At 37.7% G+C, this 72,089-nt stretch overlaps 10 protein-coding genes across 11 annotated transcripts in view; 9 read left to right on the top strand and 1 right to left on the bottom strand.

Annotated features, from left to right (window-relative positions):
* Nucleotides 1-1,057: 1,057 nt before the first annotated feature.
* LOC148830567 (olfactory receptor 1E16-like) lies at nt 1,058-2,014 on the top strand. The gene has a single exon (XM_088919917.1). The coding sequence runs from the start codon at nt 1,058-1,060 to the stop codon at nt 2,012-2,014; it is 957 nt and encodes a 318-aa protein (XP_088776043.1).
* A 5,949-nt stretch (nt 2,015-7,963) lies between these two features.
* Nucleotides 7,964-8,932, top strand: LOC148830566 (olfactory receptor 1E16-like). The gene has a single exon (XM_088919916.1). The coding sequence runs from the start codon at nt 7,964-7,966 to the stop codon at nt 8,930-8,932; it is 969 nt and encodes a 322-aa protein (XP_088776042.1).
* A 5,744-nt stretch (nt 8,933-14,676) lies between these two features.
* LOC148830565 (olfactory receptor 1P1-like) lies at nt 14,677-18,365 on the top strand. Its single transcript, XM_088919915.1, has 4 exons — nt 14,677-14,772; nt 14,854-15,096; nt 17,225-17,345; nt 18,319-18,365. The coding sequence occupies exons 1-4, from the start codon at nt 14,677-14,679 to the stop codon at nt 18,363-18,365; spliced, it is 507 nt and encodes a 168-aa protein (XP_088776041.1).
* A 1,976-nt stretch (nt 18,366-20,341) lies between these two features.
* LOC148830564 (olfactory receptor 2A12-like) lies at nt 20,342-21,298 on the top strand. Its single transcript, XM_088919914.1, has one exon. The coding sequence runs from the start codon at nt 20,342-20,344 to the stop codon at nt 21,296-21,298; it is 957 nt and encodes a 318-aa protein (XP_088776040.1).
* Nucleotides 21,299-28,220: 6,922 nt separating this feature from the next.
* LOC148830563 (olfactory receptor 6S1-like) lies at nt 28,221-29,174 on the top strand. The gene has a single exon (XM_088919913.1). The coding sequence runs from the start codon at nt 28,221-28,223 to the stop codon at nt 29,172-29,174; it is 954 nt and encodes a 317-aa protein (XP_088776039.1).
* A 12,707-nt stretch (nt 29,175-41,881) lies between these two features.
* Nucleotides 41,882-42,835, top strand: LOC148830562 (olfactory receptor 6S1-like). Its single transcript, XM_088919912.1, has one exon. It carries the CDS (start codon nt 41,882-41,884, stop codon nt 42,833-42,835), a length of 954 nt encoding a protein of 317 aa, XP_088776038.1.
* A 10,344-nt stretch (nt 42,836-53,179) lies between these two features.
* LOC148830561 (olfactory receptor 6N1-like) lies at nt 53,180-54,136 on the top strand. Its single transcript, XM_088919910.1, has one exon. The coding sequence runs from the start codon at nt 53,180-53,182 to the stop codon at nt 54,134-54,136; it is 957 nt and encodes a 318-aa protein (XP_088776036.1).
* Nucleotides 54,137-59,538: 5,402 nt separating this feature from the next.
* Nucleotides 59,539-60,486, top strand: LOC148830560 (olfactory receptor 6N1-like). The gene has a single exon (XM_088919906.1). The coding sequence runs from the start codon at nt 59,539-59,541 to the stop codon at nt 60,484-60,486; it is 948 nt and encodes a 315-aa protein (XP_088776032.1).
* A 2,192-nt stretch (nt 60,487-62,678) lies between these two features.
* LOC148830559 (uncharacterized) lies at nt 62,679-64,426 on the bottom strand. Of its 2 annotated transcripts, none has more exons than XM_088922447.1 (2): nt 64,362-64,426; nt 62,679-63,212 (listed from the first exon to the last, which is right to left on the bottom strand). In XM_088922447.1, the coding sequence occupies exon 2, from the start codon at nt 63,188-63,190 to the stop codon at nt 62,942-62,944; it is 249 nt and encodes an 82-aa protein (XP_088778573.1). In that variant the 5' UTR covers nt 63,191-63,212; nt 64,362-64,426; the 3' UTR covers nt 62,679-62,941. The 2 variants fall into 2 exon arrangements, with proteins under 2 accessions (XP_088778573.1, XP_088778574.1); XM_088922448.1 differs by lacking the exon at nt 64,362-64,426 and adding an exon at nt 64,237-64,357.
* Nucleotides 64,427-71,633: 7,207 nt separating this feature from the next.
* LOC148830558 (olfactory receptor 1L4-like) overlaps nt 71,634-72,089 on the top strand; it is a 969-nt gene continuing 513 nt past the window's right edge. Inside the window, exon 1 of the mRNA XM_088922157.1 lies at nt 71,634-72,089. This exon is cut by the window's right edge and continues 513 nt beyond it. Within this exon, the coding sequence (XP_088778283.1) occupies nt 71,634-72,089 (456 nt within the window).

Here is a 72,089-nt window from a genome sequence, read left to right as displayed (position 1 = left end):
TCCCAGGGACATCACAATTTGTATATGTTGTGTGAATATTGTGTACAATGTTAGTCATCAAGTCACCAAAAAGTTGCTGCCTCACTGGAATCAAAGCAGAGGAGAGAAACCTTAATAACCATAACATGGCTTAAATGAGTATCTTATATTAACAAGCTAAAATAAATAAATAAGTACATATTTTTTAATATTGAAAATAGAAGACAATAAAGTGACCTGATACAGCCTGATACAAATTATTCAAGGCACTGATAAAGTCAACACAGTTTTCACAATTTAAGGAAAAGACAAACCTGAGGGAACATATGTAAACTGTGAGGAAATCAATTTAAAATTGAGAATGGGGGGCACTTCTATAAGCAAAGGGATGTGGAGACTGGAAAAGAGGAGACAGCCACAAGCTAATACCCTGGGATCTTTCAGAAAACGATCCCCTATTCATCATATGCATGATACTATTATGTAGAGTTGTTATCTGTGACACAAGAGAACCCACACATGCAAACAGAAATAGTAATACCACTTGAGGACAGGGTTAGGACAGCTACACTCTGGTATATAAATGGATGCCTTAGGGTAGGAAGCTGTAATGAAGACAGCACAGAGAAAGATTATCTCCACCATCTCTCTGTCAGGTAAAAATATGCTTTTCAAAATGGAAATCTGACACTTCTGAGAAATATGAAATACATCATATTATATTCCCTTTCTATTTTTATTATTAAATTACTCGATCTGCTTTATTTTTCAGATCATAGCAGAAAATATACTCGCTGTTTTAATTTTTATTTACAATCAAGGCCTTCCTAAAAATCGGTATACTAAAATGATCACTGATATCTCATAGTGTCTGTAAAATGTGACATTATGCAGCAATATACCGGTGAACGAAATAATGCTGGGCATTTCATGTAGAGATAGTTACTCTTTTCTAGTATTATTGTATATGGTACTGTATTTCCTTTTTTTTGTATCTTCATTGCCATTTTTTAATTTTAGGTTTGAGAAAAAGTAAAAAAAGGAGTTTACTGAAGCACTCTCTCAACAGCTGGCAGCAATGGAGATAAACACCACATTTTCTACCCCTGTGGGGTTTCTGATTGCTGGTTTTCAGAATCTGCAGCACAGTAATTATTATTTCATATTCCTGGCTTTCATTTATCTAGGAACCCTGATAGCCAACTTCATTCTAATGTCTGTTATATATCTGTCCGAGTGTCTTCATACACCAAAGTACGTAGCAGTTTTTAATTTATCTGTAGTAGACGTGAGCATTAGCACAGCTCTTATTCCAAAATGTATACATCAATTTCTTTTTGACTCAAGATTTGTGTTATATGAGTCATGTTTAACTCAGCTGTTCTTCTTTCATTCTTTCTATGCCCTGGAATCTCTCGCCCTTGTTGTTATGTCTTATGAAAGACTCGTCTCTATTTGTTTTCCACTGAGAAGTAGCACAATCAACACAAATGTGACGATGTTCTTTATAATTGGTTTCTGCTGGGTATTGGCTTTAACATATTTTGTTGTTGCAGTGGTTTTTATAACACGCTTGTCATTCTGCAAACCTGTTCCTGTCATTAAGAGTTTTTTTTGTGATCATGGACCAGTGTACAAAGAAGCCTGTAGCAGTAATAGTACAAATAAGATTATAGGTATTGTTTATACTTTTACTTTCATTTTTTTGCCAGTGGCTTTTATTACTATATCATACGTGTGCATTATAGCTGCCCTTACAAGGATTGCCTCTGCCCAGGGGAGGTGGAAAGCATTTAAAACATGCACAGCTCACTTAGCATTAGTGGCAATTTTTTTTATTCCATTTTTGGTAACATATTTGATTGTATACATAAATATATGGGTGGACACTGACACCAGAATCCTCAATACATCTTGGTCAGCAGCCCTTCCTCCTCTGCTGAATCCCATCATATACACCTTAAAAACTGAGGAGGTCATGGAGCAAATTAAGAAGTTTATAAGAAATCAGAAGGCAGTTTCAGTAAAACATTAACTTTCTTATTAGTCTTTTAGTTTGATGTCTCTGTACAGAGTAAATTATCCTTTGTTCTCAGTTTTATGACAGAGTCACAATTTTAAAACAAAGTACAGAATAACATTCTATCAATCTTATAACTAAAAATGTGTTACAGTGATTGTGAAATTACAAAGTTTAATTTTGATTTTCTATGTTTTTGTTTCAAACATTAAAAAAATAAAACATTTGTATTTCATTTGCAGACATCCAAGTGCTTTTCAAACATTCAGCGGATTTTTCTTTCTTTTTTCATTAAAATAGATCACAACATATCTTTTAAATTAAAATAGTATATTATAGAAACAGTAAAGGTAAAGTATTAAGTGTGAACACCCATATAATAGCTATATATTTACAGTGAGGCTAAAATTTACATTTATTCTCACAGTTTTGTGTTTGTAACTTTCTGAATACACACAAACTTTTTTGACTTACAAATTATTCCACCATAATTCTCAAACAATGATCAAACTCCATGGATTCAGGATTCACCCTTTACTCTTTTCCCTCCTAATACACTTTTTTTACCTTGTCTGTAGCCACAGCACTCTACCCAGTTCACAACTTTGTTATCTCCACTTCTCTGGTTTTATTGATTTGATAGAAAGCTGTCACCTGCACTACATGTATTTACTGAATAAAAGACTTTATTTTGAGAAGATTCACCCAGTGTGGTTCCATTGCAAATATTTATTTTAATTTACCGTCTTCTTTGACTTATTTAGCAGGCTAAACATTAATCTATTATCTGATTTGGTTCTGTGGCTCACTGCTGACTTTCTGTATTTCTTTTTATTTTTCTTTTCTTCTTTTTGTTTGAATGGATGACTCTTCTGGATTGATGAATTTAAAATGCAAATTATTATTTCATAAAACTCCAGTGTCCCAATGGTCCAAAACACTTGACCACAACAATATTTTAACTAATATGACAGGAGACAGGGCATGTTGGTCCACAACAAATATGGGCATAAAAATTAGGCCCTTTTAATCCCTTCCTTAGTTTTTCTTGGTTTAGCAAATATGAGAATAATTATCTTCACCTCTCAGGAAGACAATGCACTGACAATTTAACCAGCTGCTTTTACAGCTCAGCTCTGCTCTTCACCCTCTTGAATGTGTGCTTTCTTGTATGTAAGAGTGAGGCAGGCACAGCTCCTTGGTCATTGGGGATATCATCGTTTCTATGGAGGAGAGCTACTGCACTGTATCTCAATGTGATGTGTCTCTTCGAAAAACCTGATTTTGTGGAGATCAATCACTCCAGGTGTGAATCAAACTAAATGTTTCAAGAGAGTTTGCTTCAGAAGCAGACCTGTGGCTGAAATTCATATTTTGGTCAGGTCTCCCTGTTCTGGATTGTTTTGATATTTCTTTTTGTAGTTTGTTGATATTGCTAGAATGATGACTGAGCATCCTGTGTAAATAAAGCGCCTTGAAACTTTCATTAAAATCCTCCCCATTAAGACAGCGTATGTCATTTATCCGAGTTCCCCATTTCTAATTTTTGAATATGTTTAAAATAACCATATAGAAAAATAAAGAATTCAACAATATATAAAAACAATGCTGCTCTAAAAAATGAAATCCTATAAATAAATTAATTAATAGAAACATCAGTGTATGAACCATTTAAAAACATGCTATATTACATTATATTGTTACTGTAGTAATTAAAAAATCTACCCTAAGTTAAAAGTATAAAATCACACGATTGCAGTAGGTATTGGATTTGAAGAGCACTACCATTTATTTTGATTGTGACGAAGGTCATTTAAATTAGTTTTACTTTAAGTTTCACGTGAGAAAACTTAATTATAAAAGGAAGATTACAAACTTATGGACAATATTTTCCATTTCTTAAATATATAACACATTACAAACAGTATTCCTATTAGGGAAATGTGCATATTGGTGTGGTGAGGATTTCTCTTTTAATGTCCACTAGGTATATTTTTGGGGATTTAATTATTTTAAAATTGCTGACTACCAAGTATGATGAAAAATATTCAATTAATTTTCTAATCGCTTCTTCCAATACAGGGTCTTGGGAAGATGTATCCCAGCATGCAACATGCAGAAGGCAGAATATATCCCAGATGGGATGCCAGTCCATCCAGTCCATCATAGGGTAGAAAGATACAAACACACACACACTTACACCAGGGTAACTTTTTCCAGAACCCAAATTACCTACTAGAATGTCATTGGACTCTGGGAGGAACCCGGAGAACCCAGATGAATCATGATGACAATATACAAACTCCACACTGAGAGCACCCCAAATCCAAAACTGAACTCATGATGCTGGCACCGAGAAGCATCGGTTCTAACTGGTGTACCATTGTGATATCTGTAATACGATCTGTTAACAAAAATATTTTAAAATGGTGAAATTCTAACACACACACCAATGCTAGAGTTGCCTCTATTTAATTACCTTGAAGGATGTTTGTAGAAAATATTGAATTCAGCACATGCAGCAGTGTTCAAAAGTGTGAAAACACCATACTGTATACAGAAAAGCTGGTTGAGAGACTGACACTGTTCCTTTTTCTTTACTGTAATCCCCTATTAAAGTATTTTCTCTCATGTTTTCTCTGTACATGATGGTGTCAGAGCAGAAAAAAGCAACCAGATGCATTCTAGGTCTTAAAGGAAAGCCCTATATCGATAAGCTGAAATAGCTAATTATTGATATTGTATTTAATATCAAAAGTAATGAGAGGACCCACCCCAAGTATTTTAAAATCTTCAAAGGTATTGACAAAGTTTTTCCTGAGGACATTTAGAAAAAAACAGTGATAGAGAAACTAGAGGATACAAGCGAAAACAATAAGGAACTGCTTTTAAAGCCAAGAACAGGAGTCACTTCTTTAAAGCAAAGGGTTGTAGAAGACTAGAACAAGCCCCTCAGCCACCTTATTGAAGCTGATATCTTAGAGTTTTTTAAGAAATGTTTGGATATTACCCTTGCCTCAACTAACTGTTATATAAAAACAGATGGGGATTTTAATTTGCTGTAACAATCAGAAATTGTAACAGTAAATGTCACAGGAGCTGGTTCAGACTCCCGTGTAGTGAGTATTTAGGACCCTAAGCAGACGGTATACAGGGAAACACAACAGGATCAGGATGGGATGACTGACAGGGGGGCGTGACGGCAGTGTTCCGGTGCTCTGGGGGCGTGGCACAGTCCAAAATAATCTGAAAGGGAAACCAGGAAGTAGTCCAAAAGTCCATAGCAGGGGGATCCATCCAAAGAGAGATCGGAACGGGGACGAGGAATCAGGAACACGGAAGTAAAAAGATAACGGAGTCGGGAGCTCCGAGCCCCGGACCCAGATGGTCCGGACGCCGGGGAATAAGACCTGCCCTCAGGCTACCCACGAGCCCGGGGAATAGGCAAGCCTTGTGGCGTCCATCTTCCAATGCTGAGCGCAGAGGTCCAGGGTTTAAATAATACACATGGAACAAGGGGCAGGTGAACGTAATAATGAAACTAAAAAGGGTCGGAGCGCCCTCCAGAAGAGGGATGACAATTGTGACATAAATTGCAAGTGTACTTGACAACTTTTAAGAACCAATAAAGCATAATAATTTACAGTCTCACACACAGACTCTAAATACACAATATACAATTTATTGATACTGTATAACTAAAATATGCGCAACAAGCAACAGACATAATAGAATATATCTATGAAAAGAACTGCTGTGAACACAGAATGCTAATATGTTAATACAATACATACGCTCATAGGTTTTGGTCTTTAAAAACAGCCTGTTTGTCTTCTGGAGGTCTGTGTAACAGGAGCTGGTCCAGGCTCCCGCAAAGCGTAGTACAGAACCCTAAGCAGACAGGGTCCTGTACTATGTAAGTGGAGAAGAATATCTGGGGAAGGTACAGCAGGATAGGAAGGGTAGACAGACAGGGGTGCGTGAGGATGGTAATCCGGGGCGCAGTCCAAGGTCCAAAACAGGGGCATTCATCCAAGACAAGACAAACACAGTTAAAATCCGAAACGGGATCCGGAACAGGGACAGGGAATAAAACCAAGGTAACGAGGCCAGGCGCTCCGAGACTTGGACTCAGATGGTCAGGACGTTGTGATGAAGCCTATGTTGTCGGGTCTCTCCTGGACCCGCTGGTAGGCCGGCTTCCAGGCATCCATCTCCCACTGCTGAGCCAGTAAGAGCGAGAGCGCCAGGCTTAAATAGTGGGACAAAACAGGAGGCTGGTGCACATAATCAACTCAAATACGAAAGTTCCGAAGTACCCTTAAGAGGAGGGATTACGTGACAGGTCTGGCCACAAGACAAAATTGGAACTCGGTACATCCCAGCTATAGATTTTCAGAATATACTCAGATGTTCTAGATGTTGACAAAATAAAGAGTAAAACTGTCTAAATTCATTGATCAGGCTGAAATAACAGTGGGTTTACGAACACATGATTTCATCTGTTTCAGGAAGAACATCTTGGGCAGAATTCTATACTTCACTAACTCACTCTCTTGGCCTGGCTTCTTGAAAACTTTAAGTCCTGACTCGGACTGCTTGCAGTCACATGGTTGTAAAAGTCAGACAGCCAGATCAGTTGGAGAGATTTGAAGCCAGTGTTTAATAATGAAAAATGACTTTATGTTTAAACTTATACTATTTATACTACTATATAAACTTATACTTAACTTATACTATTATACTAAATACTAAATACTATTACCTCACACATGGGCTACATAAGCCTTCAAGACTGTACATTCACAAACTATAGAAGGATAAGAACAGATACAAAATTATCGTTAAGGGCTCTGTCTTTCTAAAATATCATATAAAAACGACAAAGTATGACATTTTTAACATTTTTTTTATTTTCTTACATTTTGTTTTCACTTTGTCAGCTTTATAGATTTTGTTGTGCACCATTGTTCAAAACATTTTGTTGGGATGCTGCTTTGTCAGGGCAGGTTTCTTTTCCTGCATGAGCACACCTTGCAGTCCGGCTTTGATTTTTGGGCAATTCTCATAGAAATCAGTGGATCACATGGCTTCAATTTGATCTGCAATACCTCAGGAAGCAGTCCTCTGCAGTTCATTTTTACTGTACAACATGCACCTGCATTGTGCTTATACAGGGTCACAAACAGGGCAGGGGGTATAGTAATCAGATAGAGGTTATGACCTTTGTCAAGCAAGCGAGCCTCACTCATCAAGTGCATCACAGCACTGTCTCATGCATTTGTGTCTGTGAGGATGAATTTATGGATTCTGAATCTAATTCACTTGTTTAGAGATGAAAAAAATGGCTAACTCAAGGTAAAATAGTATAAATCCTCTATTCATCATATGCATGACATTACTATATTTTACGCACCTTTCTCAGTAACCCAAGAGCACCCACACATACACACAGGAATTCCAATATCACGTGAGGACAGGGTGATCACAGCTACACTCTGGCACATAAAAAGGTGGCTAAGGGAAAGACAATGATACTAAGGCAGCACAGAGAAAGAATACCTCCGTCATCTCTCTGTCAGGTAAAATATATCATATACTCAGCAATGTGTCTCACACAAATCTCACTATTGAGAATGTATCTTTCAATGAATATAAAATTACAATATTAAAATAGCACGATATTCTTTATAATATTTTATTATTAAATTCTTCTGTTTATTTCTCAAATAATACCATATACAAACTATTTTGAGACTCAGAGAACTTATAAAACATTACACTAGTGCTGGTGAATGAAATTATGCCGAACATATGAGGTGGCAGACACAGTAGGTAGTGTATTTCTAGTATCATTGTTAATTCTACAGCATTGTCATCTTTGATTTTCATTCCTTTTTTAAGTTTAGGCTTGAAAAAGTGAAAAGAGGGGATACTGAAACATCCTTTCAGCAGCTGCCTGCAATGGAGATTAACAAAACATCTTCTGCCCTTGTGGGGTTTCTGATCTCTGGATTTCAGAATCTACAGCACAGTGACTACTATTTCCTATTCCTGGCTTTTATTTACCTAGCAACTCTAGTGGCCAACTTCTTCCTAATGTCCATTATATGGCTGTCAGAGTGTCTTCATACACCAAAATACATAGCAGTTGTTAATTTATCTGTAGTAGACGTGAGCATCAGCACAGCTCTTATTCCAAAATGTATAGATCAATTTCTTTTTCACTCAAGACTTATCTTATACGAGACATGTTTAACTCAAATGTTCTTTGTTCAATTTCTGCATACCTTGGAATCTCTCTCCCTTGTTGTTATGTCTTACGAAAGACTTGTTTCTATTTGTTTTCCTCTGAGAAGCAGCACAATCAACACAAACACCAGAATGTTCATTATAATTGGATTCTGCTGGGTATTAGCTTCAACCGCTTTTGTTGTCGCAGTGGTTTTTATAACACATTTGTCATTCTGCCAACCTGTTCCTGTCATTAAGAGTTATTTCTGTGATCATGGTCCAATGTTCAAAGAAGCCTGTAGCAGCTATATTGTAAGTTTTACTATAGGAGGTGTTTATACTGTTACATTCTTTTTTGTGCCACTGGCTTTAATTAGTTTGTCATACGTGTGCATTATAGTTGCTCTTTCCAGGATTTCATGTGCACAGGGGAGGTGGAAAGCATTTAAAACGTGCACGGCTCACTTAGCTTTAGTAGTAATATTTTTTATTCCTCTTTTAGTAGCATACGTGATTGCCTGGACAAATATATCAGTTGACACTGACACCAGAATCCTTAACACATCCCTGTCAACAACCCTGCCTCCTTTGATTAATCCCATCATATACACCTTAAAAACTGAAGAGGTAATGGAACAAATTAAGAAGTTAATGAGAAAGTGGAAAGCTGCTCCAATAAATTATAAGTATTCCAATTAGTCTTGAAGTGCAAGGGTTTTGAACTGTACAGATTACAATGAATAGTACTGTACTTTGTCCTCAGTGTTATAGTAGAGTGAAATATTACTGAATAAAATTCTTTTAATCTTATCATTTATAATTTTGTTACATTTATAAGTTATAATTTGTAACTGGGTTATTACAAAAACTGATTTTAAATTTATAAGACTTAGTCTCAAAACATGAGTGATATAAAGTATTTGTCTTTAATTTTTTGTTTTACTAATTCTTTTATAAAGTTATATTTTACAAGTACAACAAATGCTTGTTACCTTTATTTCTTTAAATATATTACATCAGCTTTAAGATTTAAATAATTACTGTTTTAGAGAAACAGTAAAAAAGTATTAATTGTGATCTTGAATTTGTGTGGCACTGATCATAAAATATAGACTTATGGTGAAGGAAAAATGCATATTCATGCTTACAGTTTTGCCATAAATGTCTACAAACCAATGATTTACAAGCCATTCCACCATAGTTAAAAATAGTCATAAATGCTGCTGTTGGTCAATTTTCAAGGGCTGTTTTAGAGAATCTCTTGTGGACACAGGATTCAACCTTAGCTTTCTTTCTTCCTAAGGCACTTTTTGGTCTTGTCTGTGGCCACAGCACCAGTTCACAGATGGACACCTTCCACTTTTCTGGCTGCATACCTGACTCTATTGATCCAGAAAAAAGCTGTGTCATGTTGATAAGCTATATTCACTGGATAATATACTTTACTTTACTTTGTGAAGATACACCTGAGATGGTTCCACTAAAAGTATTTTTTGTGCCCTGCAGTCCTACTTAACTTAGAGGTGAAACTTTTTTGATTTGGCTCTGTGACTCACTGATGACCTCTGTCTTTCAATTTTTGCCTTTCTTTTTATTTGAATGGGTCTCTCGTGAATAATGAATTTAATGTCCTGTACAGTACATGTTACTATTCCATACAGTTAGAGTAATATATTTAACATTATTTCTCATAATATTGCCATTCTAGCAGTTCAGGTGGGTAGCTGCGTCAGCATGCATATGCTGCCAAGGAACAAGTAATAGGTTTATTCTGTGCTGAAAAGAGAAGAAAGAAATCACAACATTTCGGCTGTGAGCTCACACGCGAAGAAGAGCCAAAACGTTGTGTTTTCTTTCTTCTCCTTTCAGCATGGAATAAACCTATTACATATGTCCATTCTTACCTTTGTGGTACATTAGATACATGTGCTATTGCACTTTACTGCATATGGTTTACATACATATATATTTTTGTGTACATTTCTCATACTAAAACTGCTTGTAGGAAGCTTTCTGTCTCTGTGTTTTGTTTATAGTTTCCCACCAAATGAATTTCGTCTTTGCCCTGTTGAAATAAAGTTCTGCACACATTGTTGCTGTCTGTAAAAGCAATGACAAAAACAACAGCAATGATAATAGTTCAAATAATTGCACTTGTAGAGATCTATGCATCCCAAAGGATCACAAGACACTTTACATATAGGAGGGGACTTGATTTACCAGCTCGTTCAAGGGTCCCTGGTCAGTATTCTGGGACATTGGACTGGACATTCTAGTCAAGAGGGAATAGTAAATACTGCTGGTCCACCAGTACCCCTTACAGAACCAATGTGGTTTTCTTACTGGATTCTTAACTCAGTAATTTCCAGGCCCAGTTTATTAAATGTTTCTGTAAAAATAGTTTTATTTGAGAAATATTGTAATTAATTTGAATTAATGCAAAACAGGACCGTGATTCAACAACATACATTTCACCCAACACACTTTACTAATACAATATTTTAACTAATATAACATGAGAAAGCCCTTCTGTTAAACTTGAGGTCTCGTGGTCTCCATTTTATATTTATGTGAGAGGACATCTCTGCTGTATACAGCAGTCTCTGGCCCTGCTTCCTCTGCTTTCTCCTACAAAGTTTATTAGCTAACTCCTGCAGGGCTGAAGTCTGGTCAAGCTCTGTAGGGCACCAACCAATCCCAGTGAAGCACCACTGACTAGTTCCTTGTGCACACCACCTTTGATAATCGTTCCAGGAAAGTGCAAGAAAAAGCTAGTTTGGGGTAGTACCTCTTCTGGTGGACCCCTGCCTCAGTCAAGTGCACCCTTGAGAACTGGTGTGTGCCCCCCCTAAATCCTGTTCCAAATATCAGCCAAATAGTCAAGGTCTTAGGATTTTCTCCGGGCAGCACTCCAAATGCCAGGTCTACAGGGGTTTGTAGCTCCTTCCCAAACATCTGGGCTGCTGGAGTGCAACTGGTGGACTCCTGCACCGCCGTTTAATACACCAAGGCTAAGACTAAGGACTAGCAGGAGTTAACATTCCAGATCCCTCTGGTGACGTGCAGTCAGTGTGGTGAGCTGCGTGGCCAGGATGCAGTTGAACCTCCCAAGAAACCTGTCAATCTCAGTGGAGGAGGGGATTTTCTTAATCCCCAGCCACTGGCACATCTCCCGGAAGACCTGGGACTCAAAGGTCTGCCCTTGGTTGCTATGCAGTTCCTTTCGCACCCTGAATTTTGCTACCATCCCATGCAACAGGGCCTCTGCCATGGTGGGTGCACTGTAATGAGGCAGAAAAAGCAGGGTCTTGTCCATCTCAAAATGCCCAACCCCAGGTGCTCTATGGACCTACTTCAACATCACATCCCGCCTTTAACGCTGGCTCTCGAAGTGCCCTTGGGACTAACATCACAGCAGCCATATCACCCTGCAACTCACAACTGGCAACCCACTGAAGCTAAGCAGGTGTGAGCCTGGTCAGTTCCTGGATGGGAGACCTCCTGGGAAAAACTAAGGTTGCTGCTGGAAGAGATGTTAGTGGGGCCAGCAGGGGACGCTCACCCTGCAGTCTATGTGGGTCCTAATGCCCCATTATAGCGACGGGGACACTATACTATAAACAGGCGCCGTCCTACGGATGAGACGTAAAACCGAGGTCCTGACTCTCTGTGGTCATTAAAAATCCCAGGGCGTTTCTCGAAAAGAGTAGGGGTGTAACCCTGGCGTCCTGGCCAAATTTCCCATTGGCCCTTACCAATCATGGCCTCCTAATAATCCCCATCTATGAATTGGCTTCATTACTCTGCTCTCCTCCCCACTGATAGCTGATGTGTGGTAAGAGTTCTGGCGTACTATGGCTGCCGTCGCATCATCCAGGTGGATGCTGCACATTGGTGGTGGTGGAGAGGAGTCCCCATTACCTGTAAAGCGCTTTGAGTGGAGTGTCCAGAAAAGCGCTATATAAGTGTAAGCAATTATTATTATTATTATTACCAGCAGCCACAACTTCTTGGCAGTGCCAGTAACTGCTCAGCTCCTGTACAGCAGCCTCTAGAGTTTTGCCAGAGAGTCCCACAGGGCTACCAACCCCTTCACAGACCTGGAGCAATGGTTCAGCTCTGCCATCTTTGGTGCCCATTCTGTGCCAACCAGTCCCACACCTGTGCCAGGTTTGAATCTCTCCACTGGAGTGTGCTGAACTCATCCATGTAGAGTCCCCAAATCAGGTGACCCTGCAGGGCTCAGGTCCATCATGAACCTGGATATGTTTAGCGTTTAGGAGGGATTCTGACTCAGTCAAAGGCATTCAGTCATAATCCCACAGATTTAACTTCACGCCATTGGCTCCTCAGCCAAGTACACACACCAAATGTCTAAACCAGTTACCAAGTGACTTGCCACTATGGCTCTTAGAATGCACTGCCCCGGTGCCCACATAATTGTCGTTCATATCTAGCACAAGTGACCAGTCAGAAAGAGATTAGGCCAGGACTGGGGACTTGATTGAGGACTCCAAAGGCATCCTCGCACTGACTACTGAAGGGGACCCCTTGTATCCTGGAATAGCATCTCAGTCCACAGGAAGCTGCACTTCTTAAGCTTCACCTCCAGCCCTGCTTCCCAGATACACTGCAACACCAGCTAAAGGTTCACCAAGGCTTTGTTGAAGGCGGACAAGTGGACCAGGAGGTTGAATAAATAGACTTTACATGCTGACAGGGGCACCAATCAGCCACTCAAAGGTAGCCACCACATGCCACAGGCAGCATCCCCATGCATGGCCTTGCAGTCTTGCAGGCAGAATTCATCTCTGCACTCTGCTACCACACATGATTCTGCTTATTATTATGTTATTGTTCTAACAACTGTCACTATTAATTATTTACTGTTTTGTTTTGTATTTTCTACAGTGTTGTGTTATCTGTTGTCAGTGTGAGTAAGGATCCCATCATACATGAACATATGGCAGATAAATTCATCTATCTATCTAAGAACTTCAGGGCTTAATAATGGGAATAAGGATCCAGTTGTCTACCCGGGCATTCACCTGCATGCCCCCCTCCATACAGTGCAGCATCTGGTGCAAAAACAAACACCTCACTGAGCTTCTTCATCATCCCTTCATTTTCTAAGCAATGGCACGGTCCCCCCTCAAAGATATAGCAGACTTAACCTCAGGGTGTCTACCGCTGACTGTTGGGCAAGAGAATGACAACCGATATAATATGTTTGATATTGTTTTACACATCTTTCTCAATAACAAAGGAGCACCCACACGTGCACACTGGAAATGTGATACCACTCGAGGATAGGGTGGTCACATAAAAAAACTATTTTACAGACATGTTAATGCAGGAACACTTTAAGTTGCGTTATATTACTCTATATTCCCATTTAATATTATGATGAAGGGTCACTTAACTTTACCATATGTTCTTAAGCCAGATAACAAAACAATGGGCAAATGAGTAGTTGCTTGGGTGAGTGTTACAGTTTAAATATATATAGAAATAGTATAATAAATGGTTCCCCACACATCATATGCATAATATTATTTTATACATCTTTGTGAGTGCCACAACAGCACCAAACACACACAAGAATTGTAATACCATGTGTGGACATGGTGATGACAATTACTGTACACCTGTGGCACATAAAAGGATGTCTTAGTGTAAGATATGGACACTGAGACAACACAGAGAAAGAATACCTCCATCACCTGGATGAAATTTATGATGATATCTCACATATATTTTTTTTATTATTAAAGTATTCTGTTATTTTTCAGTAGACACCATATACAAAAAGTTTTAATTTTAAAATGCTTCAAGCAGAATTGAAATGAAATGATCACCCTGAAATGATCTGAAATGATCACTGGTGACTCACAAGCGCCTTGACAATGTTACATTATTCAGCAGTAGTGCTGGTGAATTAAATTATGCCAGACATATGAGGTGGCAGATAGGTAGTGTTTTTCTAGTATCATTCTTAATTGTTATCTTTCATTTTCATTGCTGTTTTTTTTATTTAAAGCTTGGGCAAAAGTGAAAAGGGGGATACTGAAGCATTTTTTCAGGAGCTGGCAGCAATGGAGATAAACCATGTTTTTTACTCCTGTGGGGTTTCTGATCTCTGGCTTTCAGAATGTGCAGCACAGTGATTACTATTACATATTCCTGGCTTTCATTTACCTGGCAACTGTGGTAGCCAGCTTCTTCCTAATGTTCATATGGCTTTCAGAGTGTCTTCATACACCAAAGTACACAGCAGTTTTTAATTTATCTGTAGTAGATGTGAGCATTAACACAGCTCTTATTCCAAAATGTATACATCAATTTCTTTTTGACTGAAAGTTTGTGTCATATGAGACATGTTTAACTCAAACGTTATTTTTTTCATTTTTTTGCATATCATGGAATCTCTCTCACTTGTTGTTATGTCTTATGACAGACTCGTCTGTATTTGTTTTCCACTGAGAAGCAGCACAATAAACACAAACACCAGGATGATTTTTATAATTGGGTTCTGCTGGGTATTATCTTTAATATCTTTTGTTGTTGCATTGGTCTTTATAACACACTTGTCATTCTGCAAACCTGTTCCTGTCATTAAGAGTTATTTCTGTGATCATGGACCAGTGTTCAAAGAGGCCTGCAGCAGCTACACTTCAAACTGGACCATAGCCAGTGTTTATATTGTTTCTTACTTTTTTGTACCACTAGCTTTGATTAGTTTATCATACATTTGTATTATAGTTGCTCTTTCAAGGATTTCATCTGCTCAGGGGAGGTGGAAAGCATTTAAAACATGCACCGCTCACTTAGTCTTAGTGGCCATGTATTTTATACCTATTTTAGTAACATACTGTACTGTATATGATTGGATGGTCAAATGTGCTGGTGGACACTAACACCAGAATCCTCAACACATCTCTGTCTATGACCCTGCCTCCTCTGCTAAATCCCATCATATATACCTTAAAAACTGAAGAGGTAATGGAGCAAATTAAAAAGTTTATCATAAGCAAAAAGCTTCTCCAGTAAATTAATAGTATTCTTAAATATTCTGCAAGTGTGAGTGATTTTTTCTGTACAGACTAAAAGATACTTAATCCTCAATTTTATGATGCAGAGACAACTCTAATAAAAAATACAGCATACATTGCAATTTACAGTATCTTATTAATCTTAACTTGTAACTTATTTTCTCAAACATGAGTGATATAAAACATCTGTCCTTCATTATTAATGCTTTTCAAAAGCTAAACTTTACAAGGTCAAAGGATGTTTACCTTTTTACTTTAAATAGACTTCAACATCCATGTAAGTTGCAAGTAATTACTATTTTACAGTAACAGAAAAAATGTGTGATCTTGTAATTCAGTTGCATATCACATATAAAATATGAAACAATATATTATGGTGAAAACAAAGTACACTGACACTCACAGTCCCAAAGTTATGTCCCATAAATTTCTACAAACCTCTAAGTAGACTTATTAACTATTTCACAATAAATCACAAATAATAAACCCTCTGGAGGCTCAGTTCTGTTCCGAATACTCTGTTTAGGATCCAGGAATTACCCTTTGATTCCTTTAATCCTAAAACATTTCTTTTTACCTTGCCTGTTGCCACAACACTGTATCCAGTTCATAGCTGGACACCTTATCATCTTCCCTTCACTGACTTCACCTGTTTCTATTCATCTGAAAGCAAGCTGTGTCATCTTGATGTATTCCCCAAATAACAGATTTTAGTTTGTGAAGATTAACTTTGTATGGTTCCACAGAAAGTATTAAATATAGTCATCATGACTTCTCCTTGTTGATAATATCACTGTCCTTATCTTAGTTGTAGATTAGCTGCACCTTAAGCATTACATGTAATTTTCCACCATAATGCTTTGGGATTATATTCTTATATTTTACATGGCTAATACCTAATACTGTAATCATTTTTAATACTACATTTAGTAGTACATACAGTAAGTGGATATCTTTTTTCTTTATTTCACATTTGCATTACAAAAAATGTCCCTAATACTTGTAGTAACTTTAAGAATGTACTTTTAAAATTCACTAAAATTATTGTAAATAGTGGTAAGATTTTACTTAAAAATAAAAAAACAATACTTCATAAAGAGCAGGTTGTGATCAGTAGCTCCTTTCTTTCTATATGTACTGTATGCAGATTTCACTGTTTTCTTTTACATTTCCCTCCTTTTTTGTTTTAATGAAATAAAGGTTTATATGGAGTACATCATTGGTAATGGCAACAACCAGCAGTTCCTCTGCACAGTTCAGATGGAGAAATGATAATGTTATTAATTGTGATAAATTTAAAGGATCACTTATAATAGTTTTAACTTAACTTCTTAAGGGAGATAAACAAACTCCTATATAGTATATACAGTATGTATGTAGAATATACTGTATGTTACCTACATTATAATAGATAATGTTACACATTTGTTTAGGTCATTGTTTTCAGGAGAACCTATGCACATGTTTAATGCATAATTCTCGTTTACTCCGTGCAGGCCAGCTGAAATCTCTCCCAACTCTTTAATGAGCTTTGACTTCCAGAACTGTGGACTTCGTCAAGGACCTTCCGTGTTCTCAAGGGTGCTTGGTGATCCTAGTAATTGTGGACTGTTCTTGAAGGCTGTCCACTTCGTTGCTCTTCCCAAGTTGTCATCCATTTCCCAGGTGGCAGATGTCTTCGCAAAGGAAGTATTCAGATTTAATGGGATTCTGACTGATATTACTTCCAAGCATGGGCCCCAGTTCATCTTCAGATTCTGGCATGCATTTTGTAGATGACTGAGGATCAAAGTGAAACTCTCCTCTAGATATCACCCAGAAAATAATGGGAAGATGGTGTGCGTCTAACAAGACAGGAAGACCTACTTTTGCTTTCATGTTTGCAACTTTCAGGAGGCTCCCGTATGCTCTTTGTCACCCACTCCCTTGGGACTAACAGATCCCCCCTTTAACGACATTCAGTAGCTGGTTCCCTGGTGAATCCTGGATTCACTCCAGGTTCAGGGCAGTGTATAACACCAATTCACTGGAGAGCCCATGGGCCAACATAAAGATCCTGGGTGAGTGTCTGAAGGACTCCTAACATGTGCTGCTCATTCCATGCTTGTTAACCAAGTAAACCCCGTCCAGAACCCAGAGGTTGCTGTTTTTTGCTGTAATGATTGTGCTTGGGTGAGTGTCGTTTCCAGCTGCTGCAGTCAATGCACTTCCAGCGGTTAATCTCTCAATAAGTCACCTAATCTGCCTATTAACAGGATTACGGTCAGTGTAGGGGTTTGTGCATTTACTTGGACAATTATTAATTGTAGCAGTAAGTCACAAAATGATTCTTTTGATGGCTATTAGAATCAACCTTGCGGGATAACTCAAACAACGCACACACATGGATACTAATACACGAGAATACATTTACTAATACATAAAAGGTGCATATAAACATAATAGATCTTATCGTGAGGGTAGCAGAATACAAAAGGCATATATTCAATCACAAAGAGTTACAAATACCAAGAGGGACATACATTCAGTATATCATTCATTTAGACTGTTTCGTAAATGAACTTGGATTACAACTTCTACACTAGATACTCAAAAGCAAGTACATCACTCATAGGAATTAAATGGATATCAACTGGTGTTGAGGTAACAATTGAATTCTCGAGTGGTAATGCAGAATGTTGAATACTCATCCAATCTGTTGGGATTCAGATCTCCCGCAGGCAAAAAGAAACAGTGGCAGGCTTGTTGCTGTCCAATCGGCACTCTCTGGCTCTGTGCGAGACAGTGCTGTTGCGGCTTGCGATGTGGTGGGAGAGATTTCTGCTGCGATGTGCTGCTGATGCTCTCTGAAGACCAGCTAGTTAGTGTTGGCTGAAACTAGCAAAGTTTGTGCACAGGAGAAAAGTGACTGCGGGTCCAAGCAGATCACACTCTTCAGGCAGAAAGAAAACCGGTTCGTTCCTGAGGAAGCGCTAGTCCTGAATCCTTAGATTCAAGATTGGGCTCATGAGGCTTGCTGCTGGCCAACCTCAGGTGGATCCTCTTGTTACGCGCTGGCGACCTCCGTTCTTGACTCTTAGAACAAAGGAAAGTCCTGGCACTCAGACACACTGGCCGTTACATGGTGGTCCGAGCTGAGTCTGAGGATGTTTAGGAGGAGCGGAGTCAAGAATGTCCAGGAGGCACCGAGTCGAGAATGTCCAGGAGGCGCTCTGAGTCCGAGAAATGTCCAGGAGGTGCTCTGAGGTACTCTGTGCTGCCTGTTTTACCTGGAGGGACCACGAACATTCATTGGTTGAAGGTTTCATGGGCATCAGAGACCCACGTGGGGTTAACCTGCCCTACCAGTTCCTGATTGGCTGATGATGAGTAACAATGCACTCTGACCTTAGAGTTGTAAACAACTTTGAATAAGACTTTCCTTGGAATCTCTCAGACATTAAGGCGCCAGAGATGACCATTTATTAGGGTGGCTGATGTGTCTCAGCTTTGGGAGTTGTTCCTTATCGGGACACTCTATCAGCTAGAAAAACACCTTAATTGTGAACCAAATGGAATGGCCTCTTTGTATCAAGCACCACTGAGATGAAGGAGAGAGGGACTGGCAAGGGAGCGGCAAACTTAATTCCTGGTCTTTAATAAGCCTTGCCGCTACATCAGGTAGGTTGTCAATACTGCTGGCCTGTAATTAAACAGCACATACCTGGGGAAGGTATTTGTTCTCTCTTTGCCGACATTGCAGTGCTTGGTTTTAGCCTTGGCTCTGTGACCTAGTGTCCATCTTTCCCATGCTTGTGCGGATTTTCCCTAGTACTTTGTGTACCTTTTCTAGCTTTATCTTCTGCTTCATTTCCCAAGCACAAATAAAATTACAATTTTACTTTGGGGATTCTTTTGTCTCAAGACCCACCTACTAAAAGTCTGGTTTGATGGCCGCACTCCCAGGGGCATCACAATTTGTATATGTTGTGTGAATATTGTGTACAATGTTGGTCATCAAGTCACAAAAAAGTTGCTGATGCACTGGAATGCAATAACATGCATTACATGGCTTAAATGAATATCTTATCTTATATAAGCTAAAATAAATAAGTAAATAAATCTTTTGTAATATTGAACATAGAAGACAAAAAAGTGACCTGATAAAAATATTCAAGGCATTGATAAAGTCAACACAGAGGACGTTTTCACAATTTAAGGGAAAGACAAACCTGAGGTAACATATGTAAACTATGTGGAAGTGTGTTTAAAATTGAGAATGGGAGGCATTTCTATACGCAAAGGGTTGTGGAAGACTGGAACAGAGAAGACAGTGACAAGCTAATAAAATGATACTATTCTGTAGAGTTTTTATCTGTGACACAAGAGAACCCCACATGCACAGTAATACCAATAGTAATACCACTTGAGGACAAGGTGATGACAGCTACACTCTGGTATATAAATGGATTCCTTAGAGTAGGAAGCTGAAAAGAAGACAGCACAAAGATTATCTCCACCATCTCTCTGTCAGGTAAAAAATATAATCTGCCTTTCAAAGTGGAAATCTGGCACTTCTGAGATAGTATATTTAAAAAAACAAGTAATAGGTTTATTCCATGCAGAAAAGAGAAGAAAGAAAACACAACGTTTTGGCCGTGGAGCCTTCTTCAGGTTTGAAAAACTATGAAATACAATACATCATATTATATTCCCTTTTTATTTTTATTATTTAATTACTCGATCAGTTTTATTTTTCAGAGCATAGCAGAGAATATACAGGGTATTTTAATTTTTATTTGGAAAAAAGGCCTTCCAAAAGAATTTAAAGAGGTGTACTAAAATGATCAGTGACATCTCATAGTATCTGTAAAATGTTACATTATTCAGCAAATCTGCTGGTGAATGAAATAATGCTAGGCATATAATGCAGTACTGTAGATAGCTACTGTTTTCTAGTATTATTGCATGTGGTACAGTATTTTCATGTTTCATTTTCATTGCCCTATTTTAAATTTAGGTTTGAGCAAAAGTAAAAAAGGAGGATACTGAAGCACTCTCTCAACAGCTGGCAGCAATGGAAATAAACACCACATTTTCTACCCCTGTGGGGTTTCTGATTGCTGGTTTTCAGAATCTGCAGCACAGTGATTATTATTTCATATTCCTGGCTTTCATTTACCTGGGAACCCTGATAGCCAACTTCATTCTAATGTCTGTTATATATCTGTCCGAGTGTCTTCATACACCAAAGTACGTAGCAGTTTTTAATTTATCTGTAGTAGATGTGAGCATTAGCACAGCTCTTATTCCAAAATGTATACATCAATTTCTTTTTGACTCAAGATTTGTGTTATATGAGTCATGTTTAACTCAGCTGTTCTTCTTTCATTCTTTCTATGCCCTGGAATCTCTCGCCCTTGTTGTTATGTCTTATGAAAGACTCGTCTCTATTTGTTTTCCACTGAGAAGCAGCACAATAAACACAAATGTGAGGATGTTCATTATAATTGGTTTCTGCTGGGTATTAGCTTTAACATATTTTGTTGTTGCAGTGGTTTTTATAGCACGCTTGTCATTCTGCAAACCTATTCCTGTCATTAAGAGTTTTTTTTGTGATCATGGACCCATGTACAAAGAAGCCTGTAGCAGTTATACTGCAAATAGGACTATAGCTATTGTTTATTCTTTTACTTTCATTTTCTTCCCAGTGGTTTTCATTACTATATCATATGTGTGCATTATCGCTGCCCTTACAAGGATTGCCTCTGCAGAGGGGAGGTGGAAAGCATTTAAAACATGCACAGCTCACTTAGCATTAGTGGCAATTTTTTTTATTCCATGTTTGGTAACATATTTGATTGTATGGATATATATACTGGTGGACACTGACACCAGAATCCTCAACACATCTTTGTCAGCAGCCCTTCCTCCTCTGCTGAATCCCATCATATACACCTTAAAAACTGAGGAGGTCATGGAGCAAATTAAGAAGTTTATGAGAAAGCAGAAGGCATTTCCAGTAAAACATTAACTTTTTTATTAGTCTGTGAGGGTTTTTCTCTGTAGAGAGTAAAATATACTTAGTCCTTAATTTTACGATAGAGTCACAATTTTAAATTAATTAAATTAATTAATTTTAAAACAAAGTACACAATAAAATTCTATCAGTCTTATAACTAAAAATGTGTTACAGTGATTCTGAAATCACAAAATTTAATTTTGATTTTCTATTTCTTTGTCTCAAACATAAATAAAAAAATAAAACATTTGTATTTCATTTGCAGACTTTCAAGTGCTTAAACATTCAGCAGATTTTTGTTTCTTTTTTCATTTAAATAGATCACACAACATATCTTTAAAACTGAAATAGTATGTTATAGAAACAGTACAGGTAAAGTATTAAGTGTGAAGACCCATATAATATTTACAGTAAGGGTAAAATTTACATTTATTCTCACAGTTTTGTGTTTGTAACTTCCTGAATACACACAAACTTTTTTTACTTACAAATTATTCCACCATAATTCTCAAACAATGATCAAACTCCATGGATTCAGGATTCACCCTTTACTCTTTTCCCTCCTAATACACTTTTTTACCTTGTCTGTAGCCACAGCACTACATGTATTTACTGAATAAAAGACTTTGAGAAGATTCACCATGTGTGGTTCCATTGAAAATATTTATTTTGCTTTACAGTCTTCTTTGACTTACAGTATTTAGCAGGCTAAACATTAATCTATTGTCTGATTTGGTTCTGTGACTCACTGCTGACTTATTACTTTTTATTTTTCTTTTCTTCTTTTTGTTTGAATGGATGACTCTTCTGGATTGATGAATTTAAAATGCAAATTATTATTTCATAAAACTCCAGTGTCCCAATGGTCCAAAACACTTGACCACAACAATATTTTAACTAATATGACAGGAGACAGGGCATGTTGGTCCACAACAAATATGGGCATAAAGACTAGGTCCTTTTAATCCCTTCCTTAGTTTTTCTTGGTTGAACAAGTACGAGAACAACTGTCTTCACCTCTCAGGAAGACAATGTACTATTTAACCAGCTGCTTTTACAGCTCAGCTTTGCTCTTCGCCCTCTTGAATGTGTGCTTTCATGTATGTAAGAGTGTGGCAGGCACAGCTCCTTGGTCATTGGGGATATCATCGTTTCTATGGAGGAGAGCTACTGCACTGTATCTCAATGTGATGTGCCTCTTCAAAAGACCTGATTTTGTGGAGATCAATCACTCCAGGTGTGAATCAGACTAAATGTTTCAAAAGAGTTTGCTTCAGAAGCAGACTTGTGGCTGAAATTCATATTTTAGTCAGGTCTCCCTGTTCTGGATTGTTTTGATATTTCTTTTTGTAGTTTGTTGATATTGATAGAATGATGAATGAGCATCCTGTGTAAATAAAGCACCTTGAAACCTTCATTAAAATCCTCCCCATTAAAACAGCGTATGTCATTTATTCGAGTTCCCCATTTCTAATTTATTAGATATGTTTAAAATAACCATATAGAAAAATAAATAATTCAATAATATATAAAAATGCTCCTCTAAAAAATTAAATTATAATAATTATAATAATAATTGCTTACACTTATATAGCATTTTTCTGGACACTCCACTCAAAGCGCTTTACAGGTAATGGGGACTCCCCTCCACCACCACCAATGTGCAGCATCCATCCTATAAATAAATTAATTAATAGAAACATCAGTGTATGAACCATTTAAAAACATGCTATATTACATTATAATGTTGCTGTAGTAATAAAAAAATCTACCCTAAGTTAAAAGTATAAAATCACATGATTGCAGTAGGTATTGGATTTGAAGAGCACTACCATTTATTTAGATTGTGACGAAAGTCATTTAAATTAGTTTTACTTTAAGTTTCACGTGAGAAAACTTAATTATAAAAGGAAGATTATAAACTTTTGGACAATATTTTCTATTTCAGGTGTGTGGGCACAATTAAATATACAGCACATAACATACAGTATTCCTAATAGGGAAATGTGAAGATTGGTGTGGTGAGGATCTCTCTTTTAATGTCCACTAGGTATTTTGGGGGGTATTTATTTCAAAATTGCTGATTACCAAACATAATGAAAAATATTCAATTCATTTTCTAATCGCTTCTTTCAATACAGGGTCCCAGCATGCAACATGCAGAAGGCAGAATATACCCTGGATGGGATGCCAGTCCATCCAGTCCATCACAGGGTAGACACACACACACACACTCACACACTAGAGCCACTTTTTCCAGAAGCCAATTTACCTACTAGCATGTCATTAGACTCTGGGAGGAACCCGGAGCACCCAGATGAATCATGATGACAATATACAAACTCCACACTGAGAGCACCCCAAGTCCAAAATTGAACTCAGGATGCTGGCACTGAGAAGCATCTGTTCTAACCGGTATACCAAAAGAAATGAGAGACCCCACCCCAAGTATTTAAAATCTTCAAAGGTATTGACAAAGTTTTTCCTGAGGACATTTAAAAAAAACAGTGAAAGTAAAACTAGAGGATACAAGCGAATACAATAAGGAACTGCACTTCTTTAAAACAAAGGGCTGTAGAAGACTAGAATGACCCCTCAGCCACCTTATTGAAGCTGATATCTTAGAGTTTTTCAAGAAATATTTCAATATGACCCTTGCCTCAACTAACCGTTATATAAGAAACAGATGGGGATTTTAATTTGCTGTAACAATCTGAAATTGTAACACTAAATGTCACGGGAGCCAGTTCAGACTCCCGTGTAGTGTGTATTTAGGACCCGCTACCCACGAGCCCGGGGAATAGGCAAGCCTTGTGGCGTCCATCTTCCAATGCTGAGCGCAGAGCTTCGGCGGCCAGGGGTTTAAATAATACACATGTAACAAGGGGCAGGTGAACGTAATAATGAAACTAAAATACAAAAAAGGGTCGGAGCGCCCTCTAGAGGATGGATGACGATCGTGACATAAATTGCAAGTGTACTTAACAACTTTTAAGAACCAATAAAGCATAATTATTTACAGTCTCACACACAGATTCTAAATACACAATATACAATTTATTGATACTGTATAACCAAAACATGCGCAACAAGCAACAGACAAAATAGAATATATCTATGAAAAGATCTGCTGTGAACACAGAATGCTAATATGTTAATATAATACATACGGTCATAAGTTTTATCAGTCTCATATAACTATATCACATTTATATGCATTTACTCTTGTGAACTAAACATGAAGTATACATTTTGTACAATAGTTCAACTCTCAAGAATTAGAATGTAAATAATGATTTTTTTTTTGCTCAAAGAACCATTTCCAAACATCCTTGATGGACATGCTGGTAAACTGAGCTGGGCTGGGCTTACCCATGGTTGCTTTTCTGTGCTGGGAGGGTCCCAGTGCAGACAGAGGAGAAAGAGAAAGAGTTTTCCTTCATTGTGGCTCAGGTAGCTCTACCAAACTAGCGTCTTGCTGACTTTGGTCTTTAAAAACAGCCTGTGCACAGTTTGTCTTCTGGAGGTTCTGGGTACAAGAAAAAATGGGAACTCGGTACATCCCGGCTATAGATTTTCAGAATATACTCAGATATTCTAGATGTTGACAAAATAAAGAGTAAAAACTGTCTAAATTCGCTGATCAGGTTGAAATAACAGTGGGTTCACGAACACAAGATTTCATCTGTTTCAGGAAGAACATCTTGGGCAGAATTCTATACTTCACTGGCTCACTCTCTTGGCCTGGCTTCTTGAAAAGGTTAAGTCCTGACTCGGTCTGCTTGCAGTCACATGGTTGTAAAAGTCAGACAGCCAGTTCAGTTGGAGAGATTTGAAGCCAGTGGTTAATAATGAAAAATAACTTTATGTGTACATTTTACAGGGTTAAAATTGTATGGTATGACATCACAAGTTGGTGACTGGCTGTGATGCTATTATGTTTGGTTCTAGTACCCATCCTACAGATCAATTATTGGTGGATCTTCCTTTGGGTGTAACCATGCCTTTGACGTTTGAGATCAGATTCAGATGTACCCATGGCTCCTTGTCAGACATCCAGGGAATGGACCTTCAACATGGGTGTTTAGATCGTCACTGTCATGGGAGGGATCGTTAGCAATCTCATCTTCCTTACATTCCCACATGCAAAGACCACTTGGTCATTCTGTGGCCGAGACTACAAAGAGGGAACCTCTTTAGCTACATTCCTTTGTCATCATGCAGCCACCAAAATGGCTAAGGTAAAATAGTATTAATCCCCTATCCATCGTATGCATGACATTACTGTATTTTACTCACTTTTCTCAGTAACACAAGAGCTCCCACACATACACACAGGAATTCCAATATCACGTGAGGACAGGGTGATCATAGCTACACTCTGGCACATAAAAAGGTGGTTAAGGGAAAGACAATGATACTAAGGCAGCACAGAGAAAGAATACCTCCTTCATCTCTCTGTCAGGTAAAATATATCATATACTCAGCAATGTGTCTCACACAAATCTCACTATTGAGAATGTATCTTTCAATTAATATAAAATTACAATATTTAAATAACATGATATTCCTTCTAATATTTTATTATTAAATTCTTCTGTTTATTTTTCAAATAATACCGTATACAAACTATTTTGAGACTATTTTCTACAGTTTTGTGTTATCTGTTGTACTGTGCATGTCCTGAGAGAACAGTGTGAGTAAGGATCCCATCGTACATGAACACATGGCAGATAAATTCATCTATCTATCTAAGATTCAGGGCTTAATAATGGGAATAAGGAACCAGTTGTCTACCCGGGCATTCACCTGCATGCCCCCTCTATACATGAAACTCGCAGGCTGGCACCTTCACCCAAAGACTGAGAGACTTAATGCCTCTGCCAACTATCAAGGGCAGGTGTTGTACTCATCTGGGGGTTGCCGAGTGCGTGAAGTAGCCCTCCCTCAGTGCAGCCACCCCACAACCCCATAACCACCTCCACCTCCCAGGACAGCTCCATTTTAGGTTTTCCCACCTTTCACAATCCCAGCAAAGCAGGCCTCTCTCTCAGTCTGCCTCCTCCTCACAGCCCATTTCCATATCTCCAGTTCCACCCTGAAGAAAAGACCATGGTTCCCCATTCTGTCTGAAACAACAGCAAGCCCTCATCCTCTAGCTGCAAATAGCTTGGGATTTACCTTATCTCTCTCTGCTCACTAACCCACTTTCAGAGTCTCCCAGCACTGTGGCACCCAGTGTAAGCTCCGTTACCTTCAGTTCTTCCATCTCCATACACTGGCTGTATCCCACAACTAACACCAATTGTAAGGTGAGTGACTGAGGTCCACGACCTGATGTACAAAGAAAGAACTTTTAATGCCCTTTTAAAGTACAGAAAGGGATAAAATGAAACCTGAATTGGTAACTCAAAAATAAAAGAAAGAAGTGCAGCATGTGGTGCAAAAACAAACACTTCACTGAGCTTCTTCATCATCCCTTCATTTTCTAAGCAATGGCACGGTCCCCCCCCCCCAGAGATATAGCAGCCTTAACCTCAGGGTGTCTACCGCTGACTGTTGGGCAAGAGAATGACAACCGATATAATATGTTTGATATTGTTTTACACATCTTTCTCAATAACAAAGGAGCACCCACACATGCACACTGGAAATGTGATACCACTCGAGGATAGGGTGATCCCATAAAAAAACTATTTTATAGACATGTTAATGTAGGAACACTTTAAGTTGCGTTATATTACTCTATATTCCCATTTAATATTATGATGAAGGGTCACTTAACTTTATCATATGTTCTTAAGCCAGATAACAAAACAATGGGCAAATGAGTAGTTGCTTGGGTGAGTGTTACAGTTTAAATATAAAAAATAGTATAATAAATAGTCCCCCACACATCATATGCATAATATTATTTTATACAATGCTTTGTGACTGCTTGTGTATATTCTTGGCAAAATCATTTACAATTTGGGTATTATGATTATTTATTTTAGTTATTGAGTACAGTATCCGCTCTGTCATTCTCTGTTATTCACAATTTCCTTAACCCCCTATTTGTAACAATAACATGTTATGGTTTTCCTCGTAGGCTTTATCAGTCTCATAAAATTAAATCACATTCATTAGGGTGTTTCAGCACAGACATAGCTTTATGTTGTCTTTCACCAGACAGGCCTCTTTAACTATATTTTTTTGCTTTTAAACAGAGACCCAAGCTGCTTGGTCAAGGTGACACAACGATTATTAGAAATCTTTAATAACACTTAATTCTAAGCACAATAAAATGCCTTACTGTTACACTTGAGACATACTAATGGAAAAAAAAACTCATAGTAAAATGGTATTCTGCTATTGCCATTTCTACTTGTTCAATAATACAAGAGCACCTACACATGCTCACAGGAATTGCACGTGAGGACAGGGCAATGCCACTCAAAGTCTGGTACATAAAAGCATACCTCAGGGTAGGGAGCTGAAATGAAGACAGCACAGAGAAAGAATACAGTATCTCCATCATCTCTCTGTCAGGTAAAAAATATCATGTGTCTTTCAAAGTGCAAATCTGGCACTATTGAAATTGTATATTTCAAAGAATATAAATATATATTGCTTTTGTATTTTTATTAATTTATTCAATGTTTATTTTTCAGAGCATACTAGAGTGTATACAGACTGTGTTTTTTATTTTTTCAAAACTTTACTTCCAGTAGAATAGGAAGAGCTGTACTGAAAAGATGCCTCTAGTGCCTCTTGCCTCTACAGTGCCTGTAAAATGTTACATTATTCAAAATAAAATATACAAGGCATGTGATAAGTGTTTTTCTAGTATCATTAATAAATCTATAGTACTGTCACCTTTGCTTTTTTAATTTTAGGTTTGAGAAAAAGTTAAAAGGGGGATACTGGAGCACTCTTTGAACAGCTGTCTGCAATGGAAAGGAACACCACATTTTCTAAACCTGTTGGCTTTCTGATTGCAGGTTTTCAGAATCTGCAGCACAGTGATTATTATTACATTTTCCTGGCTTGTGTTTACTTGACAACTCTGGCAGCCAACTTCTTCTTAATGTCTGTAATATGGCTGTCAGAGTGTCTTCATACACCAAAGTACATAGCCGTTTTTAATTTATCTGTAGTAGATGTGAGCATTAGCACAGCTCTTATTCCAAATTGTATAGGTCAGTTTCTTTTTCACTCAAGATTTGTGTTATATGAGACATGTTTAACTCAAATGTTCTTCTTTCATTCTTTTTCTATCTTGGAATCTCTGTCCCTTGTTGTTATGTCTTACGAAAGATTCGTCTCTATTTGTTTTCCTCTGAGAAGCAGCACAATCAATAGGAACACTAGGATGTTCTTTATAATTGGTTTCTGCTGGTTATTAGTTTTAACCTCTTTTGTTGTTGCAGTGGTTTTCATAGCACGCCTGTCATTCTGCAAACCTGTTCCTGTAATTAAAAGTTATTTCTGTGATCATGGACCAGTCTTTAAAGAGGCCTGCAGCAGCTACACTCCAAGCTGGACTATAGCCAATGTTTACATTGTTATCTACATTTATGTGCCACTGTTTTTGATTAGTATGTCATATGTGTGCATTATAGCTGCTCTTTCAAGGATTTCATCTGTGCAGGGGAGGTGGAAAGCATTTAAAACTTGCACAGCCCACTTAGCCTTAGTTACTATATTTTTCATACCTTCTTTAGTAACATATATGATTGGATGGATAAATGTGCTGGTGGACACTGACACCAGAATCCTCAACACATCTTTGGCAGCAACCCTGCCTCCTCTGCTGAATCCCATCATATATACCTTAAAAACCGAGGAGGTAATGGAGCAAATTAAGAAGCTCATCAGAAAACAGAAGGCTACTCAAGTACATTAGCATTCTAATGAGTCTGGAAGTGTGAGTGTTTTTCTCTGCACAGAGTACAAGTTACTTTGTCCTCAGTTACATGATGCAGTAACCACTAACTTTAAAATAGAGTACTTCATAAAATGATATCAATATACTTAATTATAAATATAATATTACTTAATATAAGTATTAATACTTATATTAATACTTAATATTTATAACATTAATTGTTTAATTGGAAAAACTAATTTTAATGTTTTAAAAGTTTTTATCCCAAAATTTATCTTGAATTCCTAGTGCATAAATTTTAAAGTTAAATCTTAAAAGTCCACCAGATGATTGTTATGTGTAATGCTTTATCTACATTACCACATCCAGAAATGTCAATGTTAAAGAAACAGAAAACAATTAAGTGAGATCTTAAATTTGAACTGTATTGCCCATCAAATATATTTATTTGTTTTATATGTTTACATATTATATTTTTACAGTGAAAGATTACAATAAAATTCTGATACAGTTTTGCTGGATGTCTTCATAATGGATGTGACATTGTAAATACTGTATATACAGACTTCATTGCCATAGATTTCTGCAAATCACTGGCTTACAAATTGTTCAACCAATTCATAAATAGAAATTAAAATATGTTGTGTCTCAATTTTAAAGGTCTTTTCCTGAGACTCTCTTGTGGGTCGAAGATTTACCTTTTGCTCCCTATGATCCTAAAGCAAACACCATTTTAACCAGTTCACAGTTGACGACTGAACTTTAGCGGCTGTAGTGGCTCTGTTGATCAGAAAGCGATATGATAGCACACTTTACCTTGAGAATGATCGCTTTTATGCTTCCACTAAAATTCTGCCTTGCCTTGACATATTTTGATAAGCAAATTTTTTATTGACTTTCTTAGATGACTCTATGACTCACTAATGGCTTGATTATGTCTTTCCTTCCATTCTGGCTTTTTTCTTCCTCATCTTTCTTATAGAGAAGAATGAATGGATGAAACTTCTGGATGAATTTAAATGATCTTATTTCTTTTCATAGCGTTAGAAATGTTATTATAATTGATAATATTAGATTAGTAACATTTTCTAGTTATTAGATAATATTGGAATGTTAGATTGTTATTATAATTTATAATATTGCCATTCTTATTTTTATGGTAAATTAGCTGCCCCTAAGACATAAATGTCCCATTGCACCTTTATAGTGGTTCCCTGTAAATATTGCATAATTCTAATACTAAACTCTTATTTTATTATGTTTATCAAAAACTGGAATTTAATTACTCTTCTAATAGTTAACATTTGCATTACAAAAATATTCACTAACATTACTGTACATGTTCGGAATGTACTGTCTGTAGTGTTAATAATTCACAATTGGAAATGTGAGACAAAAAGCAATACATTACCTGAAATACTGTAGGTACTGATCAGTAACTCCTTTCTTTTATGTTTATCTACTTAGTTTTCTGTTTCTACGCTTTAAATTTCCCACCAAATTAATTTTGATATTGCTCTAATAAAAATAAGATCTACAAACTCAATTAAACATATTATTTATTTACTATACTGGGCAGCCCTTAAGTGGAAAGTACAAAATGAGTTACTGGCACATCATAAATCTTACAGCACCATGCATTGATGTTGAATAAATAGTCACAACCTTGGTTTAACAGTTCATTCAACGGACAGTGGTCATCGTTCTGGGCCACTGGACTAAACTTTGTGTTGCATAGGGAAGAGTCCCAGCTGCTGGTCCATCAGTACCACTTACAACATCAATCCATTTTCCTTCGAGACCCAAACCAGTCAAAACCAGGTCAAGATTATTACAATTTTCTGTATATACTGTACACTAAATCTGTATTTGAGTATTAATGTTCTAATTCTTATGCAAAAGCATTTTAACAGTAGAATTTGAGAGGTATACTGTATCTTTTACTCACTTGGAAAATGTTTAGTATTCTGTTCAGAGTGAGTCATTTCACAAGATTTTTATTCCAACAAGAGAGCCTGTAAAGGTTGAATCTTCCCTGTGTGTTATAGCAATGGATAATGTGAGTAATATTAGCAGAACCAGGATTCCAAAGTTGCTCCACAATGAACAAGCTCCTTTCATGCCACCTTATATTGTACTTGGTTCCACATCTCAGTGACTCAAAGGTCTAAAACACTTGACCACAACAATATTTTACTTGATACAGGGCAAGACATGTTAGTGCACAACAAGTACAGGCAGTATTAGGCCCTTTCAAACCTTTCCTTAGTCTTTGGTATGGCAGGGATCAGAAGAACTTAATCTCCCTGGATGCCAATGTAATATCTAACTAACCAGCTGCTTTTACAACACACTAATATTGAATGTGGGATTCCTGTATGTACGAGTGTGTACAGCTCCTTGGTCTTTAGGGATATCTTGGTCTCTGTGTAGGAGAGAAACTGCACCTTTAGCTTAGTGTGAATGTGTATCTTTTGGAAAGACTTGTTGTTTGTGATTCACTTCAGGTGTGAATAAGAGTTTCAAAAGAGTTAGTGGACCTACAGTATGGCTGCCACTGTCTTCAAATAGAAACTCAAATTAATATTTTAATCAGGGCTCCCTTTTAGGGAACTAATTATTTTTAATTAGTAATAAGGGATTAATACACAGTGAGGGGGGCTACAGCAAGTAAGTAGAATCTTCAGGGGCATTGACAAATTCATTCCAGAGGATAATTCCAAGAAAACAGTGAAAGAGAAACTAGAGGACGATAGTGGACACAATATAGAACTGCTTTTAAAGCCAAAAACAGGAGTCACTTCTCAAAGCATAAGGTAGTTGGAGTCTGGAACAAGCCACCTAGCCACCTTATTGCATTTTTCAAGAAAGAGCTGAATGTCTTTCTTGTATCAACTAACTATTAAATGCAAAACAGGCGAAATGGAAATGGCCTCCTCATGTTTGTAACCTTTTAATGGCAACACAAATACAAATATAAATAGCAAACAAATGCAAGATAACAACAAGCCACCCCACCACCTTTTTTAAAGTGGCTTTGCAAAACATATCTACTACAATTACTAAAATTACTACACTCGCACCAAAACAACTATTGTCTCTTTTCTGGTACACCTGGCATATTCCGGACTGCCACCAGCTGTGTGTCAGGAAGACTTGCTCTTCCTGACAGTCCCTGTTTCACTAGACCCCTGATGTCAGCCACCTGCATCAAACTTGTCGCTCTTTCCTTGAAGAGGATAAATGTGTTGCCCAGGACTACTTCTCAGACGTGATGGACCTTCCATGCTGGAAGCTGTATAACAAATTCAGCTTGTCTTTACAGTCAACACCTGAGCATTTGTGCGTGTAGACACTCAGAAGCCTGCGGGTCCCTTGCAGTGGACTTGTTGTTGACAGTGTCACTGTCCCTGCTTCTCTTGAAGACATTGCCAGAAGGGGACCCCTCTCAAAGGGATCGGGTAGATCATCCAGTTTCCATTTGAGTTACAGTACCTGAGGTGGTATTCCTCAGCAGTTCATTTTTACTGTACAACATGCACCAGTGTTCCACAAGTAAAGGGTCTCAAAGAGCACAGTAGTAGTAATCAATGTACACAACACGGTCCAACAGTAAAAGCATGCTTCACTCATTAGGTGCACCACAGCAACTGTGCGCTATGCCCATATCTCTGCTGTAGCAGTAGGCTCCACCAGTGTACATGTCTCATATAGAGTCTTAATTACAAATCTGATTTTCTTACTTGTGTAGTGATTTCGGGTTTTCATTTTTGAAACAATTATAAAATGGAACAATAAATTGCAAGTGTGCTTTTGGGACTGTTCGAGATCAATCGGACATAATAATTTACAGTTTCACGCAGAGATTCTAAATATACAATATTCAATTTATTGCATAACATAACAGTGCAATTGAACATTTGTGAAATAAGTGTGTTAAATAATTACGAATTTAGAGAAACAGAAAAAAAGTATTAATGATCTTGAATTTGAATTGCATTTCCCATAAAAATGTTTATATTAACATATATACTGTACATAGAGTATCACTTATATTTCATGGTTCAGAGACTAAAACATACAGTAACACTGGCACTTACAGTTTTGCGAAATCCTAAATATATACAGACTTCATTGCCATACATTTTTGCAAGCCACTGACTTGTTCGACTGTTCGACCATTGTTCACAATTATTTATCAAAATATGCTGCGCCGTAATTTTAAAGGTCTGTTCATGAGACTCTTGTGACTCCAAGATTAACCTTTGCTTCCTATGGTCCTAAAACACTTTTTGGCCACACCATTCTACACAATTCACAGCTGAATAGCTTGTTATCTGCTTTATTGGCTCGGCTCTATTGCTTAGGAGGTGAGTCATGTACTGTACTGTATATACTGTATTCACAGGATAACACTTGAGAATCTTTACTATTATGGTTCCACTAAATTTCTGCCTCCTTGTCTTATTTTACAAGTTAAATTTTCACCTTCTCAGATGATCCTATGATTCACTGATGAATGGAAGAATGAATGGATGAAACCTCAGGATGGATGAATATTATGTTATTCTGTATTCCCATTTAATATTTTGATAAAAGGCCACTTAACATGTTTTACCACATGTTCTTTAGTCAGATAAAACACTTCTGTACAGTACTTGTAATAGGACAGGGCACTTGCTTTCGTGAGTCTTACAGTTTAAATATAAAAAATAGTATAAAAATAGTATTTATCCCCCACATATCATATTCATAATATTATTTTAAACATCTTTGTCAGTGCCACACAGCACCAAACATGAACACAGGAATTGTAATACCATGTGAGGACAGGATGATGACAACTACAACCCTGGCACATAAAAGGTGCCTTAGTGTAAGATACGGACACTGAGACAACACAGATTAAGAATACCTCTATTACCTCTCTGTCAGGTAAAAAATATTGTATGGGGTACCTAACAAAGTGTCATACAGAAAACTCACTACTGAGAATGTATATTTCAAGGAGTATTAAATGTAATGTGATATTTGTATTACAAATTATTTAATTTTTCAGAACATACAATATACAAAATAATTTAATTTGAATTTGAATTAAACATGGATTAAAGCAGAATTGAAACAGATGTGCAGAAATTATCACAGAACTAAAATGTTATATTATTCAACATTGGTGCTGGTGATTGAAATTATCCCCGGCATACGAAGTGGAAGATTGGCAGTGTTTTTCTTGAATTATTATTAATTCTATAGCATTGTCATCTTTCATTCCCATTTTTAATTTAAGGTTTGAGAAAAAGTGAAAAGGAGGATACTGAAGCACTCTTTCAGCAGCTGGCAGCAATGGAGATAAACACAACATTTTCTACCCCTGTAGGGTTTCTGTTCTCTGGCTTTCAGAAACTGCTGAATAGTGACTATTACTTCGGATTTCAGGTTTTTGTTTACCTGGCAACTCTGGCAGCCAACGTCTTCCTAATGTCCATTATATGGTTGTCAGTCTGTCTTCATACACCAAAGTACATAGCAGTTTTTAATCTATCTGTAGTAGATGTGAGCATCAGCACTGCTGCTATTCCAAAATGTTTAGAGCAAATCATTTCTGACTCAGGATTTGTGTTATATGACACATATAAAACTCAGATGTTCTTTGTTAAATTTCTGCAAACCCCGGAATCTCTGTCCCTTATTGTTATGTCTTACGAAAGACTTGTTTCTATTTGTTTTCCACTGAGAAGCGGCACAATCAACACAAACACCAGGATGTTTGTTATAATTGTTTTCTGCTGGGTATTAGCTTTAATCTCTTTTGTTGTCACAGTGGTTTTTATAACACGCTTGTCATTCTGCAAACCTGTTCCTGTCATTAAGAGTTATTTCTGTGATCATAGACCAGTGTTCAATGAGTCCTTTAACAGCTACAGTGAACATTTTACTTCAGGTAGTGTTTATACAGTTACTTTCTTTTTTGTGCCACTGGTTTTGATTTATGTATCATATGTGTGCATAATAGCTGCTCTTTCAAGGATTTCATCTGTCAAGGGGAGGTGGAAAGCGTTTAAAACATGCACAGCTCACTTAGCTTTAGTGGCCATATTTTTTATTCCATTTTTGGTAACATATATGATTGTATGGACAAACATGTCAGTGGACACTGACACCAAAATACTCAACACATCTTTGTCAGCAGCCCTGCCTCCTCTGTATCCTATCATTCACACGTTAAAAACGGAGGAGATAATGGAGCAAATTAAGAAGTTAATTAGAAAGCGGAAGGCTGCTCCGGTAAATTAAAAGTATTCTAATTAGAATTCAAGTGTGAGGTTTTCCTCTGTACAGATTAAAAGTAATAGTACTATACATGTCCTCAGTGACAACTTTGAAAAAGAGTTCTGAATCAAACACTTAATCTTATCATTTATAACATTAATATTCGTTTTTATAATGTATAACATGTATTTGTTGTAAATTGTATATGTATAATTACCATAACTAATTTAAAAATTTTAAGACTTAATCTCAAACATACAGTATGTCATGTGTCATTTGTCTTTATTTTGTCATTCTGGTAGTGCTTTTATAAAATTGGATTTTATAAGCACGACTGATACTTATGTGACTTATTAAGTTAAATAGATTACAACATCTAGCTTTAAAATTTAAATGATTACTATTTTAGATAAATATGATAAAAGTGATAAAAAAGTATTAAGTGTGCACTTGAATTTGAATTCCATAGCTCATAAAATATATCCTTAGTTGCTGTGCAACATTCTAAATAGAATCCCAGACTTCATTCCCATAAATGTCTGCAAATGGCTGATTTACAAACTATTCCATCATAATAAAAAATGGTCAAACCCTGCTGTGGGAAAATCTTAAAGGTCTGCTCTGGAAACTCTTTTGCTGATCCTGGATTCACACTTTGCTCCACTTCCTCCTAAGGCACTTTTTGGTCTTGTACAGTATTTGGCCACATCAGTTCCCTACTGGACACTTCGTCATCTCCACTTCACTGGCTGGGCACCTGACTCTATTGATCTGGAAGCAAATTGTGTCAGCTTGATGTATTCACTGGATATTGAATTTTATTTTGCAAAGACTCACCTGGTATGGTTCCCCAGAAAGTATTTATTCTGCCTTGCAGTCCTCCTTAACTTATTTTGACAGGCGAAACTTGCATCAGTTTTCTTATATAGCTCTATGATTCGAGGACAGCTTTCTGTCTTTCATTCCTATATGAACGGATGACTTTCAAATTTGAATTTAAAATTGTTGTTATAATTAATATGAATCTTTATAATTGGTAATATTACCATCCTTAGTACTTAAGGTTTTGTTATTTCATTTTTTTATATCTGATAGTAAACTTCTTATAATATTTGTCTCAACAAGTGGAATCTATTTCTTCCTCTATTAATCCTCATTTGCATTACAAAACATTTGTCATTAAGAACATTTATAATTTCAAGAAGAAAGTGAAAATGTGCTAACATAGGTGTAAGCAGCATTAGTATTTTACTTTGTGAAATGATTGATCAGATCAGTAATTACTATTTTTCCATATGTATCCATATCCAGTATCCGGTAGTTTCAGTTTCTGTTGTCACATTGCACCAATGACCAATGCACCAATAAGGTAAATACCCAATAATAATAATGTTACGGACATGGATTTGGATCCGTGTCAGGTCTTGTAGTAGACCCTATGCAATGCGGTAAAAGCTGGAGAAAACAGGAGGCATGGTAAAAGGAAACACACAGGGGTTTAATAGTGCACAAATAGTGACAGTCCGTGAGACAGTGAACGGGGGAGACAAAGAATGGCATCCAAATCCAAACAGGTCCAAAGGCAGGTCAGGGCACAGTTCGGGAGTCCAGTGGCAAGTAATCCATCCTGGGACGTGACAAGGTTAAAATCCCCTGAAAAGGGGAAAAAAAGAACAGACAAAACACGGAGGTCCAAGGGTGACGGGGCAAGATCCTCCAGACCCCGGGCTCAGGAAGCGGGAGGTGTTGGGGATGAGGCCGAGGTCTTAGGAGACAGACGTAGGATAGCCTGGTGCTAGGCAGGCCATGCGACATCTTTACCCTAATGATGAGCCCGGAGTACTGGAGGAGCTAGTGTTTAAATAATACACCTAAGAGGGTACACCTGGGGAGCTTAACAATCACAAAGACAATAACGGGAGCAGTGGAGCGCCCTCTAGGGAGGGATGTTGGACGTGACAAATAAGGAACAAGTAATAGGTTTATTCCATGCTAAAAAGAGAAGAAAACACAATGTGAAGAAGCTCACACCTGAAGACAGCTCTTTTCAGCATGGAATAAACCTATTACTTGTTCCTTTGCAGCCTAAGCATGCTGACACAGCTACCCACCTGAATTATAATAATAATAATAATAATAATAATAGCATTTTTAGACATCTTTACATCCCAGAATGTCCCAATGTTCTTTACATATCAGAGGGGAATTAATTTAGACACCACTTATGTGTAACTGATTTCCCTTAATGGACTCCCACCCCAGGTCCAGATTATGTTATGTTATGTTATGTCCCTGTATATACACTAAATCCTCTTATATTTGAGTATTACTGTTGCAGTGTGCTCTCACGAGGCACCAGTTCTGTAGGGGTTTGAGCATTTACTGGGACAATTATTAATTGTAGCAGTAAGTCACAAAATTATTCTTTTAATGGCCTTAGAATCGAACCATGCGATATAACTCAAACAACGCACACACATGGGTACTAATACACTAAAATACATTTATTAATACATAGAATGTGCATGTAAACCTAACATATCTTATCGTGAGGGTTAGCAGAATACAAAAGGTATATATTCAATCAGTTACGAAGAGTTACACATATCAAGAGGACATACGTTCAGTATATCATTCATTTAGACCGTTTCGTAATAGAACTTGGTTACAACTTCTACATTAGATACTCAAAATAAGTACATAACTCTTAGGAATTAAATTGATATCAACTGGTTGGGATAACAATTGAATTCTCGAGCTGTAATGCAGTGAAGTTGAATACTCATCCAATCTCTGGGGATTCAGATCTCCTGCAGACACAAGCAAAGAAACAGTTGCAGGCTTGTTGCTGTCCAATCCACGCTCTCTGGCTCGGTGCCAGGCTGTGCTGTTGCGGCTTGGTGGAGACTCCTGCGGCGCTGCTCTCTGAAGACCAGCTAGTTAGTGTTGGCTTTAACTAGCGAAGTTTGTGCACAGGAGAAAAGTGACTGTGGGTCCCAGCAGGTCAGGAAGAGGACCGGTTCGTTCCTGATGAAGCGCTAGTTCTGAATACTGATTCAGCTGTCCACAGTTCCGACCTGTTCACGAGGCTTGCTGCTGGTACTAACCTCGGGTGGATCCTTTGGTTACTCGTGGCAACCTCCGCTCTCGACTCTTAGAACAAAGGAAAGTTCTGGCACTTGGACACACTGGCCGTTACGTGGTTGTCCGGGCTGAGTCTCAGGATGGTCAGGAGGCGCACTGCGAGAATGTCCTGCCCTTGGGAGCCTTTCTGCTCCTGGGCCGTCCTGCCCTGGAATTGTTCTTCCCCTGGAATTCTCCTTCTCAGGCCCTCTGTGTTGCCTGTTTTTACCTGGAGGAACTTCAGCTCATTCATTGGCTGAAAGTTTCATGGGCATCAGAGACCCACGTAGGTTACTCGGACCTACCAGTCCCTGATTGGTTGATCAAGGTGAGATATGAGTCACTTACTCCTGACACTTAGGAATATAGTCCAGATGTCCATCTGGCACTCCCTAGACAGATAGGCGCCAATGGATGACCATTGATCATGATAGCCAGGCTTAGCTAAGTGCATCCCCATTTGGGAGCTGTCCCTTATCAAAAGAAAACATCTTTAAATCAGCCTGCATGAATAGCTTCTCTGTGGCTGCACCACAGAGATGAAGAGAGAGACGGGGCCTCACTGGCAAGGGAGCAGAAAACTTAATTCCTGTATTTTAATAAGCCTCGCTGCTACACTGTTATTAAATTTATTCAAAAAGCTTTTTTAACAGTAGAAATTGAGAGGGATACTTTATACTTTGCACACATGCAAAATCTTTAGCATTATGTTCAGAGTAGATCACTTCAGATTTTCACTCCGACAAAGAGACCCTCTAAACAGTGAATCTTCCCTGTATGTTTTAGTAATGGATAATGCAAGGAATATTTGCAGGGCCTGGACTCCAACGTTCCCCCTTAACAGACAAGCTTCCTACATGCCACCTGATGCTGTACCTGGTCTCGTGTCTCAGTTTACCAAAGGTCTACAACACTTGACCACAACAATATTTAACTTATATGACAGGATACAGAGCAAGACATGTTGGTTCAATATAAATATGGGCAGTGTTAAGCCCTAAGAAACCTTTCCTGTGAAGCTCTTAGTTCTTCTTAGTATTGCAGGGGTGAGAAGAACTTTGCCTCCCAGTATACAGTACCAAGGTGCTACCTGAATTAGCAACTACTTTTACAACTTAGCTCTCTGCTTTTCTCCTTTTGAATGTGTGCTTTCATGTATAGAGTGTGACAGTTACAGCTCCTTGGACTTTGGGGATATTATGGTTTCTATGGAAGAGAGGTACTTCACTGTAGCTCAGTGTAAAATGTGTTTTTTTTTTAGATCTGATCTTTTTAGAGATCAGTTACATTAGGTGTGAATCAGACAGTTTCAGGAGAGTTTGCTTCCAAAGCAGACCTATGGCCTCCTATGTCTTCATATATAAACCCACATTATTAATTTAGTCAGGGCTCCCTCTGTTGGATTGTTTTGATATTTCTTTTTGTAGTTTAAATATATTGATAAAATGTTCACTGACATTATCTTGTGTAAATATTGTGTAAATATAGCTCTTTGAAACCTTAATTTGGACAGCCTAACTCTTATACTTCAGGTCTCATGTTACACATTGCTAACTTATTAAACATATTAAAAACAAACCTGTTGCAATAATAAATTATTCACAAATATAAAAAAACATGTACTGTATAAAATAAAATCCTATAAAAATGTAATGTACTGTATGTATGTGTTTTTGTAAGAATCCTTAAAAAAGGTGCTGTGTTACTCTATATTATTTTCTCCTTAGAGAAAATAAAGAAGTCTACTGTAAGGTAAAGTACAACAACACAAACTTGCAGGGTGTTTTATTGAACATTAGGAATCAATCAAAACATAATCATTTACCGTTTCACACAGAGATTCAAATGATAAAATATACAATTTGTTGGCATTACATAAAAAATGCATAACAAAACAACATATGAAATGGAATATTTGTGAAACAATTTGCACTGATACAAAAACCTGATTGTACTCTTTCAGATTACAAAGACTTCAGAGTTACATCAGATCGACTATAATGTGTTATGGTCTGCATTGTAAGCTTTATCAGTCTTATATAATGTACTTAACTCATATTCATATTTTCTAATATAAATACAGTTTGAATTTATTACCGTGAGCTAACTATGAAACGATTAATAGTTCAACTCTCAACAATTATAATGTGAATAAACAAGGTTTTTGCTCTGAGGTCCATTGGCAAAATGTCCTTGATTAGTGTAAACTTCACAATGGAAAACCTGAGCTGGGCTTGGTTGGTCTGTGGTTAGATTTAGAAATTTTAAAACAATCCAAAAGAGGAATCCCTGGTCAGACAGTCAGGTTAGCTGGGAAGAGAAGATGAGCAGTGAGTTAACCAAGGAAAATGAGTTTGGTGCTAGCTCTTATGGTATAACATCACAGCTGGTAGATGTTGGTTAGGATGTTTTTAGGTATAATCCTGGTAACCACTCAGTACTGTAGGTCTTTTGTTGGCACATTGTACTTTAGGCGACGGACTGTTATGTGCGATCCATAATCTTAGCAGAGGGAGTCAGCGTGGAGCCAAGCTGTGACACCTACTATTAGGATATGTTAGCACAGACAGAGCTTTATGCGTCTTTACCTGCATGTCTCTGTTTTAACACAGAGGCCCAAGCTGCTTGGTCAAGGTAACAGAAAGATTATTAGACATCTAGCATTTTTTGCCACTACACTTGGAACATATTAATGAAAAAAATGCTACTAATAGTATATCTCAGTAATAGAAGAGCAACGACACATGCTCACAGGAATTGCAACACCACTTGAGGACAGGGTGATGACAGCTACACTCTGACACATAAAAGACAGCCTTAGAGTAGGATGCTGAAACAAAGAGAAGACAGCAAAGAGAAAGAACATCTCCATCTTCTCTCTGTCAGGTAAAAATATCATACTGTATGCCTTACAAAGTGCAAATCTGGCACTAGTGAGATTGTATGTTTCAGGGAATATGAAATTAAATTCCTTTTTTTATTATTAAATTATTTTATATGTTTATTTTTTCAGAACATGCTAGAGAGTACATGCTGTACAGACTATTTCAATTTGTATTAACAAAAAATTGCTTCAAATAGAATTGGAAGAGATGTGCTGCAAAGATCACCAATAACTCACTGTGCCTCTCAAATGTTACCTTATTCAACACTACTGCTGGTGAATGAATTTATGTAGGACATACAGTATGACGAGATCAGAACTGTTTTTCTAGGATCATTATTAATTCTACAGTACTGTCATCTTTCATTTTAATTTCTTTTTAATTTTAGGTTGGAGAAAAAGTGAAGAGGGGGTAACTGAAGCACTCTTTCAGCAGCTGTCTGCAATGGAAAGGAACACCACATTTTCTAAACCTGTTGGTTTTCTGATTGCAGGTTTTCAGAATCTGCAACACAGTGAATATTATTTTATATTCCTGGCTTTCATTTACCTGGCAACTCTGGCAGCCAACTTCTTCCTAATGTCAATTATATGGCTTTCAGAGTGTCTTCATACACCAAAGTACATAGCTGTTTTTAATTTATCTGTAGTAGATGTGAGCATTAGCACAGCTCTTATTCCAAAATGTATACATCAATTTCTTTTTGACTCAAGATTTGTGTTATATGAGACATGTTTAACTCAGTTGTTCTTCTTTCATTCTTTTTCTGTCTTGGAATCTCTGTCCCTTGTTGTTATGTCTTACGAAAGACTTGTGTCTATTTGTTTTCCTCTGAGAAGCACCACTATCAATACGAACACCAGAATGTTCTTTATAATTGGGTTCTGCTGGGTATTAGCTTTAATCTCTTTTGTTATTGCAGTGTTTTTTATATCACGCTTGTCATTCTGCAAACCTGTGCCTGTCATTAAGAGTTATTTCTGTGATCATGGACCAGTGTTCAAAGAGGCTTGCAGCAGCTACACTCCAAGCTGGACTGTAGCCAATGTTTATATTGTTACCTTTTTTTTTGTGCCACTGTTTTTGATTAGTATATCATATGTGTGCATTATAGCTGCTCTTTCAAGGATTTCATCTGTGCAGGGGAGGTGGAAAGCATTTAAAACTTGCACAGCCCACTTAGCTTTAGTTACTATATTTTTTATACCTTTTTTAGTAACATATATGATTGGATGGATAAATGTGCTGGTGGATACTGACACCAGAATCCTCAACACATCTTTGTCAGCAACCCTGCCTCCTCTGTTGAATCCCATCATATACACTTTAAAAACTGAGGAGGTCATGGAGCAAATTAAGAATCTTATCAGAAAGCAGAAGACTTCAGTAAATAATTAGAATTCTAATTAGTCTGGAAGTGTCAGTGCTTTTCTCTGCACAGAGTACAAGATATTAAGTATTTACTTTTATGATGCATTGACAACTAACTTTAAAACAGTGTAGATCATAAAATGTTATGTAACATAATTAATATATTTTTTAACATTTTGTCTCAAAGTTGAGAGTTATTAAACATTTGTCTTTCATTACTAGTGCTTTTTTTAAATTAAATCTTGAAATGTAACAGATGATTGTTACATTTATTCCTGGATTCACTTTTTTCCCCTAAAGCGTTTTTTGGTCTTGTCTGTGGCCACACCACAGAAAGCAAGATGTGTCACCTACATATGTTTCACAAAAAAAAAACATTGTTGCAAAAATGTTGAATATTTATCATATTTATATTTATATATAATTTGTGGCATGTGAATTCTTTGTTCTTTGGCACAGCTTTGGTGAAAAGAATAATAATTCACGCACAATCGGTTAAACAAATATTTATTGACAATAACAGTGGTACACACTACACTACACACAAACTAAACATACAACACACAGGTTTCTCAATGTACACAGTACAGTATGTACAAAATGTTTCAGAGGCCTAATTCTAGACCACCCAGAAAACCTCAGACTGCTACCAAGTATTCAACTCTTAAATAATGCCTACAGAGGCAAAAATAAGAGATAAGGTGCCTTATAAATCAAATGCAACCTGCAGTTGAATCTGTCTGCAAACCTGGATGCTACAAAATAAATGGGAGCATATCTCTCTATTCTTAAAATGCACCCACCAAGCAGGACAGGCTGTTTTTAACAAATGTATTTTCCACTTAGAAAAATCCAAGTTCCCTAAAAACATAGAATAGCAAGCTCTCTTTAGCAAAATTTCAAATACTTAGCTCCAGTTGAGTATTTTTCTGGTTCAGATTTCATCCCTAGTGTCTTCTCTCACCCTTGTAGTCTTTTCATTTCTCTTTTCCTCTGTCTTAATCTCCTTTAATGCTGTATGGTGTCTTTTTGGACTATTGATTTACATTTAAAGATTTACCCAGAACTTAAATAACCAAGGTAACCAAGGTAAACTTTATGATTTCTTTGATCACAGCATCTGGACCCCATACTTCTTAGCAAACATCCCCTTTTACTTCCAAGCTGGAAATGTTTATACTGCTAGGTGTTACACATTTGGGGTATCATGGTCTCTGTGGAGGAGAGGTATTGCACTGTAACTCAGAGTGAATATGTGTCTTTTGGAAAGACCTGTTCTTTATGGAGATCAATCACTCCAGGTGTGAATCACACAAAGTGTTTCAAAAGAGTTTGCTTCAGAAGCAGACCCGTCGCTGCCACTATCTTCAAAAACTCAAATTAATATTTTAGTCAGGGCTCTCTATTTTGGATTGCTTTGTTATTGTCACACCCTACACTCTCCCTCGCAAACTCCTTTGCATTCCCAGTTTCACAATTTCATTCCTAATTGAACCAATCACATTCTCACATGCAACGGATTCCTCAAATTCTCACTCCCAGACCAATAATCCAACCACATCCCCTTTCCTTCAGTATTTAAAGTTCCCTCACACCAATCCAGGCTCACTAGTGAGAAGCCTCCTGTAGAATTCTTGTGCGTGCGTGCGTGCGTGCGTGCGTGCCCCTCCCTCCTGCCTCATCGCCTGTCTGACTGCCCCATAGACCTAATTCCAGGGGTTCTGCCCCCCCTAAAGGCCATGTCTATTCACTCTCCCACGATGAGACTCAGGCTATGGAGGACTATATTCAGGAATCCTTGGAATCTGGTTTCATCCGCCCCTCTTCCTCACCTGGCTGCGCCAGTTTCTTTTTTGTTAAAAAGAAAAATTGGTTCTCTCAGACCCTGCAATGATTATCATGGTCTGAACAATATAACTGTGTAGGCATTCTCTCACGAGGCACTAGTAAATGTAGGGGTTTTGTGCTTTTACTGGGAGAATTATTAATTGTAGCAGTAAGTCACAAATTGATTCTTTGATGGCTATTGGAATCAACCTTGCGGGATAACTCAAACAATGCACACACACGGATACTAATACATGAGAATACATTTCTTAATACATAAAATGTGCATATAAACATAACAGATCTTATCGTGAGGGTAGCAGAATACAAAAGGTATATATTCAATCACGAATTGTTACAAATACCAAGAGGGACATACGTTCAGTATATCATTCATTTAGACTGTTTCATAAATGAACTTGGATTACAACTTCTACACTAGATACTCAAAAGCAAGTACATCACTCAAAGGAATTAAATTGATATCAACTGGTGTTGAGGTAACAATTGAATTCTCGAGTGGTAATGCAGAATGTTGAATACTCATCCAATCTGTGGGGATTCAAATCTCCTGCAGACACAAACAAACAGTGGCAAGCTCGTTGCTGTGTCCAATTAGCGCTCTCTGGCTCGGTACCAGGCAGTGCTGTTGCGGCTTGCGACGTGGGAGAGATTTCTGCTGCTGATGCTCTCTGAAGACCGGCTAATTAGTGTTGGCTGAAACTAGCATAGTTTGTGCACAGGAGAAAAGTGACTGCGGTTCCAAGCAGGTCACACTCTTTAGACAGGAAGAAGACCAGTTCGTTCCTGATATAGCACTAGTTCTGAATACTGATTTCAGCTGTCCACAGTTCCGACCGTAGTTCACTTGTTGATCAGGTGAGCGTTAGTGGTGGGTTCACGAGGCTTGATGCTGGCTAACCTCGGGTGGATCCTTTGGTTACACGCTGGCATCCTCCGTTCTCGACTCTTAGAACAAAGGAAAGTCCTGCACTTGGACACACTGGCCATTACGTGGTGGTCTGAGCTGAGTCAGAGGATGTTCAGGAGGAGCTCTGAGTCTGAGAAAAGTCCAGGAGGCGCACCGGAGGGGCTCTGTGCTGCCTGTTTTACCTGGAGGAACCACGGTCGTTCATTGGTTGAAAGTTTCATGGGCATCCGAGACCCACGTGGGTTTAACCTGCCCTACCAGTTCCTGATTGGCTGAGGATGAGTAACAATGCACTCTGACCTTAGGGTTGTAAACAAACTTGGGATGAGACTCTCCCAGAATCTCCCAGACTTTGAGGCGCCAGAGATGACCATTTGTTAGGGTGGTTGATGTGTCTCAGCCTTGGGAGTTGTTCCTTATCAGGACACTCTATCAGCTAGAAAAACACTTTAATTGTGAACCAAATGGAATGGCCTCTCTGTATCAAGCACCAGTGAGATGAAGGAGAGAGGGACTAGCAAGGGAGCAGCAAACTTAATTCCTGTACTTTAATAAGCCTTGCCGCTACAACTGTTATCCCCTTCCTCTGATTTCATCAGCTTTGGAATCACTCCGGGGCGCCACTATTTTTTCTAAATTGGATCTCCGCGGTGCTTATAATCTGATCCGCATTCAGGAGGGTGACGAATGGAAGACGGCAGTCATTACTACCCACGGTCATTATGAATACCAAGTAATGCCATTTGGACTGGTTAATGCTTCTGCTGTCTTTCAGGGTTTCATGAATGACATCTTTAGGGATGTCTTGCACAAATATGTCCTGGTATACCTGGATGACATTCTGATTTTCCCACAGTCTCCAGGAGCATGTCTCTCATGTGTGTGAGGTGCTTCACCTGTTGATACAGAACAAACTCTACGCCAAAATGGAAAAATGCACTTTCCATGTTTCCAGAATCCACTTCCTTGGCTACATCCTCTCACCCCTGGGCATTGAAATCGACCCTGTCAAGACCAACTCCATACAGAACTGGCCTACGCCCCAGAATTTAAAACAAGTTCAACGGTTCCTGGGGTTTGCGAATTTTTACCACCGTTTTATAAGGAATTTCAGCTCTGTCGTCTCTCCTATTACCACCTTGACCCGAAAAGGTACTAATCAAGGTAAATGGAACCCTAAGGCAGACCGAGCTTTCCTTCACCTCAAGAGACTGTTCACTACAGCCCCCCTCCTCCGTCACCCAGATCCCAACCTTCCATTCATTCTGTAGGTGGATGCCTCAGCCAATGGAGTTGGCGCCATATTATCTCAACGTCATGGAGAGAAGGGTATCCTCCACCCCTGCGCCTTTTTTTCCAAGAAGTTGTCTTGGGCCGAGACCAATTATGACGATGGAGACCGAGAACTCCTGGCTATCAAACTCACCCTGGAGGAATGGAGACACTGGTTGGAGGGGGCCTTACACCCTTTTGCTATTCTTACGGATCATAAAAATCTCTCCTACTTACAGACTGCCAAACGCTTAAATCCACGCAAGGCTCGCTGGTTGCTTTTCTTTTCTAGGTTCCATTTTTTCATTACTTGGATGTTTAGGATCCAAGAATGTAAAGGCTGATGCCTTATCTCGCCTCCGTGACCCTCCGGGCTTTTTGGACCCTCCTGAACCTATTTATACCCCCTGAGAGAATTGTGGCTGCTATTAGATGGGACCTGGGAAAACCAGATCAGACGTGCCCTTCACAACCAAACCGTTCACCCCCAATGCCCTCCGGATAGACTCTTTGTTCCTGATGCCATACGCTCTACTGTTCTGCACTGGGGTCATGATCCACGTTTTGCAAGTCACCCCGGTGTCAAATGTACCTTGGAATTCATCTCTAGACATTTCTGGTGGCCTTCTATGAGGATTGATGTTACTGGGTACGTGCAGGCTTGTTCCATCTCTGCCATGTCCAAATCCTCCCTCCTTAAGAAGCCTGGTCTACTCCAACCACTCCCACTCCCTAAAAGACCATGATCCCACATCTCAGTGGACTTTCTGATGGATCTCCCCGAGAGTCAAGGTAAGACTACCATCATGGTCGTGATAGATAGGTTCTCGAAGTCGGCTCATTTAATTCACATCCTGCTCTTCCATTTGCTCAAGACATGGCCAACCTCTTCATTCTTCACGTCTTCAGACTTCATGGCATTCCTGCAGATATTGTATCAGATCAGGGACCCCAATTCATTTCAAGATTTTGGAGAGCTTTTTGCAAATCTCTTGGGACTTCCACGTCTCTCACTTCTGGTTATCATCCCGAATCCAATGGACTGACAGAAAGAACCAACCAGGACCTTCTTACTTACCTTCGAGCTTACATCTCCGCTTCACAAGATGACTGGGTCTCTCTCCTCCCTTGGGCTGAATACGCCCATAATTCTCTTTCTTCCTCCACCACCGGGATGTCCCCCTTCTATTGCTCCTGGGATACCAACCCTCCCTTCTCCCGGACTCTATCCCTGACTCGGACATTCCCTGCCTCCAGACAAGCCTCACCTTCCTTAAGAGAATCTGGAGACGTCCCAGGTCTGCCCTTCTTAAGACCTCCTTGTGACAGAAGACAGCTGCAGACCGTCATTGATGACCTGTGCCCAGATTACGACAAGGACAATTCGTCTGGCTGTCTACTAAGAACTTACCCGTTAGACAGCCTTCACGTAAATTGGGACCCTGTTATATTGGACCTTTCTGCATCATGTCCCAGCTCACCCCCGTAACCTATCCCCTCGCCCTTCCTCCGACTCTCAAGGTGTATCCCTCCTTCCATGTCTCTCTCCTGAAACCCTACAATAGATCTCCCCTCTCCCGGCCTCGACCACCTCCACCCCCACCACGACTCATCGACGGCCTACCCTCCTACACGGTCAATAAGATCTTGGATACCCGCTGGCTCCGGGGCCGCCGGCAATTTCTAGTCGACTGGGAGGGCTATAGCCCAGAGGAACATTCCTGGGTCTGCGAGGGAGATATTTTGGATCGCAGTCTCATTGATGACTTCTTTTGTAAACGCTCCATAGGGTCGTCAGGAGCCGACCCTAAAGGGGGGGGTACTGTCACGCCCCACACTCTCCCTCGCAAACACCCTTGCATTCCCACTGTTTCACAGTTTCATTCCTAATTGAACCCATCACATTCCCACATGCACCAGATTCCTCAAATTCTCACTCCCAGACCAATTATCCAACCACATCCCTTTTCCTTCAGTATTTAAAGTTCCCTCACACACCAATCCAGGCTCACTATTGAGAAGCCTCCTGCAGAATTTTCTTGTGTTTCTAAGCCTTTTGGTTGATCTCCTGGTACCAAATCTTTGCTACTGCCTTTTGACCATGCCTTTTGGATTTTGTCTTTGGATTGTCTTTAGGATTTCCCTGGTTACCGGTCTCATTGCCTCCCTATTTGACCAAGCCCCTGGATTTCGTCTTTTGGATTGTGCCTGTTCTTTTGTGCATTCTGTGGGATTCACAGTTCCGCATAAGGGTCCTCCTATTCTACCAACTGGTTTCCTGACAGTTATTTCCTTTTTGTAGTTTTTAAATATTTATGGAGTGTCATATGTAAATAAAGCACATTGAAATCTTCACTAAAAGCCCCCTCATTTAGACAGCCTAGCTCTTTCACTCATTTCAAGCCCACAATTACACCCCATTTCTAATTTATTAAATGGAGTATTTAATGGAAGTTCAGGAGGGGTGAAAACAGACAGGTTCAGTCATCTACTGCTGTCTGTAATCTGTAATCAGTCATAACATCATTTCCTCACTTAAACATTATACTGTAAATTATCTCCTTCTCTCCCTCACATTTGTCTTTCCTCCACCCTGTCACCACCTCTGCAACTACCTCTCTCAATCCTTTCTCTCTCTCTAATAATTTGGGTTAAGCCAAATTATTCTAATTTTAAATACTCAATAAACCTCTTAATATACCTATTTCTTGGCTGCTGTCTTTCCTATTGAATCATATTAAGAATAACTCTGTAGGAATAATACATATTCAATAAGCTCTGCTCCTGTAAAATTTAAATCATCCTCTAAACAAATTGATATATAAACTTGCTTTTGAAAGATCCTTTGAAAAGGTATTTGTTACTGTATAATTGTTTTCCTTTGGAGAAAAAATTATACTCTAAGGTAAAGTACAACAGAACAGAACTGCCGTAAGTACTGGACTTCACAAGCACCTGTTAGGGATTCGGTACGAGGGACCGAACCAGTGAGTGAACCCACTTGCAGGAGCGAACAAAGCCAAGCCGTAATCCGAAAGCAAGCCGTAATCGTAGGAACGAGCCGAGAGTCCAGTGGAAGCCAGATATCCGAAAGGGAACGAGTACCGAAGCCGAAGCATGATCCGAAGTCGTAGTCAGTAGAGCAATCCGATAATCCAGGGGTAGCCAGTGATCCGAAACAGAGCGAAAGTAACCAAGCCAAACCGAGATCCGAAAAGCCGAAGTCCAAAGGGAAAAAAACGCAAACCGAAAGCCAAGACGAACACAGAGTAGAAGTAGCGCAACCAGGAAGCTCGAACGGAAAAACCAATACTGAGCAACGAGGTAGGGAAGGACAGGTGTTTAAGTAGGATGTGACGGGGGTTTGGTGGTGAATGGGAAAACTAATAGGTGAACTGATGGATAGGGGCTACGCCTACTTCTGCCTCCTCCGTTGCCGGGAGGCCGGGATCGTAACAGCACCTTCTTTAGATTGTAAGAAGGGTAATTTATTTTACCTTAATTTTGAGATTACAAAACACTCATATACATTACTTGTACTGTAATTCTTATTTATTAAATGAATGCAAGGTCTCTGAGCCAAGCAATAGCTTCTGACGCAGCTGTGTTGAAGGTGTATAGTCCACCACTGATTTGACTTGCACTATCTCCACTATTAGTTTATGTTGTATTGAGGTAAAATTTAAAGTAGTTTTATCTTACAGTAAGTTTCAGATTACAAACCACATGTATACTTTAATTACAATTGGAAGATTATATACTGTTTTTGTGAATACAGTATGTTCCATTGCAGGTGTGTGTAAGCACATTAACTGTATAGCACAAGACAAATTTCTAATAGAGGAATAATGAATAGGTGGTAAAGTTACAATGCAACCACAAAAGCTACATCTGCTGCTGTTTAATTACTGTATTTTGAAGGATGTATTTTGCAAATACTGAATTCAGCTCATGCAGAAGTGTCCAAAAAAAAGCAATAAGGCTGGTTGAGAGACTAACACTGTTCCTTTTTTCTTTACTGTAATCCCCTATTAAAACATTTTTTCTGTTATGTTTTTTTCTCTGTATATGTTGAAGAGAAAAACAACCAGACACATTCCAAGTCTTAAAGGAAAGACAAAATCCCTACATTGATAAGCTGTAGGAACTAATTATTTTTAATACCTATTATCATACACAAGAAGAGAGCCTACCCAAAGTACTTCAGATCTTCAGGGGCATTGGCAAAGTCATTCCAAAGGACATTTTCAAGAACAGTGAAAGAGAAACTAGAAGAAGCAAGTTTAAATGATTTGGAACTGCTTTTGAAGTCAAGAACAGGAGTCATTTCTTGAAGCAAAGGGAAGTTGGAGTTGGAACAATCCACCTACGGTAGCCACCTTTTTAAAGTGGCTTTTAAATACATTTTAAATCAGTGATATTATTACACACACACCAAAGTAACAATTGTTTCTGTTTATTTACCTTCAAACATGTCTTTGCAAATATTTAATTCAGCACTTGCAACAGTATTTGGTAACACTATATACAGAAGACTAGTTGAGAGGCTAACAATTGTCCGTTTTCTTTAATGTTATCCCCTAGTAAATATTTTTTGTCGTGTTTTTCTCTGAAGATAATGGAGTCAGAGCACAGAAGACCAACCAAGCACATTCCAAGACAACCAGGAAAGACCGATAGGAGAAATGGACTCCTCATGTTTGTAATGTTCTTTCACTCATTACTTCCATAGAATTCCAGAACTCTAATATTTATCTCTTCTATCCTGTTTTGTGTTTAATAGATGATCCAGACACTTCTTGTAGAATGCCAGGGTATCATTTTTAATAAGGTGGCTAGGCCATTGACTACCAAGCCAATATGGCCCCAACATTATAAACATTAAGAATTTCTGTGTTTTATGCTAAATGTAGACAGTCTTTGTTTTTTCTTTGATTACATCTTTGTTTATATTGATCAGCGATAGTTGGCATCCAATGTGTTTTGCTCCCATTAACAGCCACGGTATCACAAATCTCACCCCAATGGTAGTATTTCATAAATGAAAGCTGAATTAATTAATGATATCCCCTGTTATTAATGTTATCTCCTCCCACGCCTACACACTCAAACACACAAGGACTGCGTTAGCCATCAAGACACATTACTGTTGACTCACAAGCTAGAGAACTGTATTGAACTGATAATGATAACCGAAAACTGATCATGCTAATTATCAGTTACAACAGCTGTCTTTTATGTCTTTTATTAAAATACCATATGATACTGACACTTTGACATTTTAACATGTTTTGTTTTTTCATATTTTTTTTAATTTGGCCAGCTTTCTAGTTTTTGTTGTACGCCAACTTTGCGTGGTAAAATTCAAAGCAAGTCGTTCGGCATTATGATGTTTTTTCAGGACAGGTTTTAAAGAAGTACACGATCGCTGCTTTTACTGCATGAGCACACCTTGCAGTCTGGCTTTTATGTTTTGTACTGACTGAAGAAGTGCCTCCCCATGAGAAGTGCTGGTACATCTGGCCTATTCCTGACCGGCACCGGCTGTAAGTCGGGAAGAAAAGCTCTTCCTGACAGTCCCTGTATCAGTCGATCCCAGATGTCGGCTACCTGCATCAAACGTGTCGCTCTCTCCTTGAAGGGGATAAATGCGTTGACAAGGGACACTTCTCTGAATTCTCAAGGGTGGACTGTTCTTTAGGTGATGGACAAATCGAATACTATTTCTACTATTAGTATAGCTCAGTAATACAAGAGCAGTGACACATCCTCACAGGAATTGCAACACCACTTGAGGACAGGGTGATGACAGCTACACTCTGACTCATTAAAGACAGTATTAGAGTAGGATGCTGAAACAAAGAGAAGACAGCAAAGAGAAGGAACATCTCCATCATCTCACTGTCAGGTAAAAATATCATATGCCTTACAAAGTGCAAATCTGGCACTAGTCAGATTGTATATTTCAGGGATTATGAAATTATATTCCCTTTTTATTATTAAATTATTTTATATGTTTATTTTTTCAGAACATGCTAGAGAGTACGTACAGACTATTTCAATTTGTATTAACAAAAAAATGCTTCAAATAGAATTGGAAGAGATCTACTGCAAAGATCACCAATAACTCACAGTGCCTCTAAAATGTTACCTTATTCAACACTACTGCTGGTGAATGAGTTTATGTAGGACATACAGTATGATGAGATTAGTACTGTCTTTCTAGGATCATTATTAATTCTACAGTACTGTCATTTTTCATTTTCATTGTCTTTTTAATTTAAGGTTGGAGAAAAAGTGAAAAGTGGGAAACTGAAGCACTCTTTCAACAGCTGTCTGCAATGGAAAGGAACACCACATTTTCTAAACCTGTTGGTTTTCTGATTGCAGGTTTTCAGAATCTGCAACACAGTGAATATTATTTTATATTCCTGGCTTTCATTTACCTGGCAACTCTGGCAGCCAACTTCTTCCTAATGTCAATTATATGGTTTTCAGATTGTCTTCATACCCCAAAGTACATAGCAGTTTTTAATTTATCTGTAGTAGATGTGAGCATTAGCACAGCTCTTATTCCAAAATGTATACATCAATTTCTTTTTGACTCAAGATTTGTGTTATATGAGACATGCTTAACTCAGATGTTATTTTTTCATTCTTTTCATGCCTTGGAATCTCTGTCCCTTGTTGTTATGTCTTACGAAAGACTTGTGTCTATTTGTTTTCCTCTGAGAAGCAGCACTATCAATACGAACACCAGAATGTTCTTTATAATTGGGTTCTGCTGGGTATTAGCTTTAATCTCTTTTGTTGTTGCAGTGTTTTTTATAACACGCTTATCATTCTGCAAACCTGTGCCTGTCATTAAGAGTTATTTCTGTGATCATGGACCAGTGTTCAAAGAGGCTTGCAGCAGCTATAATGCAAATTGGACTATAGCCAGTGTTTACATTGTTATGTACATTTATGTGCCACTGTCTTTGATTAGTATGTCATATGTGTGCATTATAGTTGCTCTTTCAAGGATTTCATCTGTGCAGGGGAGGTGGAAAGCATTTAAAACATGCACGGCCCACTTAACCTTAGTGGCCATATTTTTTATACCTCTTTTAATAATGTATATGATTGGATGGATCAATGTGCTGGTGGACACTGACACCAGAATTCTCAACACATCTTTGTCAGCAACCCTGCCTCCTCTGCTGAATCCCATCATATACACCTTAAAAACTGAGGAGATTAAGGAGCAAATTAAGAAGATTATCAGAAAGCAGAAAGATGCTCCATTAAATCATTAGAATTATTATTATTATTATTATTATTATTATTATTATTATTGTTAGTAGATCATGTGACATCTGAAACTGAGTAAAATTATTAAAATGTACTTTTAAGATTTAAGTTTTTGCACATTTTGAATATCTTACAATGTTTCTGTTTAGAATAAACATTATTACCTCTAAGTGCCATTTTACAAGAACCTTAGCATTTCCATGCAGCAGCAAATTATTTTAAGAGACATAAGCCTTAAGAATGTGTATTAGAAGAAGCTGTATTAATTCTTGCATTATTAAATCATTGCATTTTTGCAACACATCAACATTCAGGTAAATACAATACTTCATTTTCTTTATATATGCTACATTGTAACTGAATATAGAAGTATAATTTTAGAGTTATGCTTACTGTAAGTTGTTCATGTTACCTTTGCCACTAGAATTTATTCAAAATGTTAAGTAACATCTTTAAAAGTAGTTCTGATCCTGGACACCAGATGTCCCTAGAGTTTTAGTCAGCACAATTTTGGTAGAATGCTCCCCAAACTCTATTCCCTTTAAAGAATGCTGGTCATAACAACCATGTAATTATGATCTTAAGCTGTTTAAGGAACAATAAGGAAATATACAAAATTAGTGCCAGGAAGCAGGAATTAAGCAGTTGATTAATGAGTTCTTCCTTGGGCTTTTTTTCTTTATCCTGCTTTTAGGCACACAGTTCAGTATTATTATTTACCATTGCAGAAATAAGAATATTAGATGCACAAATGTCATGATAAATTCCCAACTGTAAACTTTCAAAAATCTTACAGAAAATAAAATAAAACTTTACTATAAACGAACATCTGAAACATTATCTTTGAATATAAATCTAAGTTGTCTGAGTTGCAAAACGTTTGAGTTAGAACATGTAGCTGTTTTAAGTTAGAACAGGTTGCTGTCTCAGCATGCGTAGTCTGAAAAGGAACAGGTCAAGGTTTATTCCATGCTGAAAAAAAAGGCAAAACGTTTCGGCTCTGGAGCCATTTTCAGGTGTGTGGTACCTGGATGGCAGTTAGTGCCATGGAAAGACTGCGATACCCACTGGCTGCCACGAGAGGGAGCCAAATATACACTTGTATATGTTTCTTCAAAGACATTTGTCTGAAAGTTTCACCTGGTGTGAATCAGTCTCTAATTATGTAATTATATAATGATTTAGAAGGTGCAGTTTCACATTAGTAAATTATTCATTGTGTATAAAAGGGTGTCTCGTGGTAGGTTTAGGGAAGTGAGTAGTTGGTGGGAAGTGATTAATAAAAGCAGGAGCTAATGTGCTGTTGCTGTTGCTGTTGCTGTTGCTGTTGCTGTTGCTGTTGCTGTTGCTGTTTGTGACTTCATTAAGAAGTCTATTAGTTTGTAGAAGTGTTTTTGTTAGTTTAGTAAGTCTCTTATTTTGTGTTAAAACTTTTTAACAAAAAAATAAACTAAAGACAGCTGTAAATCCAGGACTTGTTTGATCTGACAAGGTACCCCGAGCCATGCTGACAGAATTGAGGATCTTTCACACTAGCTAATGAAGAAGTAGTCTACTATTCCAGAAGACTGTTAACTGGGAACAAAGGTTCTCTTAACAGGATATCTGTTGGGGGTCTACAGAAACAAGAAGAAACATCTAATCCCACTGCTTCCCAACCTTCCAAATTCTGTAGTGTAAAAAATTCACAGTGTTTCAAAGTAGACTTTCCCTGACAGCACCCACAACAGATATGTTTACCTACAGTATGTAGCATTTTCTTTGTTGTGTTTGCTGACCTTGAATTTCTTTCATTCATGAAAGTGTTAAATTTAATCAGCCCTTGAATGCTCAAGCATATTAGTTTTAAAAATACACACATCTTGGGCACTGCATGTTTTATGTCAAAAGTCAGGGCCTTTATTCAGACATACAGTATGATCAGAGTCATGGAGTGAAATACCTGGTTCACACAGGTCAACAGTTCTAATGCGTTGTAACTCTGTGAAGCTCTTTGTTGGGTCCTCCTCAGCCTTCCTAAATGCCCCTCAACCTTTGATTTTCTAAATGAAAGTCTCATCATTCATTCTGCCAATGTTCCCTCCCAGCTTTTTTATATTTGGGGTACCTTCCAGCACAAAATAAAGATTTGATCATACTACATTCAGGAAATGCTAACATTTCAGGGAATTGTCCTTGATTCTGAGGCATTTGTAATGAAAATGAGGGAAAGATAACAGCAGAAAAGTCAATCCTCCATTATTTCACTTTCTGAGAAGCTACAAATACCTTAGTAAGCCCACTGTTTTTTGCATGTGTCCTCCTGGATCTTACAATGCGGCTCTTGCACCAGTTTCCTTTCTGTCCAGAAGTCATCATCCTCTGTATCCCTTCATCACTCTCACTCAGAACACAATTCATTATGTCATCATGCGTTGAATTTTACATTCATACAAGTGTGGCATATCGCGGGGACCTGTCCAGTGTGGAGGCGGAGCCCTGGTCATAGGGTGATGCCTCACCTTTGTAGTCCCAGCTGTTTTGGCTTCCAGCTGATGAGCCCCAGCTGGACGGGTCCTATAAAGGCACACTGGACATCCCCCGACAGGATGAGCAGGGCCACCCCGGATGGGGGGAGTTTTCACCGAAAGTCCCGGAGGGGATTGCAACAGTGGAAGGCTTTCTTTTCATTTTTTTTTTTGCCTGCACTTTCACTGGGGCAGGCATACACACGCATTTTTGTTATTGTTGTGGGAAATTTTTCATCAGAGGAGCAAGACACAGTCTTGTGCAGATTCAGGTTTATTGAGCTCAATAAGTCCAACAATGCGCGCTGGGTCTGCCCCACAGAACAGACAAACTGCAAGGGTTTCCCAGCTCTTATTTACAGTCAAAAGAAAGTTTATTTCACAATCTGAATGTTTGTCCTGTTCTTTGATATGTAATTACTTCTTGTCCTACTCTGTCTTGCTCTAGGTTCTGTCCTTTGATATGCAGCAGACATTGGTCTGCTTTGTCCTATTTGTGGGTGTTGTTCCTGTCTTTCATTACTGTATATAGCGTTAAGTCACTGGGGCTTCTAAAGCAAGTCAGCTTTATGGCATCTTAACGTAACTTTGTTGCAGGCTAAATTAACAGACCCCAGCAACACCTCTCAAAATGTGCTTAAGTGGTGATATTGTGATGCTGGATAAGTGAGATGTATACATGTCCCACTTCAGTTAAATAGGGAAAGCCCAGCCTGGAGGTAAAGCAGCACAGTGGTGCTCTTGTTTTTCACTCTTTTTGTATTATGTTTGGTCTCTGCTATCCTCAGTGACGGTGCTTCCGTCCCCTCACCAGGGACGGTGACTTTTTACCAGTGCTCACCGCAGCTCTTCCCACTACACAGTCACACAGGTTAGCTTGGAAATTTGACCATCTTTACTTCAGACTTTACATTTCCCGTAAAAAATACAAATTTCATTGAAGTATTCATATATGGCCTCCATTTCTTCCATACATTACTTATTGCAAATTCTTGTTCTGTCCTTGCAACATCACAAATCAGACTTCACCTTAAACGGTTCAGACAGCAGACTTATAGTATAGGTTCAGAAGACAGCCTCATCCTTATAGTCATGTTCCAATTTCCACAGCCAGTACAGTTAAGCTAATAAACCTACCTAAACCTAAATAAACCCCTGTTCTATATTAATTACACTAGGATGGGCAGAACTACTGAACTTCTTCTAGGGGTTCCAACAGCATCTTCCTTGGAGTCAGTTTGTCTTTCACTATGCCAAGCAAGTTAAGGCATTAAATCTAAATCAAATTATGACTTTATTTCCTTCTTATGGTTTGGCCAAACTACTGAAGCCTCAATGAAGTTTTCAGATTTCATTGTATTCACTGTACTTTTCTCCTTTAAGCCATTTAAGATGGCCAAGATGTAACAATTGTTAGAGTATATACTGTATATCTTCCAGTTATTGCTAAGTATGCATACTGTATTAGCAACCATATCTTTTTATTTTCTAGAAGTGGTTAAGAAGTCTAATACCAACTTATTTTGAAAATGCAAATTTGACAAGAACAACAACAAAGAGAAAAACAAACTGAACAAACTGAACACACAGGACAGGACGAGACAGGACAAAATGTAAATGTGAGGTATACTTGGTAGACATTATGGCTACATTTCGTACAGTTTACTTATTACCTATAAAGGAGCGATAATCATAATAACAATAATAATATGGGATGATAGGAATGATAATGACCCCTTAAAAAAAATGAAAAAATGAAAATGTGGCTAATAATGGCGATATGTGATGCATTCTTTGTAAGTGTACATGTACTGTATTTGTACCTGTTTCTTTATATGTATACAGTATATGTGAGTGTGCATTTAGATTTAGATTTCCAATCAATGGAGCCCAAATTTCCGTAAAATGTGTAATTTTGTTTTTTAACAGATGCTGTCATTTTTTTCCACTGATATGTGTTCTATAAGTAGATTTAACCATTGTGTGGCATTAAGTGCATTTCTGGTTTTCCAGTTCAAGAAAATAACTTTCTTGGCAATAGTTAAGGCGATGAGTATTGTTCAGTGGATTAAATACTGAGAGATCTCCCAGTAAACAAAGAGATGCAGACAGTGGAATGCTGCTGCTCACAAGAGGGACATTCTATCAATGTCTGTCTGCCAAAAATGTTCTATGTAGCAGCCATATCTTAAATCCATCATTTCAGCAAAGCATCTCAGCCCAATTTGATCAAACTAATATTCAGGATGAATCTTCAGCTTTGGGTACTCCTAGATTAAAAGAACATTTTTGTAGTAGGGGAGTATGTCATGCTACATGTTTGTGTTTTTCTGGAGTGCTTTTGTTTTTGTTAAACAATGGATAATAAAATGTGAACAAACTGTGTTTGAATATTGAAAAATAAAATCTTAAAAGACAATGAGAAAAATGTCATGATTCTGGATTATACAGTATGCGTACTGTTAAATGGGGAAATTCTTCTTTTCAAAATCACAGTATAAAACTATAGTAAATGCACCCGGTGGTCATGAACACACACATGCATGAACACCCACACAGGAATACTGCTCTTTTCGATGATTGGTGATCCGAAAGGCAGACTGGCACATAAAAGGACAGCTTTTACAAGGGCTCACTAGACAACAGGCTGAGAATTCCAGCAGTATCTTCAAGACAGGTATAAATTCTACATCTTAGACTAATACTCTCTACTTGATAATAAATTGTGCAAAAATGCAACAGTTTACCTGCTGAGATAATTGTTATAATTTTTTTACATTTATTATTTTGCTGCATTATCATCTCCTTTTTTTACTAGCATTTTTCTGATTTAATTGTAGGTTTCAAAAAGAGGTAAAAGAACAACAGATATCCAAAAGATCTTTCAGCAGCTGGCATTAATGGAAAAGAATACAACATTTCCCAAGCCTGTGGGGTTTCTGATCGCTGGTTTTCAGAATCTGCAACACAGTGAATATTATTTCATATTCCTGGCTTTTGTGTACCTGGGAACTCTGGCAGCCAACTTCTTTCTAATGTCTGTTATATGGCTTTCAGAGTGTCTTCATACACCAAAGTATTTATCAGTTTTTAGCTTATCTGTAGTGGATGTGAGCATTAGCACAGCTCTTATTCCAAAATGTATAGATTTTTTTCTTTTTAACTCAAAGTTTGTGCTATATGATATGTGCATAATTCAAATGTTTTTTTTTCATTACTTCTATGCCCTGGAATCTCTGTCACTTGTCGTTATGTCTTACGAAAGATTTGTCTCTATTTGTTTTCCACTGAGAAGCAGCACAATCAACACAAATTCCAGGATGATCATCATTATTCTTCTTTGCTGGGTATTTGCTTTAGCTATTTTACTAGCTTCAATGATTTTAATAACACGATTGTCTTTCTGTAAACCAGTTCCAGTCATTATTAGTTATTTTTGCGACCATGGACCGGTGTTTAAAATGGCCTGCAGTGACAACACTCAGAACTGGAATGTTGCTGTAATTTACATTGTTTCTTTCATTTTTGTGCCACTTGCATTTATTATTGTGTCATACGTCTGCATTATCTTTGCCCTTTCAAGGATTGTGTCTGCAGAGGGAAAATGGAAAGCATTTAAAACATGCTCAGCGCATTTGATCTTAGTTGCCATATTTTTTGTTCCTGTTCTAGTAACATACATGATTGCATGGGTAAACATAACAATCGATATTGACACTAGAATCCTAAATACATCTCTATCAGCTACATTGCCTCCTCTGTTAAATCCAATCATATACACCTTAAAAACTGAGGAGGTAATGGAGCAAGTTAAAAAGTTATTGAAAAGGGTTAAACCACGTCATTAATTGTTTGATAGGAATATGATGTTAATGATGTTTTTGCTTTTTAAAATAACCTAACCTTAGTAAGTGTATTTTTACTCTTGGTCTTTACTCTTAGTATTAGTGACAATTTAAAACAATACAGTGGAAATGGCCTTTTTCACCTTTTGTTTTCTTTGTAATTGCCACATAAATACTGTTGAAGCTATCAAGAGAAGCAACTGTGAACCTTAGTTTTTTTATATAGTAGTTCAAGTACTGTAGGTAGTTGTGACAGCATGCGTAGGCTGCAAAGGAACAAGTAGAGGTTTATTCCATGCTGAAAAGAGAAGAAAAAAACACTGTGTTTCTTTTCTTCTCTTTTCAGCATGGAATAAACCTTTACTTTGTATACAAAATTTAAATATTTCTTGATTGCAAGCTGATCAGAATCCACAAAAATGTTGGCTTTGGCATCCATCAAGCCTGAGTAGAGAAATTTCATTTTTCTTATGGTAAATTATTGCATTTAGACTGAATAACAGGTTTAAGTTCTGGACAAAAAAGTCTGCGAAATACTGTTTATTTCATATAAAACATGACATTCACCCTTTTTTACACTACAGGAAAGTCATAAATATAGAATAATGATTTTGATGTAACGCACAGAATGTCTTTCAGACGGGTTTTTATATGGTGTATTACCAGATGTTACTGCGACTTGAAAAGATGGGAAACACAAAACAGTGCTTTCAGACTGCTTTTGTAGGCCTTTATTTATTTACCTATTTGGTGATAGATTTTATTTGCAGCATTATTTCTTAGTTTTTCCCACACAATAACAAATAATTTTCAAAATGTTTAAGATGTAGAAATGTTTTGAAAGCTAGAGGAGGGATAGGGACCTTCCGAAATATTCTAGTTCACAACTGCTTTGAGAAAGACAAGGCACATGAAGAAAAATGCTTCCATGCTCCATGTTCCATGTTACAAGGTAGTGGATTATCATGAATTTATGAGAAATATACAACAAAAAGTACAAGTTACAATGTACTTACTGTACATGACAGTAAACTATCAAAATTGAGCCATGTAATAAAAATTGAATATAATATGGTCCAACAGCATTGGAGCACTGAAGAAACAAGAACTCTAAACAAGTCCGTACTACGAATAAAATTCTCTACCAGCTATGTTGTATTGTATTGCAGCATAACATAGTGGAGTTGCTATTGCATTCTCAAACAACAGAAAGGGCTGATCAGTTCTGTTACAGAATACCATCCACTTCCATGTATTAACAGCATACTGTACTAGCGGATTTACAAGCTGTAAAAAACAAGAGTGGGAACTGTTTTTTTTATATTTTATAGTCACAATGTGTTTCTGGCATTTTTAATATACTGAGGCATTAAAATGGAACAGAGGAGTATTGAAATCAATAACATTTGTTGCATTTTAATGCCTCTCAGTAAAATCTTTTTTTAAAAATCTGAATACAGTAGCTACAGTATATTATATTGACACTTGCACTACTTAAATAAAACCACCACAATCCGTGCCCAGCACCTTTAACAGTAACTACATTGTTTTTCAATTTCCAATGTTTCCAGAAGAACCATTATAAAAGCATTTTACACATTTCTGGTATCCTGACCTCTAAAGTTCCCTTTAGTGCTAGCTTAAAATTATCTTTTGGGAAAATGTTAATTACTAAAACCAGCATTCTGATGGTATTTTTCCATCTCCTTTGGTCTGAATAAATGAACAATCAATCCACAAGTAGAGGTTTCCAAATGTTTTTTCAAAAACTATTTATCAGGTGAAGTTAAAACTAGATTCTGTTTAAAACTGTCACTTTGGAGACTTATAATTTAACATTTTCCACCATAACGTATTTTCCTGAAACCATATATTACAAAAGAAATATTTCAGTTTACCTCATACGATATGTTTCTTTACTGTACCTGTATATTCTAGTTGTTTTTCACACTGACACCCGTTTCCCATCAAAGTAGTAAGGGCATGTTGTTCATTCGCAGAAAGACACAGGTTAAGAGAAAAGAAGCCCAATAAAAGGATTTCTAAACAACATTATTTAATAAAATAATAGTAAATACAATTTTAAAAATCATTTCAGAGAGCCAGTTTAGCAGCTGGGTTGGCATGTATTATGTCAGTGTGTTAACCTGAAAATATAACTACAAAAGAGGAAAAATAAAATAATTACAAAAACATTTTTGTTGAAATTTTGTTGAAAATTTATTTCTGAAGCAGCTGTGCGAGCCAAAAATGTCCTCACGGGAATCCAGCATCAGTGACCACAAAATAGACCAGGCTATAAATTCTTTAAGCTGTCACAGTCATTTTGATTTTTACAATTTAACACAATATATCCAATTGTACAACCGTTTTTACAGTAATTCGTAACTGATGAAAGAAGGCACTTGGTTAAGAGCAAGAGTGTGTCTGTCACCCTGATCCTGGGTGTCTGTATTCATCAACTCTGAACCCGGGACAGTATGCGAGCCTTCTGTAAGCTTTCCTCTTTTTTGGATTTCTGGTATGCCAGCATGCACTCCTTAAAGTTCTGGACCTGAAGCTGACATTTCCTCCAGTCCTGGTGCTCTGCCATGCACTCCTGCACGGCGTAGTGCAGTTCCGCGCAGCCCGTCTTTGAAATCATCCGATCCACTGGGTCATCCTCATCCTCGCTCCTGCTGCGGTTGTGTGGCGAAGGGGAGGCCATGGTGCACCTCCCACAGCTGAAACTGAAAATAATATGTTGTTATTGACATGTAAAATCCAGGACTATAAACCATAGTATTGTACTATAAACCAGCAAAGAAGAAAATAAAAACGAATAGTGTACATACTGTACAACACCCATCCATTCAGTTTCTAACCGGTTCTTCCAATTCGGGGTCATGGGAGAGCCAGAGCCTATCCTGGCAAGCAGTGGGCACAAGACAGGGTACATCCTGGACAGGATACCAGTCCATCGCAGGACACACACAGACACGCACACACTCACACCAGGTCCAGTTTTCAAGGAGCTAATTAACCTACCAGTTTGTCATGGACTGTGAGAGGAAAACAGAGCACCCAGACAAAATTCACACCAGCACAGTGAGAACATACAAACGTCATACAGACAGCGCCCCAGTTCAGGAATTAAATGAAATTACAACCCCAGCAATGCTGACCACTGCACCATTGGGTAACTCATATATACAACAATTATATAAACATAAATGCAGTGAATGTGTATCGGAACTAACAGTGTTTGTTGTGTTTCTAATGCTTATTTAATAGCGGCATTTTTTTGTTTTTCGCCCTAAAGTATCCCAAAAAATGCATTTTTATGCCATTACATAAGCATTAGGTAATATCAACTGGCTAGGACTACAAACGAAAATCCCCTTATTCGCGACACCACATATCACTGAATCCCACCTCAAGAGATGAAGAATACCAACGTTTCTAAAGATAGAGACGTCCTGCAATATACCGCAGAAAATGTATGTTTCAAAAGACTCATTCTAACGTCACTGTTAAGCATCTTGCTGCATGGTTGCTGATATAAACCGTAACGAGTCTTCATTGTATTTTTGATTCTTTTTGTTAATCACTTTAATCGTTAATTAAAGCATATATGTAAGAAAACTACAGTAATAATAAAAACGCCGTAAACATTTAAAAACACGCGTTTACGATTAACCTTTAAGACGCAAACCATGCAGCACTTTTACATTATAATAATAATTGCACTTAAAAATCCAAAATGAACTTTACCCGTAGCTTTTTTTTTTAATACCCGATAATTCTGCACATTTACGTTATTGTAAAACTAATCTTCGTTCAACATACGGAATTTCAAAAGTATCTGCACTTTTCTCGGACAAGCCTATTCTACTCACCTATATTAACCTAGGAACTGTCATCTCTTTGCACCATAACAGGAAACCTTAACTTCAACAAGAGGAAATGTGTATCTTTAAAATATGTTCGACTTGCGGTCAGGGTGAGGAGGAAAAAAACAGAAAAGGGTTGAGGGCTGCAATACAATAGCAGTCCACTAGATGGAGATATTTTCCAAAAAATAACATTTAGTGTTACACTTCTAATGAGCAGAACTCAATTTGAATTCAGTTCAAGTTCTGTGGTCCCATTTGGGGAAATTCGTTTTACAGCACACTTCCAACATAGCAACACACTGACAGGCAAATTATTACCTACCAAAAAGTCAGTGCAACAGTTTTACAGCTAGGTAAGGGAGAAGATAGTTAAGATTCGTTGTTTTAAATAGGTATTGCAGTGGGGATTAAATATTTCCTGTGTCTATTAGTATTACACCTGAGGACTCAAAGGGCATCTCCCAGATGGGAGAAGTGTGAACTGGCAGTGGAGGGGTTGAGAGACACAATCCATAATACACTTTGCTACCCTCTGTTTGTAGAGCATATGTGTGGTGATTTGATTTGCCCCCAATTAATCTGCTACTGATTTTGACTAATTTCCCCAGACTAATATATTTAATGGAACTGATGTTATCAAACCAGCAAATGAGACAGCATGTTAAGACACATACAATAAAAGACTTGTAGAAAAGTGTTAGAATGGTTCTAACTTCCTTGAAATAGCTTAATTTCCTTTGAATTGTTTTTATAAATTGTGTGGCAGCATTTGTCCCATCTCAGGTTTTTGCCTATGATCAGTCCCAAGTACTTGTAGTCACTGACAATTCTACAATTTTCCTAAAATGAGCTCCTTTCTTTTTAACTGCAAAGAGAACTCATCACACCATTTAGTAAAATAATTTAGGATGGGTGTTTCCTTTTACCATCATTAGTGTTAAAAACGTACAATAAGGGGGACAAAACAATGTCAGATAACCAGTTCCCCAATTTGACCTGTTGAGTCCTATTTGTTAAACAGTTTAGGACCATTCTTATCAATTTACTGTTTAGCTTCAAGTTCTCTGAGAGTCTCTGTGCAAGCAACAATGGTTTTATTGTGTTAAAAGCAGAGGAAAAGTCAATAAATATATCCTTACAAATGACCTTGCTTGATCAAGATGATGATAGACCAGATTTGACAATGTGAGTATTGCGTCTACCCCCCTCCTTTCTCTGTATACAAACCATAGGGTGTCAATGAGGTCCTGTGTTATTTGTGATGTATTGCTATAAAAATCTCTCCAGACTTTTCATTCGTAGAGATGTACAGTAAGAGTGACTGGTCTGTAGCTGCTAAGCTTACTTGGCCTGGCAGTTTTTGGATTAGGGTGATGGATTTCTTCCACAGAGAAGGGATGATTTGTAGATTTAAGAACATTGGAAAAAGCAAACTGAAAACATCACACAGCGGATCTGCACAAGATTGCAAAACTCTTCCACATGCATTATCTAAACACATTATCGGCGCTATTATTATTTCTCACATTAACTTTCCTAAACAGCTTATGCACCTCTACTGAATCCATTTTAACAGACTCTCAACAGATACTGGGAGGTCAGTACTGCAGGTTGGGGTGGTTATGGGATTCATTTCAAAACAGGTGTAAGACACATATAAATCATTGCCAGCTGCTGTCCATCTATGCCATTTAACACAGGAACAGTACTACCCTTACTCTTGTGGGTGATACTGGCCATGGATTTAATATCTTGCCATGCCAACCTGGAATCTCCCATAGCCATGTATTTTTCTATTTTATCCCTGTATCATTCCTTTGCTTTGCTTATTTCCCCTTTCACTTCTTTCTGTGCTTCCTTCCTGAGCTCCCGAGAGAGTTTGCTTGAGAGTTTCTGCATATCTAAATTAAATCAAGCAAATTATTACATTCAAATGCAGGGATCACATGGCTTTTGAAATGTTTATCTTCATCTACCCACATGATTCTTTAAAACAGTAATCTCCAGTACTGGTCCTGGAGAACCACTGTTTAGCAGATATTATAGGTCACTGAACTACTTTAAAGCTGCCACTTAGTTCTTAAAGGTTAATCTTTTGATTAATTGATTAATTGAAATGCTTTTTTAACTCAAATGAGTAGAATGTTTCACATGCTTTTTCCACAAAACATAGATCTTTGTGGGCTATGTTGTATAACATATCATGTGCTTTTGGAAATGCTACATACAGTATATGCATTGTATTACTCTCAACAGTTGATGCAGTCAACACTAGAAATCAATTATTAACAAAAAGCTCATTCAAACTTTAAAGCACAGTTATATCGATAAGTTTAAATTAACACATTATTCAAAACCTAACTCTAGCTTAATTTTTAAAGCGTGTGCATTCAAAAGATCATTTCATCAGCTTGTTTCAAATAAATGAATACCTGACTATGTATCTAAAGTATTATATAACATACATTTTAAGGCAAATTCACAATATTTTAAGTTGTGTAAATCCCCAATAAACTGCCTATTTCTAAAGATATGGAACAATACACATTGTGATCAATTTAACAGGTAAATTCTTAAATTAATTTAAAATTTAGGACTAAAATGTAATGTCTCTTCAACCCTAATGGATTACCGATCTCTCAAGTGAAATATAATTTGCTCGACTTACAGTATCAATTGCTTGTTGTTTTTTCCAGTCTTAGACTAGACTAGACTTAGACTAGGGGTTACCAGTCCTGGTCCTTGAGGACTACACATCTGCTGGTTCTTGGTCCAGCTCAACTCTCTGCTACAGACTTGAAATCTAAATTTACTTAATAATAAAATTAATTTGACCTGCTTGACTATTTTTAGCCCTTAAAAACATTTGAAGTTGCTTTTTAAATGTTGCATTTCATAAGCACAATAAAATTGCAAATTATTGAACAGCAAGCAAACTTGCAAATATTCCAATTAATCAGTTTTTCAGTTCAATTAATGGTTCAATTAGGTAATTAAACTCAGCTGGAATTGAACCCAGCAGGTTTGTGAGCCTGCACACAACTACCTACAGTATAATAGGCCATTCACCAGTGTGTTTTACCACTGGGTGGTGTTCATTCTAAGTAGTGTGTGTCACTAGTGTGTGTATCTTTAGAGAATCCCTTAAGGATTGTTAGGCATTTGGTATTGTAATTGTAGTTTGGATTATTTAAGAAAGGGATTAAGAGGTCTTTTTTCACTGGAACCTGGATTATTTAAGTAATCAATTATCGATTGACATTTGCCCTTTAGATCTAGTAATTCTACAAGTGGCTTTACATTTCTGTAGCTTCATTGTGATGTAAAATGAATGTTTTAAGCTTTAATAGGATTTTGTTGAGCATTATGAATTATTTGTATTCACATGACAAATAGCTGTCATGCCTCCAGTGATTAAAAAAAATGACCATGCAAAAAAGCTCTAAAACAGGACATAAGCAATAAGGATCACAAACAGGAGAAAACAAACTGTGTCTATAGACTACATGTTCCTTAACAAAAAAATCTGTTTTTCAATATATTATTGTTAACACATCTGTGCTTTTCTAAATATTTTGACAAGTAGTGCATATTGAATTCTAGCATTAACTTAATCAATTACATTGTTACAGTGGCAATTTAATCGATGTCATCATATTCAACCACTGACACCCGCTAGTTATGGCAGTTGTCATGTGAACCAAAAATGCACAATACATAACATCTTTTAACTACATAGTATGGAAAATATGCACTCTTCTCCTGATACTGCTCACTTTTTTTTCCTTACATAGGCATTAGCGGGCAGAATTAATGGAAACGAAAGGATCATTTTCAACATTGTTTATCAGAGTATCACTGGAAACACTGATGAGACAAATGTTAAAAATGACTGCATATTTTTAGTACTTTGGTACTAAATCAAATGTACCTTTTCCCTATAAATAAAAGTATCAGCATTATCAACAAATGTGGCACTAGTATTTATTTTTAATAACATTGAATAATATATTTTTATAAACATATCTACTCCAGGGAAATAAATCCTGACAGGAGGTAAATGTTGACTCCAAACAAATAGTATTAATTTATCTTATTATAGTCACATAATTGTTCCTTATTTACATTTATTCATCTGGCAGACACTTTTATCCAACATGACTTACAAGCATCCAGTCAAGGTACAGTACATTAAAATGTATTCATGTAACAGTAGCATAAAACAACAATAAAACCAGTAAGTGCAGTGTTAATTAAGTGCTAGGATGTCACACAGTGTTACAGAGTTATCAGTGCAGCTTGACAGACATTGTAACATAATGTTAATATTTTTAACATTGTAACTCCTATGTTGTAACATAAGAGTTTAGTACACAAGGGTTAGTCTTGGGCCTCTGGGATATAGTTCTGTATATCCCAAAGAGGTGAGTTTTCAGCCTCTTCCTGATGACAAGTGAGCCCACACTTCTAACAGTGGCAGGTAGGTCATTCCACTATTAGGGGGCAGCACTGAGAAAAGTCGAGCCTTGGATCTGTGGAGCCTCGGTAATGGAGTTGCCATTCAGCCTGAGAACCTAGATCTCAGGGGTCAGGAGGTATCCTGGTGCAGTTTCCTTGAAGCCCTGTAGGCCAGCCCCAAGGGATTGAATCTGAACGGATGCCAATGCACACAAGAAGATGGGAAACATGAAAAGTTTTTCAGGATGTAAAAGACGAGGTAGGCTGTAGGGTTCGGTCTAATCTGGAGCAGTGTGATGACACATGCAGAGAGCCCTGCAAGAAGGAGTCCAGGCATGAGATGACAAATGCCAGCATGAGGGAGTTGAGTAGGGGGTCAGGTATGGGCAGATCTTCTGGATGTTGTACAGTACATGAGGAACCTTCAGGAGTGAGTTACAGATTATATTTACTGTGTGAATGTGTGGTTATCACCAAGGGAAACATCAAGGGTCTTGGGAGTCTTGGTGGAGTTCACATAGGCTGTGCTCTAGGTTAAAGGGAGCTTCCGATCAAGTGACAAAGGAATGCAATGAGGGTTTCTTATGTAGGGGGTGTGAAAAGTGTCTGTTTGAGCGCATGAACTTAACCTATAGGGATCAAGGGCCTTGGAACATCTATGGGTGGATGTGGCAGACCAGTACATGAAGGGACTGCAATGATCTGCTGCCACAAGCCACCAAATCTCTTAACAATTGTAAACAGGCTCACTGGGAGATAATTAGTTAAATATTGTTGAAGGGTTAGTGTCTACATTCTCAAATGGGGTTAATTAATGGTGGTTTAGTGTGTAAAAAGAGTACCTCTGGAACTTGTTGGGTTTGGTAGTAGTTATGTGGAGGTTGCTAGAGAGGGTTTTTTTTAAATCTTTTAAAAAATCTGCAATAAAGCCTTTTTTTTTAAGGTTTGGAATGCCTCTCAATACAAACTGGGAACATCACTACATGAACAACTAAAACAGAAACTTTGAATAAGACATGCATATTATGTCTGTATCTTAATTACCTAAATACAGAACCTCTGTTTCTTCAAATTTGTGATATGAATCTACCAGTAACATTATCTGTGTAGAAGGTGAAAGGAGACTGCTTATTAGTTAGGCAGGAGAAGTCATGCCAGATAAATTCTCTCACAACTAAGTGCACATGACCAGGCTCCTAGTGTTAGAAGACATTTGTATCCAAATGATGAGAGTGGTGCCAAAGGGGTCTTGTGGTTTAGAGGTGATGACAGGCCATTTCTCAAACAGTCACAGAGTATTAGCCTCTAGTGTTTAAAGATGCAAGAAAGATCATTTTCCCTGCAGGTGCAAAGTACAAGTAATATTACTGTCATTCAATGACAAGACACCATTGAAGAAAAAATTAAAATCAAAGAAACAAATTATTTTAAATCAGTCACCATTTAATCCTTGCATTGTATTCAGATTAATATTTGTGGGTACATTAAAATAGATCCACTTTTTCTCTTATTAGAAGCATGTTAATCAAGTCTATACATTCATCATATAACACAACACGTTAATAGGTCTCTTGTTTGGAAACAGTCAGAAAAACTCGGATTGGAAAAGCAGTTCAACATACAGTAGGTTACTTGGTATTGATACAGCAAATGTCTTTCATATTTGTGGTGAAATGTGTCCTGCTGTAAACTGTACCCACCATAAAAAAGAGCTGGGAAAAGCTGTTTAATTACTCCTATAAGGCTAATAATTAGTTCAAGTGATTTGTTAAGTGCTAAGAAGGAATAAATTGCAGGCAAAGCAATTCTTCAAGAGTGGGTAGGGTGCTCCTTTATCAAACACCCAGTCTGTTTAATATTTGAGATGTATAAGCATATATGACAGGCTTGATCCAGTGCCTCAGTTTGGTTTGACTATTTTTTTTATTTTTTCCATGTTGTATTGTTCTTTATATTTTCATGTTGATGTATTTTCTCTTATATGAAAATAAGCCCAAGACAGAACATGTACTTTACACCACTGAGTATGATCCTTTGCTAATGTTGCCTTGACATTTCTCATTCCAATCTCTGGATGGTATATAATAGCATGTTTTCTAAGACAATTAACTGTTAAGTTACCCAAGGGTTCTAAATAATTACTTTATGTCAGGGCAATTTACAAGTTTAATGAAATCCCAGGTGCATTCTGAAGAAGGAACATTAACATAAACAGCTCGAGACAAATGCTGTGCGCTTACATTTTTTTCCTGTCCATGGAGTGTTTCATTTCCATCTACTACGTCTGCAGCAGTGGTGAATGTTCCCTTTTCTAATAAATAAACACAGAGTGCTCAAAAGCCAACAAGATAAGTTCTTGTGCACCTGTGAGGAACTGCAATAACCTGATTTGCACAGAGGTATGAATAAAATGTAACAGCAGCAACACCTGAGCTTTGCATGAGCTGCAGCCTGAGGCCACACCTTTACCAAGACACAATTTGTGCAGATTGTTGCTGTGTTTATGATGCCATACACCCTTCATATCTTTAAATAGGTTTGCTTGAATTGTGAATACCATACTTAGCATGGAAAACCAGTAATGGTTATAACCTTGACTTGTTCATTTTCAAATTTCCATCCTATTGCTGGCAGTAATAAGAGACATGCATCCAAGTGAGCTGTGAGGTTCGATATTGGATGTTTGTTATGAATTATACTGAATAATAATAATATAATCGTCCTCTTTTTTTATCCTTCTGTTTAAGGTTCAGTTACACCTGACAGAGGTGACGAGTTACTGAAGAAAGGAAACAGCTCTGACATCAAACATCAAAGATGAGCACCGATTCTGCATCGAGGGCTACTTTCATCAATGATTCCTTTGTGCGTCCTCAGGGATTTTATCTTGCTGGGTTTTCATCGTTACCTTTAGTCAATGTATATTTAATTTTCCTATCTGTAGTGTACATTGTAACGTTGCTTTCTAACACATTGATAGTCTCAGTGATATGGTCAGAGGAACGCCTTCATACTCCCAAGTACATCGCGGTGGTCAACTTGGCGGTCACTGACATTTGTTACAGCACAACTTTAATTCCACAGATGATCAGGGCTTTTCTTCTCAAATACAACTTTGTCCCGTATAGCTTATGCTTAACGCAAATGTTCTTTGCCTTTACGTTCGCTTCGTTAGAATCTTTCTCGCTTGCTATACTGGCGTACGACAGGTTAATTGCAATATGTTTTCCACTGAGGCAGCACTATTTTAACACGGTGCCTAAAATGACCTGC

The sequence above is a fragment of the Atractosteus spatula genome, chromosome 7 (assembly GCF_055471065.1).
Source record: "Atractosteus spatula isolate fAtrSpa1 chromosome 7, fAtrSpa1.hap1, whole genome shotgun sequence".
Classification (NCBI taxonomy): Eukaryota; Metazoa; Chordata; class Actinopteri; order Semionotiformes; family Lepisosteidae; genus Atractosteus; species Atractosteus spatula.
This window is presented reverse-complemented; position numbering and strand designations above follow the sequence as displayed.

Coding starts and splice junctions, on each gene's coding strand:
- LOC148830567 (XM_088919917.1), top strand. CDS start 1,058: ATGGAGATAAACACCACATTTTCTACCCCTGTGGGGTTTCTGATTGCT.
- LOC148830566 (XM_088919916.1), top strand. CDS start 7,964: ATGGAGATTAACAAAACATCTTCTGCCCTTGTGGGGTTTCTGATCTCT.
- LOC148830565 (XM_088919915.1), top strand. CDS start 14,677: ATGTCTTATGACAGACTCGTCTGTATTTGTTTTCCACTGAGAAGCAGC. Junction 15,097..17,224: donor TGTATTTTATACCTATTTTA/GTAACATACTGT, acceptor TGGGACTAACAG/ATCCCCCCTTTAACGACATT. Junction 17,346..18,318: donor GGCCAACATAAAGATCCTGG/GTGAGTGTCTGA, acceptor GGCCAACCTCAG/GTGGATCCTCTTGTTACGCG.
- LOC148830564 (XM_088919914.1), top strand. CDS start 20,342: ATGGAAATAAACACCACATTTTCTACCCCTGTGGGGTTTCTGATTGCT.
- LOC148830563 (XM_088919913.1), top strand. CDS start 28,221: ATGGAAAGGAACACCACATTTTCTAAACCTGTTGGCTTTCTGATTGCA.
- LOC148830562 (XM_088919912.1), top strand. CDS start 41,882: ATGGAAAGGAACACCACATTTTCTAAACCTGTTGGTTTTCTGATTGCA.
- LOC148830561 (XM_088919910.1), top strand. CDS start 53,180: ATGGAAAGGAACACCACATTTTCTAAACCTGTTGGTTTTCTGATTGCA.
- LOC148830560 (XM_088919906.1), top strand. CDS start 59,539: ATGGAAAAGAATACAACATTTCCCAAGCCTGTGGGGTTTCTGATCGCT.
- LOC148830559 (XM_088922447.1), bottom strand. CDS start 63,190: ATGGCCTCCCCTTCGCCACACAACCGCAGCAGGAGCGAGGATGAGGAT.